Below are 72,089 nucleotides of genomic sequence, written 5' to 3' on the forward strand. Positions count from 1 at the left end.
TAGTACCTGGCACCCAGCAGAAACTCTGTCAATGGTAATTAGTATTATTTGATATTTATTATTTGAGGATCCCCAAACCATTAAGAGGACCCAGTGGTTACACTAAATCTTCCACAAACACTGAGGACTAGACAAAGTGTAAAAAAGACGAGCTAGCTCCTAAATGGAAGGTGTAAAAACTTGAGAAGAGAAAGGGAATGGATAAGAGGGAGAACATAGGCAGAAAATAACCTATAACCACATAGGGATATTTATAGTTAGTAAAATATTTTCAGCTTCAGCTTCCACAAAAAACCCAGTGAAGCATCCAGTTGAATAACACGAATGTGTCACTGCAGGAAGATGGTGATTCACAGAGATTTTCTTCATAAAGAAATGGAGCCTAGCCTATTCAAAAGCACTTCCATTTAATGCAACACTACATTTAACAGGGCTCCTTTTCAAGGGGCTACTATTAAAAGGCAAGATTATTATCTTCGGCATTTAGATGGTGTGCTGACTGGGGCCATAACACCAGGGCACTTAGACGCTCCTATTATTAATGTACAGTATGGTCTTTGGAAGTTTAAAAATAGCTTTCACAACCTTTTGTGGCTTCCCTTGCACGGACTGTGGCTGTGTGCTCTGGAGAACGCCGACACCCTGCAGGGAAGGCTGCTGTGTTACGGAGCCTTGGTAGCACGTTGACCTTAGGGGGTCCAGGCTGTCGGGCCGCCCTGGATGTATGACACTGTCATAACAACGTCCTTTGAGACCACAGGTACGCTAGAGTTTAGAGCAAAGCAATGTCCTGGGGACATGGTTCATGTTCCAACCATGACAATGGGCAAATCATTTATCCTCTCTCGGTTAGATAATCAGTTAGGAACATTGTGTGATTCAGAATTCTCTCTCTTAAAAGAAAAGAAAAACTCACTTCAGTTTAATGAATGTACATCAAGCACCTACTATGTTCAAGACTTTACATTTGGTGCTAGAAAAATTAAGAGGAATATGACTTTCTCTGCCCTCTGGTGAGCTGGGCATGGGAGAGGGACATATAACGGATAGTTTCAATGTGGTTCTTTAATTGTACCTTGCCAGTGGGGGTCTCAAGTACAAATGCTTCTGCAGGCCAGGCCCATCTTGGGAATGATTGACAGGCTCCTAGGGACCAATGGAGAGCATGTGCTCCATCTTTTGTGGGAGCAGTGACTCAGGTCCAGCTGTTACCGGGCAGGAGTACAGGCCCAACATTGGCAGGATGTCCTGTTTCTTAAAGGGAGTCCGAGAACTGGATTTTTTATGTTAAATATATCGATTTTTCAAGGTTGGGAACTGTGGGGCAACCCCAAACACCTCTGTAAGCCAGGTCTGGCTCAGAGCCACCAGTCACCTAGCTTCTCAGTGTAGAGAAGGACAGAAGGCTGGGGAACTTGGCCCCGGTCCTTTTGTTATTAGGCAGCTCTCCTTTCGTTATTAGGCAGATCTTCCTTTTCAACAGGTTTCAGTCACTCCTGAAGAACACTTTTTTTTTTTTTTTTTTTAACATTTTATTGGGGGAAGGGGAGCAGGACTTTATTGGGGAACAGTGTGTACTTCCAACACTTTTTCCAAGTCAAGTTGTTGTCCCTTGCATGAGTTGAGGAATTGAACTGGCAACCATGTGGTTGAGAGCGCACTGGCCCATGTGGGAATCGAGCCTTTGGCATTAGAAGTACAGAGCTCCAACCGCCTGAGCCACCGGGCCGGCCCCAAGAACACCCTTTCTAATAGAACAGTCCTGAGACTTAAACAGGATGCTGTTGGAAGCGATGTGCTGCTGGGTACTTGGAGACAGTTGACTCGATACTGGGTGATGCTGGGTGATGCTATAGAGGGTCCTTCAAGAAAAGCAATGCGCAGAAGAAGATAGAGAAAGCTCTGAGAAGTGACAATGAGGGTGTGCTCAGTTCATGGAAGAGCTGAGGCAGAGTGTAGAGTCACCAGGATGGCAGAGCCTGGAGCTGCAGGCAGCAGCTGCCCACTCCTGAGGCCAGTCAGCATGGTGGTTCCTGAGCCATCAGAGCTGTTGCGTGTTCCCAAGAGGGCCTGGGGTCTGTGGCCTTGCGGGCCTATGCTGTCCAGCATGCTACCCACCAGGCACAGGTGGCTATTTATAATTATAACAATGAACACGAAATAAAAAATTCAGCTCTTAGTCACACTTGTCACGTTAAGTGCTCAGTGGCCACAGGTGATAAGCCTGTCTTCTTTGCCATCAGAAAGAGTCTCCCCGGTATAGTGACTTAAAGGTCTCCTCAAACCTCGTGTTCTATGAGAAGGATCGATGTACCTGTTATCAGGTGTTCTGAACCCCAAGGTGGTTCTCCTCCAACACCCCCCCATGTATTTATTCTGTTAAAAATTAAAAATTGTGACAAAATATTTATAACATAGAATCTACCCTCTTAACCATTTCTAAGCATACAGCTCAGTGGCATTCACTGTTGTTCAACCATCACCAACATCCATCTCCAGAACTTTTTCATCTTCCCAAACTGAAGCTCCATAGCCATTAAACCACAGGTCCCCATTCCTCTCGCCCCCAAACCCCAGGCTACCTTCCTTTTTAAAGACTGAGTAATATTCCATTGTATGGACACACCACTTTTTATTTATCCATTCATCCATCGATGGATACCTGGGTTCTCTCCTCCTCTTTTTGGTTATTGTGAATGACGCTGCTATGAACGTGGGAGCAAAGATATCTCTTCATGAACCTGCTTTCAATTTTTTTGAGTATATACCCAGAAGTGGGATTGCTAGATCAGATGGTAGTTCCGTGTTCAATTTTTTGAAGAACCTCCATACTGTTTTCCACAGTGGGTACACCATTTTATATTCCCACCCACAGAACAAAAGGGATCCAGGTTCTCCACATCCTCACAAACACTTGTTTTCTGTTTTTTTTTTAATTATTTTAATTAAAAATAATAATAGCCATCCTGATGGGTGTGGGGTGGTAGCTCATGGTTTTGATTTGTATTTCCCTAATGATTAGTAATGTTGAGGACCTTTTTATGTTCTCATTCGTGAAGATGTTTTTGTGCAACATCAATGCTTAAAAGTAGGAAGAATGCCATTTTAAAAGTTTAAGCAATTGTTTTTGATGTTTTTATTTTATTTTGCTTCTGCTTCTTTAGGGTGGGGGCTGTACTTCACCTTGAGGATAGGTGGTTGTTTGTATTTTAGAAAGTGATTTTAAAGGCCTTTGTTTAAACAATGGTAAAATAATGATCCTCTTCAGAAATGGAGACGTTTGAGACAAGAAGGGCTAATGATCTCAGTGTGTCTTCTTCATAGTTGGAAATAAATTGCCTTAGATTTTTGTTTTCCCCTGAGAAAATCTCTCTTCTCTTTGATCTTCAGGAGGTTGGGGTTTGGACTTATGGAGGGTGGTGGGGCATAGCAGAGAAAGGACTCCTGAAAAATAAGCCTGAGACCAGAGCTTGAGAGCAAAATTCTCGCCCCAGCGTCTGCGGACTTGTACAGCAGCCCTATGGCGGCGTATCTACTTTTAGGTGCTGGAGTTGCAGTTATCTTTGATCATGCTCTAGTCTTTCCTAACATCTTAATTAAATGTTACAGTATATTATCAACTGACACTGAGGGGACATAAGGGAAGGATTTGTGCCCATGTTTGGGGTAAAGATAAAGCAACGGTAGCTGCCTTGAGGGTCAGGTTTCAGGGCAGCAAGGAAGGTAGAGTAGTGGCTCAGGGCACTAGTAGGGCCAGAGGGTGGTGGCGGCAGCAAGTGATAAGCAGGACAGATTTACGGAACATGAGGGAAGTCCGTGATGATCCCCAAAGAGATTTGGGGAAGGGGACCTGGTATGGACGCGCTTTCCTGTAGTCAAATGCAATGAGGCTCAAGTTTGATGGCTTGGCTCTGAGAAGGAAGTTTGACATTGCTTTGTAATCACAGGATGGTTAGGTCTTAGATCTGTGGGTTCTATATTCCTCATGTGGTCACCCCTTCGGGCTGGTTGCCCTGTGGAATTCTTCCCACTTGCTTCTCCCCTCTGCTAGTTCTAATTTTTTATAGCTCGGGCACCCTAGTGGTTCACCAAACATTGTCCCTGAGGGTGGGAGTGGAAACCACTTGGCTGGCCTTGAAGTTCTTCCCCAGGAATATTTTGGTTGCATGTGGTAGTACATTCTTTGAGGTTCTGTAAGAAAAAGTAGAGGAAGGGGGCATAGAAGCACAGGAAAGCCTAGGGAAAAAAATTAAGAGAAGTTCAAGAGAAGTGGTTATAAAGAGGGCTTTTCATTTATTTATTTGTTTGTTGTTAGTATTTAAAATGCTTTGGTAAAAGTTGAATTCATTGGGATATCGTTTTGGTCTGAGCCTGGGGTCTGTCATCTGTAAGGGAGAGGGTTGAATCAGATCAGCTATTTTCACTCGGTCCTCCTTTAAGTTCTGGGGTTCTGAGGAGTCCCCTGAGGGCCTCAAAAGAGGAAGCTGAGCAAGTCTTTAACCAGAGGAACTTCGCTCTTCTGACTTTCATAAAAGGTTCCAGTTTAACAAAGGGTTCCACAGCTAAGAAAGGTTTGAAAGCCAGGCACCAGACACCCACCAGGCTCATTAATGGACCACACTTCTAGCACTCCATGAATTAATTTGTATGTTTTATAAATGTTGTAATTATCATATGAATAACCAAATTATTTTATATTTACTTTCTATGAATTGATTTGTAAAATATTTAAAAACCATAAACAAATGTTCACAAATAGCCCACACTTTGGCTTTCCTTTTCTCATATTAGTTTTTCTTTTTCTCTGTGTTGGGGATACCCAAGATCCTTCCAGGTTCAATGATTTTCTAGGAGGACTCACAAGACTCAGCATGCAGTCATACTCACAGCTATGATTTATTACAGTGAAAGGATACAAAGCAAACTCAGCAAAAGGAAGAGGTGTGTGGAGTGAAGTCTGCGAAACCAGCACCAAACTCTCCACTAGAGTCTTCTCCCAGTGGAGTCACATAGGATGTGCTTAATTCCTCCGGCAACAAGTTGTGACAGCACATGTGAACTGATGTCTATCAGGGAAGCTCATTAGAAACTCAATGTCCAGGGTTTTACTGGGGGCTGGTCACATAGGCACCTTTTCACTAGTGCATTCCCAAATTCCTGACTCCTAGAAGGAAACAATACCACACTGTTTGTATAAACAGTTCAGGCATAATGAGCCACTCTTATCAGGGAATGGTGGTGATCTCCAAGTTCCGGGGTGCCAGCAAAGGGCCAGCCTTGCAAGCAGGCTTTCTAAAGATAGCAGTCAAGCTTGCTTTGCTAACTTTTATGCATATTCTCCTTCTCTTTTTCTTTCTTGTCTTCTCCTTCTCGTTCTTCTTCCTCTTTTTCATAATATATTGGAAGCCTCAAAAAATGGAAGTAGCCCTGGCTTCTCTCTGCTTCTGAGATGCCCAAATGTGCTGGGTATCTGCAGCACTATTCCTTTCAGAGCACCACTCCTGGAGAAGGAAGGCTATGAGGAGGGCTGTAGCAGCAGGACTATGTAGGAGGCTGATGCTGGGGTTCTGGTGTGAAGTGACGGACACACATCATGGGGATGGTGACGGAATGGAGAGGGGACAATTTTGAAATCCACCACCAAAGAAGGATGGATGGATACTTCTTGGAGGATGCTTTTTGGTTGGCTTTCCCCATAACTCAGCATGCTTCTGGGCTGTCTTTCTTGACCTTAGGTTGATATATGTCCATAAAAGGTCAGTTCCTCTTCATTCCCCAAATAGTAACACATACAATAGGATCTTCAACTTAAACAACCACTGCTTTTCCATTACGTTTTATCAACTATGTCACAGTTTAATCTCTTCATATAGATACTTTATACATGGCTACTAATTTCTATATACGTGGGGATTAGGAGTTGTTGTCTCATTGAATGCAGAAAAGCCTATCTTCATTTATGAGGAAAAATTTAATTTTAATACGACCTTCATATCTTCATATTCAGAAGCTGACATAAAGAGACAGTGGTGAAACGGTATTGCTTTCTTTCTATTCCTTATACATTTATTTGACCAGTTGAGTTTTTCCTGAGTAGAAACTATATATATATATACACACACACACACACACACACATATATATATATGAAATTATATATTATATATGAAATTATATATATATATAATTTCATATATGTGTGTGTATATGTATATATATATGTATATATATGTGTATATATATATGTATATATATATGTGTGTATATATATATATATATATATATATATATATATATATATATATATTAGAGGTCAAACTGAAGCCAACTCAAGGCAGGAAAAGCAGAGATACCTCTATTATAGAGTGGATGAGCTTTGAATTGGTGAGTACTTATCCTGATGTCTGAGATGGGTTTGGTAGGGGACAGAGAGGCCTGATAAGATGTTGTAAAAGCCCAAGTGTGTGCCCATCAGTGAGTTTTACTGGTTAGATAACATTCTTCAGCGTGAGGGTCCTCAGGCAAGGTAGGTTGAAAACTGGAGACACCTGGTTTTGATTGCTGAGGCTGTCTTGGTGGCTGCTTGCAGGAGGTGCTTTCCACAAAAGGCACACTGAGAAGGAGGAAAGGAGATATGAGAGAGGAAAATAGCATTGAAAGTCAAAATCGAGGGATTCAGTTTAATGAATTATTTAAAAATGAGGAGCCTAAAATAAAAAACTTATTTTACGTTTATCGTGTCTTGCTCCTTTAAGCTAATTGATTTCTACAGTTACTCCTACTTATTTTGGGGCTTTTGACCCTTTCACTTCTATGATATTTGTTTTAAAGTCTTCCCTTATTCAACTTCAACAAGGTAAAATTACGTTGAGAAATCGATATTGAGAATTTAAGAAACCTACCAATATTCTTTTAGATCAGGAGTTCTTAAAATTTTTTTTTTTTAATAGCTTGGGTTCTTTCTTAGGTGAATGAAATGCCTCCTCAGAATAATGTCTTTAAGTGCATAAAATAAGATATATTGAATTATAAAGGAAACCAGTTATATTAAAGTACACTTATAAAAATATTTCTAGAAACCAAACTTACCATATAGTAGCATATGTGCTTCTTGATTCATGCATCAAACAACAAGGTCTAATGGCAGATCTAATACCTACCACAATCTCCAAATACTAATATGTATAAATGATATTTTGTAGTGTCTAAAACAACTGTATGCGATATGTGATTTTCATCGGTGACAAAGTCATAGTTACACTCGTACTACTGGGGTCTATTGCTTATATTCAGAATAGGAGAAAATGCTAAATTTCAGTTATAAGCTTGAGACTAGGTATAAATATTTCCCCCCAATTTTCAAATGCCCTGAAATCTATCTATGGGCCCCTTTGGGGGGTGGGGGTGTCTCAAGATCAGAGGTTAAAAAATCTTGCTTTAGAAAGTTGCAGATTCTGTTTTGATAAAAGGTCTATTCTCCTTTTGGTATTTCTCTAATTGAGGTTCTAAGCAGTGTCCTGAATGTGTAGGAGCCCTCTTTGTCTTAGCCCAGAACTCTCAAGAGAGACTCTCAAGAGAGAACTCTCAACGTCACTCAAGAGAGAGTTCTGGGCTAAGAGAGTTCTGGCACCAGATCCACTGTAACCCGCAGCTTCAGTTAGAAGTGCATATTCTAGTTCCCCTCCCCAGATCTACTCAAGTACAAGCTGTGAGGTGGGCCCAGCCAGCCTTTGGGGTGATTCTGATGCAGGTTCCAGTTGGAAGCCCAGGACTTTAGCAGGCGGGGAAAGGACAGCTCCGATGCAGATCTGGTTCGGCTGTACACTCTAGTCATGCGATTCCCAAGGCCTGTTCTAAAGGATGACCCTCCTGAGACGTCAGCTTATGATTGATGGCTGGACCTGTCAGATAGAAGCATTGAAATCAATGCTCATCTGTCTTGTGGTATCATTCGGCATTCAAATATCACCTACTCATATGAGGACTTACAAAGCAGGCAGTTTTCAATAAAAAGCATTCTTATTTGAAGAATAAGTTTCTTCACTAATTTGGGCCTCAGTCTTATTGTCTCTAAAATGAGAAATCTGGATTCCTTCCTAGCTCCGGCAGTATGCAGCCATATGAATGACTCAGAGAAACAAATGTCCCAACAGTGGCAAGTGTTATGATTTTCTGGGATTCCCTGAATGGTCAGACTAAACACCCAAAACGTTGTTAGGCAGCCTCAAATTAGAAGTCTCTAGAAATTCTGCAGCTGGGGCCCTGTACATGAGACTAAGCAAAGAAAGATTAACAAGAGAAAAACAAACACGTTTATTAACATGTGCATGCCGCATGGACACTGGGAGCACATGTGGTGAGTTCCCCAAAGGAGTGGTCAGAACTCGGGTTTCTATAGGTTGAAACAGAGAATACGTGGTTTGGGGCTTCTAGGTCGGAGGGGTGAGTTATGGGAAGGTGACCAGGAGAAGTGTGATAAACAAGGGTTGTGTAGTCAGGGTTGTTGTTCAGATTTTAGTTGGTGCATTCTCCATCGATAAGAGTTGTTAAGAGACCTCTTCCTGGTATGGGAGAGGATAACATCTTTACAACAGGAAATTTCCTTTATAAATATAAACTTCCTTCATGAAAGAAAAACTGTCATTTCTAGAGATTTTTCTGAGACTGCTAGTTCTCCACGGCCTTTAGCTCAAAATAATCCATATGCCAAAGAGGCATAATTTAGGGTGGCATATTCTCCTACCCCTTACTTTGTACTCAATCATTGCTGTGTCCCTCCCACCCCTGGTTGAGTGCATGCAATGAGTGCTTGATAAATGGGGAAGATTGATTTAGCTTAGAATCACCGTATTGCTCCTAAGGTCCCAAACTTCCCCAGGAAGCAGCCTCACCATTGGGGTGGCCTCAGGAGAACTGTGGGGCTCATTGGTATTACTTCACTGGCAGTTGTCATTATTGTTTCATATTCGCCGTGAGTAGTGCTGTTTCTTATACATAAGCTCTTTTGATCTCCTCATCACAACGTCACAAAGTAGGCAAGGCAGATTTTATTATACCCATTTTACTGCATTGTGGAATCCTGGGGATAGTTAAACATTTACCCCAATTCACAAATTGGCCTGTGAAGAAATAAAGAAGAAAACCCTCTTGGCTGGTGCCAAAGCCCCCTCCGTTATCCCAAGTCCTCGTTTTGGGACTCGGAATAGGAAGGAGAAAAAATACATACAACAACTAAAGTTTTGAAAAAATGAGGCATACCTTCGAGTTTGTATTCTGCGTGGCCAGAAAGCCCTGGGCAGCTTCTCCTTCCTGATATAACCAGTTTTATTTTTGAACACGTTGAGTTAAACATGGCTAAAGTATCAGGTTGGGTTGAGCAGGCAGAATAAGACCTGTTTGGTTCCTGTATTCATTTCCTGCTTGCAGCTTTGGAAAATCCAACTGACCATGTTCCTGGGGAAATTTAGAAGGCGACTGGTTATTCTTATCAGGGGGACTTGTGGTCGGGACTACGTGGAAGGAAACCAACAGGAGGCTGAGGGATACTGTGGGCCAAACACGTCCTCAGCATATTACGTGCATGCTTACAGGGTAACAATGTATTTGCATGCTGGAGTGATGTATTGCCTACGTGTTACTGTTAGTTATTTTAAAATGACCATAACTACTATTAACACGTGACAGTGCCTCATTAGAATGTGTAATTTTGTCTGTCAGTAGTGATACTATTATGTGTCTTTTAACCAAATATAGGACATTAATTCTAGTCCCTTAGACTCTTCAGTATCAATTCTCCAGGTAGAGTCCTAAGCCCCAAGCAGTCAATTCATCTATTCTTTTATGTCTGAATGGGGCTGTATTTAAACCATTTTAGGAAGATGGAAGATGGTTATCTTATGTATTAAAGACACACACACACACACACACACACACACACACATACACACACATCCTCATAATTCCAAAAAGTCTATAGCCATTGTTTGGCAATTTGCTATAGTGTTTTACAACTGACTCCCAAAATGTTTCGGCCCAGCTTACCCTAAATTCTTTTGGACGTGCATAAAACTCTTCCTTTTCTTCTTTTTCCCCCAGAGCACAGCTATTCTCAAACTAAAAGGTGGCTCTTGCAGCTTCTGGTTCTAGGTTTATTCCAGGGGTGATACTCCCCCAAGAGGGCATTTCAAAATATGGGGAGGATGGTTCTGATTGGTTGCTGCTGTTGTCACACGTCTGGGACACGATGGGCATTTCCTAGGCTGAGGCTGGAGCTGCTAACACTGCACAGTTTACGTCCATCTCACGAGAAAGTGGTCTGCCCACATCCCAGTAATGCCCCTATCAAGAAACACTTCCCTGTGTCTCTCTGTCCTTGGGCTGTGGGACACTAGGAATCTTTCCGGCCCCCTAGAGCACGTCGGCCTCCTTCCCAGAAATGTTCTCAGCTTTGTGGGCATACTCAGGAGAGGGAGGTTTCTGCTCTTGCCGAGAGTGTTTCTGCTTTTTGCCAGGTGAGCCTGAGGTTATAGGTCTCCGTTTTGTGTCCTAGACCTTGAAATTACAAAGAGTCTCCTTCAACTTTATGTCCTGTGGTCCTGCCAGTGGGGCTTGTAATTAGTGATAAGATGTCATTACACTGATTTTATAAATAGGGAAGTTATAAAGTAAATAAAAATGAAGGGCTTTTGCTGACGGTAATTCTTTCCTCCTCCGAGTGTCTGCTTCTGAGGAAGCCTTCTCTCCCTAGGATGGCTTAAGTGAAGGAGCCCACGGCTGACTGGCTCCAAGGTGGACACCTGACCGGCAGGCCTGGCCTGTCACCTATGACCTGTATGGCTTGGTTCAAACAAACAACCTAAACCATAGTCAGGTCATTTCTTGGAAATTTGTGCTGAGATGTGTTAGTTGGCCATGGGCCCCAGAACTAAATGTTATGGAGACGTAGGCTAGGGTCCATATCCTGGATTAGGCTTAAAATGACTAAGCGTAGGAAACTTGCTTAGAGAGAAGGGAGGGGAGCAGAAATGCAAAGAGAGAGACATAGAAAGAGATAGAGACTTGGATGAGAGACAAAAAGCGTGGATTTACTTTCCAGTTCCCAGTGTGGGTCCCGGTGAGGCCCGATTGTACCTCAGTTGAATTATGTGAATGGCTGTGATTCACTGTAAAATTCTTTCGTTGCCCTCTCCTCTTTTCTTCGAAACCAACTTTGAAGAATTTCAGTTTGCAACTTCAAATAGGATGATTGAAGACACTGCTCCAAAAAAAGGAATGGATTTTTATTCAATTCTGAGGTCTTACTTGTGAAAAACGTTGCTTGTATTCTTCAGGAAGACATTTGGGGGTAGGAGCGGGGGCTTTTTTTATGGAAGAGGGCAGCCTGAGAGGATGTATCAGGGAAAGATTATTTCTGGTGCTTCCTAAGCTTCTAGGTTTTATGGTTGCCTGGGATTACCTCTGAGCGTCATTATCTCGCACAATTTAAGACTTCCAGTTGCCTCCCCGAAGCAACATCTCCTGTCATCAGTGTTTTCTTTAAAACAAAACAAACAAAACACCAGTGTTACTCTCAAGATTGGAAGAGCTGTTTCTAAAAAGGATCTTGGTCCCTAGTCTGCTTGATGCTATCACAATATAAATGCGGAACAGACACCTACTTAGAGAAGAAAGAAAACTATGCCTGTTATGTGTTTAAACACAGATGCACTTCAGATGTTGTTGTTGTTATTATTATTCTACATTGATGGCCTTGCCAACCATTATGGTAGGAAGTTAAAACACCTGGTTTACATTATCATGACTTGTATTTAAGACTAGTTCACAGGCACTTGGGCAGGGGATGTGTGCATGCTCAGGAAAGCAGTATCTGATCCTTACTGGGGATTTTTTGATTTATGTTTCCCTTCTCTCTTTCCTGTTGCATTTCCTTGAAGTTGGCTTCTCTCTTCACAGCTGCCGTTGCTGCCGGCCTGGGTTGGTGTCGTCTTCTCTCACCAAAGGGACACACAAAGCCAGATGCTTAAATCTGCTGAGGTATCCAGTGTCTAGAGTGGCTTTCTCTTGGCCTTTTCTCCCTATGTGCCATTTTGTTTAATCTTTTAAAGTAATTAGTAATTTAGATGGGACAGGATATGAGTATGTGCAGGTGGGGAGTTTCCAGCTCTGATCTCTTTCTTTGATGTTCATGTCTACGTACAAAACAAGAGAGCAGACTCCTGGATTCTGAGGTGACTTCTGGGGATGAAGTATCCATTTTGTGGAATGATCACTCTCCTTCTGCTGCTGGTTATGCCAATGGGGGAGTTGTTGAGCCAGTCCATTTAGTACCAGTTAGAAAGCCGTAGGAGGTTACGTGCTCTGAATAAGATGGGCAAGTATTATGAGAACAAGAGTGCTTGGTGGAATGTAAAAGTTTTGAACTGGGTGTTATGGAGGCCAGTTATAGTCTTCTATTAGCCTATGATCCAATTTACCAAGGTCATGACCCAAGAGGTCTGAGTGTGGCATCCATTGACAAACCTGTAGGTCTCTGGAGTCTTTTCAGTGATAATAACCAGTACTGCACTGAGGATGATAGAGCCACTGGATTTCACTGCCTGTTCACTAGCTGGGTGAGTGCAGAAACTTTGTTTCGTGACTTTACCTGGGCTGGTCATCCTCTGAGGGGCTGATACAATCTAATTTATCTCCCAGAAGGATGATTTATGTCACAGAAAGCTGAGGTGTTATTTTAGGATGGGACTATATTTATGGTGACTACCCAGAGGTTCCCTGCCCCTCCTGGTGAAACACGAATGTCCACTGTCCCTCTCTGCCCTGGATTGTACAACTCCCTATGTAATCTCTATGCCAAGCTGGATGCAGAGTTTAAAAGTTCCTCAGGTTTCCTCAGAATAAGCATTTATGCAGTGCTCTATCGGGGAGATGGAGGCGGAGTCTTAAACCATACACTCCACAGCAAGTAACTTAAAATTCCCATGAAATATTCTGTTCTCTTTCAAGTGCCTTTAATCCACTGAGTGCCCAACCTCTTTGGGTGCTCTTGCCACCCTCTACACCGCTTCTCCTGTGATTTTCAAATTCTTCACATTTTCATCATGCAGAACAATTCAATTGTGACCAAACTCATAGTTGAGTTTACAGACCCAGACCTGTCGAAATGCTCACGCAATAAAGGACCCTAAGATATCGGGACCCAACCTCCTTAGAAGGCAGGTCAACATTAGTATTTATTTCATGGGCTCTCATTCCTTAACCTATGCGGTTAATCTATGGATTGATTTCTTCCTGGTAAGTATAGGACTGTACCCAAGAGGAAGTCTTATTTCAGCTGCTAAAAGAGGAAAATGCCCTCTATCTCATTACACCAGAAGCTGGAAAGCAAAACTAGTCATTAGAATGTTGCTTGGTAGTCAGGGAATCAGAGTGAAAATAGTTGGATGGCTCTGGGCTATTTCAGTCTAAGTGAAGGGCAGGCCTGGCACCTTTCCTCCTCTGCTGGAGTGTGTCATTCTAATGATGCTGTGACTGCGGCCAGATTCACGGATGGGTGAACCCTAACCATCTCTGCCTTCCCAGCTCTACTTCGGGCCTCCATTCAGACTTTTTCTTCTCTACTTGATCTGTCATTACAACACTCTTTGTTACTTCAGTACTTTCCAAATGAGATACTCTTCCGAATTCTATGCATTTCATTGTGTATTGTACTTGGTTGCATCTTGATGGCAAAGAGAGAGACACTTTCACCTCGTAAGTTTGGGTTGGCCACATTTCTCTTGGAGGATACACTCCTTCAGAAAGCATTGCAGGGGACCACCCATCTGCCCATGACTCATTATAGCTCTTAGAATTGGGAGAAACTTTTATAGCATTCATCCTCCTCATCCTGAGTATGAAACGGAGGCTAAGAAGAATAAAACTGCTTGTTCAAGTTCACATAGTTGGTGTTGGAGCTGGGACTAAATTTTGAGTCTTCTGATGTCTAGTTGCTGTGTTTCTACCCCATATCACTGTCTACCTATCCGCCTAACTTATATGATGTTCTTTTCTCCAGTGTCTCTATAATTAGACCTGCAGCTCCTTAAAAACAGGAACTGTGTCTTCCTAGGATATGGTTAGGTTCCTAGGGGCCATCTAATATATGCTGTTTATTCATTTGAACAGACACTTTTAGAGTAGTCATTATATTAGAGTGTTGTGTTATACATATGTAAGTAAATAGTGAGTATATATAGTATATACTATTAGTACAGTACATATATATTATGTAATATATACATATATAAGTATAATAGTGCTGGGGATATAGAAGAAGAAGAAGACACACTGTTTTTTCTTAAGAGTCTCGCCATCTATGAGAGCTGTTAAAATAGAAGTACCGAGAAAGCGTAGATAGAAACATAAGGGAAGGAGAGATCAATTTTATCCAGGGGCTTTGGAAGCTTAATGAAGAAGACAGGATCGGGCCCTGCTGATAGAATAAGAATTTCACCAGAGTAGTAGGAGAACAAAAGGCTTGTTAGTAGCAGCCTGAGCAAACAGAGGCAGGAGAGTACAAGGGTGTGAAAAGAATGGCCCTTCGTCCATCGTGGCTGATGTGTGTAAGCTGCAGATGGAAGGTTGAAGGTGGAAAAGGAAAGCATTGTAGAGTGTTTTGAGCATGAGACTTGCAACATGAGTGGAGCAGTGCAATAATGTATTCTTCTGCCATCAGCCTGAAACAGAACCTGGCCTAGAACAGACGTGTTTGTAGAATAAATGAATAAGAATGCTGTGGTTCCACTGACTACAGAAATTATGTTATCCAGAGGCAGTATATTATTGAAGAGCATGGATTTTGGTTTAATTCCTAGCTTTGCCAGTTATAAGCTCTGAAACCTGCAAAGTTTTTTAACCTCTCTGGACCTCACTTTTCTTACCTGTGAAATATGGATGACATAGCACCCACCTCATAGGTTTGTTGTGATTAAATTGTGTTAGTATATGCAAACCCCTAACAATTTAGAGTAGTTTCATAGTAAGTATTATAGTTCTTAGTCACCTGTATTATTGTAATAATTATTACTGAATTTGTACGCTGTCAAAAATAGGGAAAAGCTTGTCTGCTCAAAAATGACTCCCACTACATGCTCTACTGTCTGAAATTCTTCTGCTAGACTTTGTTAAGAAATTCAAAGGCCTTAACTAAAATACACATGTAGTTAGGAAGCTAACTGTAGGTATATCAGTCATTAACTCTTTCGCAAGAATTCAGTTACCTTATAGAGCCCGAGGAAATAAGCTATATGGTGCCAAGTCAAGAGAATTAATAATAGTACAGCTAAATAAGTCACTTATCTGGAGGGGAAGGGTCTTATGGAAAATACAACTGCCCAGACTTTGGCAGTGTTTTACAAACTTTGTGTTCTGGAAAGGCCCTTAAGGGGTTCTATCAACGTTTTATAACACTTCATTTAAAAATCATTTAAGCTGTTAAAAACATGTGCTGAAAAACAATATATACACAGTACTGAATATTAAAAAAAATTGGAGATTACCCACATGTTATCATTTGCTATCAAATTAATGCATTTCTGTGTAGGCTTATAATATAGCTTCTTCTGAAACTTCTATTTAATGGAATGGAAGCCTATCTTGAGATGGTAAGGCAAACTGGGAAGTACTTGCCAATGGTGTCTTTTTTTTTTTTTTTTTTCAATTGGGGAACATTGTGTTTTTCCAGGACCCATCAGCTCCAAGTCAAGTTGTTGTTTTCAATCTAGTTGTGGAAGGTGCAGATCAGCTCCAAGTCAAGCCACTGTTTTTTTTTTTTTTTCACTCTAGTTGTGGAGGGCGCAGCTCACTGGCCCATGTGGGAATTGAACCTGAGACCTTGGTGTTAAGAGCACTGCGCTCTAACCAACTGAGCCATCTGGCCACCCATCATGGTATCTTTAAACAAATGGTGTTTTAAAACAAATCTTAGTTAATCAACATTTTCTTGGTATTTTGTAACTAAAACAAAATGCAAAAATAAATTAGATGATAAAGTTTACAGAAGATTGCCACAGTGTTCCATAACTCCCCATTTAAAAATTTTATGTTCACCAAAACACCATTTTCTTATTGACTTTCTATTAGGTAAATATCATTAATTTGAGTTTATGAAACACGTGTTTATTACTAAAATACCACTTTTTATCACTTTAATGTGTTAAATTATTTATATGATTATTTCATATAAGAAAAGGGCTCCACTAACTGAAAATGTTTAAAACCCATTGGGAAAGTAACTTTGAACTTGGAGATGGGATGATGAGAGAAGGAAAATATCGGTGTTGAACTTGAGCAACAGAAGAGCATGGTGCTGCCTTGAAGCCCAAGGACGCTGACTCCTAGTGGGAGGCAGACTACGGCCAAGCGTGGAACCTCTAGGATATCATGCTTTTTGGGTTTCTCTGAAATGAACATTTGTGGTTTTAGCGGTTCCCAGACAATTCTAGAAGGACTATGACATGTGGCATGTTGTAATTTTACTGAGGCGTAAGTTTTAAAAATAATGCCGTACAAGTGCATTAATCAGAAAAATGATGAACTATTTATTATAAGATAAAAATTAAGGCATGAACTTGACACACTCTTGTCACCAGACCAGGGACGGGGTGTGGGCAGCAAGAAGCAGCGCCAAGGAGGTGCCAACAGATTGATCATCCAGCTTAATCAGCCTCTCCATTCAGCTTTGTTCTATCTTTGGTCTTGTCTGTGTTCTAACTTTTTTGTAGTATGATAGAAACTCAATTTCTTTGTGAAAAATGGCCCTGGAGTTCCTAGGTGAAATGGCTGATTCTGGGGCTGGGTGAGAAAATATACAAGTGAATTGGGATCATCTTGTAGTGCTAGCAAGCAAAGAAGTGCTAAACAAAACAAAACAAAACAAAATGAAAGACCAAAACCTACCACAATATTGGCGGTGTGTCAAAGGGCCAAAGCTGCAACAATTTGAGCCACAAAATAAAGTCATATTTAATTATAACCCATAGTGTAAAGTAAATATGAGTTCATACTGATATAAATGATTAAATACATCAATAAATGGGGGTGAAGGGACAAATCTCCTGTGCAGAAAATTCCAAATAATTCATATAAATAATATTCTGTCCTCCAGGAAGAGGAGGATAATTCCTCATTCCTTAAATGTGGGTTGGGCATAGTGACTTTCTTCCAGAATGTAGTATGGAAAAGGGGGGAAAAGAGTAACTTTACAGTGGAGAAACCTGACAAACACAACCTGAGCCAGGCAATCAAGGTCCACATCAATAGTGATAAGTCATGTTGATGGTCTGTACCCTGAGATGACGTGATGAAATGGCATTTCACCTCTGTGATCTTCCTCCTCAAAGCCCATAACTCTAGCCTAATCTTGAGACAAATGAAAGGATATCTTACCAAATACCTGACCGGTATGCTTCAAAACTATCAAGGTCATCAAAAACATGATAAGTCGGAGAAACTGTCACAGCCAAGAGAAGCTTAAGGAGACATGACAACTAAATGCAATGTAGTTTCTTGGATGGGATCCTGGGGGGAGTGGAGGGGGGAGACATTTGGCCAAAACTAAGGAAATCTGAATAAATATGGACTTTAGTTAATAATAATGAATCAGTCTTGGTTCACCAATTGGCATGTTACTAATAAATGTAACATACCAATATAAGATGTTAATAATAAGTGAAACTGTGTGTGGGGTGAGGGTGGGGATACATAGAACTCTCCATACCATTTATTTTTTCTATAAATCTAAAACTGTTCTAAAAAACAAAGTCTAATAATAATAATAATAATAATAATAATAGTTCCTATAAAGAAATGTAACTGCTGGTTCTGCCAATGGAGTGAAGAGTTCTTAAGCAAACAGTAGAAGTTTCATGGGACAAATTATACGTGGGGATTGGTGACGATCTGGGAATATATCCCTTTTGAATGTCAAAGGTTTACTGTTTTCAGTGAAAGTTCAGTAACTTTGACTTGAGTGAGTCAGAAAAGGGTGATAATTCGTAGGATAAGATAATTAGTAACATCTTATTAACTTTTATCATGGATACTGGCTTTTTCTACATATGTCCTTTCTCTGATTTGTCATGACAGAGAGGAAAAACTTTCCCTCTACCCTCTTATGTTTAGTATACGGAGTACTGCAAATTAAACTGACAAAAGAGAGATTAGCAAGAGAAAAGACAGATTTTTATTCCCATACATAAGTGGCTTCTCAGAAAACTGTGACTAAAAATGGCAGTTACAATTTGGGGCTTATACACCGGGATAATAGGAGAAAGGGAGGGGTAGAAAGGCACTCAGGGGAAAACAAACGTCTTTCAGGAAGGATAAACGAGCCCTTAGGAGAATAGATGGGAGATAGGAGAGCTTTATGACAATGTCTCTTTAGGTGATTTCTTATCAGAGTGCCAGACTTCTTGTCTCTGGTGATAGGAGTCAATTTTTGCTGGTTGTGAAACTCCCAGGGAGGGGATTTATGAGGTGGCGTTCTGTGGGGAGCCTTGCTTTGAGGCAGATAAAGAGAATTCAGGAAGACAACAGCCCAAGAACAGTAACCCCAAGCCCTCCTCACAGTGCTGTATTCTAGATCTCTTTAGTAGAATGAAGAGAATGCAGGCTTCCCATATGTCACCCACACAACCTAGGTTTCCCGTGCTAAAGGAAACACCACTTAGAGCTTTGGCAGAAGTTCCAGCGGGAACTGCACAATTGAAATGGTGTTAGAAATTTAGTTTAAGGCGGGTCTTTCAGTGTGAGGCTTGATTAGCATTGGGTAGGGCTCGTGAGCCAACAGTCCAGGATTGGTAGAAACAACAAGGGGAGGATTATGAGGTGAGGGATTCAAAATTTTAGGGCTCTTCCTGTCTGTTTTCCACTGAAGGGTTCATGGATTTTTCAGGATGTTCCTGATTAGAGTCTACAGGAAATATGGACTCATGCTCATGGAGACAATGGAATAGTAAAGTCATATTGATGTAGAATGTTATATGGGGGTTGGTGGGTATATTTAGGGAGTAATCCACAGTGTTTTGGTTCTCAGATTTCACTGCAAGATTTAAAAAAAAAAAAAAAAAAGATCCTTATAAGTAAGCAAAAATGGAATTCATGCTCACCACATTCTTGCTGCTTTATCTTTGAAATTAATGACCTATCATAGCTGCCCTTCCAAATCCTACATTCAGATCTACATCATTCCTTTGAATGGCAGTATTATGGCAAGACTTTGAGACCCGGTGACTTTGTAGCCTGTGGCTCTGACTTCTGATCCCTTCCTTGGGGCAGAACTGGCAATGGGACAGATTCTTAGGTCATTATCGCCACTGTCCTATTTTTAAGCAACACAATAATCCTCTCCCAGATGATAATGGCAACTTTCCCAAAAGGAAGAAAGCTCAATTTCCCCAAATCTTAGAAATCTTAGATCAATCTAGACTTGGCCTGGGGGAGAGCTACCCCTTACTGCTAGGGCCCCTCAGGTTGGGTTCCCTGTGCAGGTTTGGGAACACAAGATGAGAAAGCTAAAGGACTTTGCTGGAGGTCACTTGGCCAGTACCACACAGGCACCTCTGTAGTTTAAAAGCCAATTGCTTAACTAAAGAGTTGGTTGGAGTATAGCTTTGAAGACATACTCTCTCCTAAGGAGTGACTAAATTAGCTCTGTCCTGCCTGCTGTACAAGGCAGTTTCTGAGCAATATTTTAAATTTAATTTGATTTAATATACTGCATTATTTAATTTGATTTAATATATTACATTATGCTATAGCATATATATAATCTACACAGATGACTGCTCTCTGGTCACCCTGGAGTATGTTTTAGCCTGAGTGTCATTTATTTTTCCGCATCCTGCCCTAGGGGCCCCAGGTTATGCTGCCAGAGTTTTCCGTAAAGTTCCAGAGGGAGCTTTGTAATTCAGCCACCAGGCCCCATTGCCTTTCCTAAATTGTCTCGGACTATCAAGCCCTCCCCCACCTTGTCTCCCCAACCATGAACACTGCTGTCTTAGCCCTCTGCACCCGTAAAGCTTTTTCGTGCCCGTGTGTGTGTGTGTGTGTGTGTGTGTGTGTGTGTGTGTGTGTGTGAGAGAGAGAGAGAGAGAGAGAGAGAGAGAGAGAGAGAGAGAGTTTGGACAATTAGGTTCACGAACTCATCCTAGAAAAAGTGCTACATACCTCATTGCTGAATATCACTATGGTCACCTTTGAAGTCCTCCCCTTGGGAATCGATGCACTGATGCCAGTGCCTAGTCCACCCTTCAAAGCAATTTCAGAACTCTTTTTCTGGAACGGCCATCAGAGATGTCATTGTATTACCCTCGATGTCCTGAATGTCATCAAAATGTCTTCCTTTCAATATTTCCTTTATCTTTGGGTAAAGAAAGAAGTCATTGGGGGCTAGATCAGGTGAGTAGGGAGGGTGTTCCAATACAGTTATTTGTTTACTGGCTAAAAACTCCCTCACAGACAGTGCCGTGTGAGCTGGTGCCTTGTCGTGATGCAAGAGCCATGAATGGTTGGCAAAAAGTTCAGGTCATCCAACTTTTTCACACAGCTTTTTCAGCACTTCCAAATAGTAAACTTGGTTAACTGTTTGTCCAGTTGGTACAAAGTCATAATGAATAATCCCTCTGATATCAAAAAAGGTTAGCAACATCAGTGCAACAAGTTTGGCAAACTTGTCAGACCTTCCTATGTGTGTGTGTGTATGAGTGTGTATATTTTGTGTCCCTGTTGAAAAAAAATATATAATTTATATATATAATTTTTATATATATATAATTTATATATGTATAATTTATAGTATATATAAATATTTCTATATTATATATTTATATATTATACATTGATATGTATAAATTATACATATATAAACTATATATATATATATATATATATATACACACACACACACACACACAGAGACACAATATCTTTCTTCTAAGCAGGCTTTGCATGGCCTATAGGAGCAGGTGACAAAGAGAACGAGTAATTTCTTAGCCTTTCAGTTTCACACTGTCTCTGTGGTTTTGAGGGGCCACTGCACCTGCTGTGATAAGCAATACTTCCTTCACAAGATATTTGAAAAGAGGGCAAGCTCTGCATTCCACTGCTGCCCCCCTTCTTTTAAGTGGATGTTAATAATTTTAAGAAGGAGTGGAGGGGAAAAAGAGACAAGTTCTCTGGATGGATTCTTTAGCCTGACACTTGCCGTGCTGACTTGGAGGCTAGTAAAGAGGGGATGAAGCTGTCTTCTGTGGCTTTATTAGGGGCTGGGTTGGGCTGGGCTGGGCTGGACTCCAACAAGACTGAGCTGGCTGGAAGTTGACTCCACTTGCAACTGGGGGCTTTCCTTTCCTTGCTCTCCGTGGGTAGTTTTGGTTTATTTGTTCTGTGGTTCTCTAAGCTTCTTTGTTTAACCCTGGCTTGTAAAGAGCCTGGAGGCTCGTTGAAAAGAAGCTTCTTCCAGCAAAACAAATTTTGGTATAAGGAGAATAAAGGGCTCCCACTTTACCTACCTAGGCTGGGTGGAAGGGCATGCATGTAACCTCTTTGTTTTTCTTTTTTTGTTAAAGGTCTATTAAACTCCTGCTGGCAAAAAGTGTTGGCTTGACAAGCTGGAGAGTGGAAATTCTCTGTTTAGCCCTGGACAAGTGGCCCACCGGGCTGCCTGGTCATGCATGCCTCTGTGGTGAATGGATGGTACCACCTCTCCAGGGAGAAGGGTGTCTCAGCATTCTGTCCATTGAGTTGAAGTGGAGCCTTTTCCCTTCTGTCGCCTCCATCTTCCCCTGCCTGTGTTTAGCTGAGTTCCTGGAGTCCTTCTTGAGCCTGAACTTACTGTAAGGTGCTGTGACGTTCAGTTCTGTCCCGTGTGCAGTGCCTGTGGGGTGTTTGTGAGAGGACCAAAGGTGAGCAGTGTCTGGCCTTCCCTGCAACTACCCTGCGTTGTTGTTGCCTGTGCTGGTGAAGAAAAACTTTTCCTCTACCCTGTTATGTTCAGTATGTGGGGGCCTGCAAATTAAACTGACAAAAGGGCAGAGGGGAAAAACAGATTTAATTATATATGTAAGCATTGGAATTTGCAAAGAAATGTGACTCAAGAGGGGGTTAGAATTTGGGGCTTACATACCATCTTAATAAGGGATAGGGCAGGGCACTTCTGGGGAAAGACAAATAACTTCTTAGAAGGGGGATTGGAGAAAGGTCACTTATGGAAAAGCAAATAACTTTCTGGAAAGATAGATGAGCCCTGAGGAGAATAAATGGGAGACAGGATAGTTTGTGACCAAGTCTGTCTAAGTGTGATACAGACTTCTCTCTGGAGAAGAAAAGATTAGAGTTTCTCCAGGGAGGGGTTTAATGACAATTGAGTTCCTTGTGAGGCTCTGTTTTAAGGTAGAGAAGGGATTTTAGGAACTCAAATGCCTTTAGCTCAAAGTAATTTTTACATCACAGTGGATGATTCTAGACCCCTTCACCTGTGTGCTTACCAAGACCTCTCCGTGGCTTGGGAAACCTTTGAGGACATCAGCCAGCCCCAAGTACAGCTTCTGGCTCCTCATAGGCCTGTCAAAAAGATTTGGTGAATAAAAACTAAATATGTTATTCTGGGTAGTAGCATTGAAATACAAATGGCCCTAACCAATTTGTGTCTTCGTCATGCAGGGCTTCAGGTGAGAAGTGTGGAGAGGACGATGGGGTTTTGAGGAAGGCGAAGGGCGTTTTGGAGGGAGGGTCAAGTCTCTGTGCGCAGGTCTTGAGTTGTGGGTTTAAGATGGGGGGCGGGGTTAGGTTGAATTCCTTAGCGATTTATCAGAGGCGCACCTCATTTGGTTATTTTAGGTGTGTTTCCTGTAACCTGATGGTTCTTGGCCCAGCACTCTGTCAGACCTTTTCCTTATCTCACACTGGGCAGCAGGGAATTGTATGGTTTGGAAGCCAAGTGCTACTTTTCCAGTGTTCGGGCATTCAGTTAACCCCAGGAACCTGTGATTTGGAATCTCACTGATGAGCTGCTGTTGGTTCTGCCACTGACCATGCCCAGAAAACGAGCGTTTCTCTTTATTCTGCCAACTTTTTCTTAGGGGTTTGTTCTGCTTAACTGCCTGCATCAATTCCTTGATGATGCCTGCTTTCAGATTTTTTGGAAAATGGGACTTTAATGGGGGTTTCTCCTATCCTGCCCCAATTGATATGGAGTCAATAGATATATTATGTACAGCTGCAAAGGGTTGGAGGTCATCTTGAAGAGAGATTTCCCTGGTTACAAGTTGACTTAGTACTTATTTTAAAAGATGAATGTCATTACTTCTAAATAGGCCTTGCATATCAAACAACAAAACTTGATAGTGGTTATTGTGGGTGATGATGAACCCACCTTCTCTGAGTGTCAGGAGTAGATTGCCTTCCCTCTGAGGACAGTTCAAGGTCTTTCTTGACCTTGAACGTGGGGGGGAGGGGGATTAGGTGTTTCCTGGAGAGTGGAGGATGGTTGTGGGTGGGACCCACAGGTGGTGTTAAACAACCTATTGAATTGTATGATGAGAAAGCGTTGCTTTTTCAATTCTGTTTCATGCCCACTGATGAAGTCCAAGTCTCGATGTGGTCCCAAAATGTCTTGAACACTTCCCTAGCTCGTTCTTCTCCTTCTCCATTTTCTTCCTATTCCTCTCCTTCATTATCATTGTCAAACAAAGAGGGAGCCAGCTCCAGGCTCCCAGGCTTCAAGTCTCTTCCTGGAATTCAAAACATTGTAGTCATTGTATTTATTTTTGTGGTTCCCTTCTGTTCACCCAAGAGATAGTGTTTTCAATTCACGGTGGGTGTAAAAATTGTATTTAAAAGATAAAATGTGAATTGATTTTAAAGAAAGATATTAAGCGGCAAGTAGAACTTAGATGTGACATAAATTTTAAAGGTGTTATGCTAGTGACTGTACATGGCCAACAGTGTCTTAGACTGTTTCTATTCTTTTCTGATTGTAGTGTATACTCTTATCTCTTAGGCCCTCCTCTTCTTGGGGGATTATTTTTCACTGCTACCAGCTTCCCCTCCACCATCAGTTTCTGCTGCTGGGAGATTTTCTTTCTTAAGGAGATGAATTATTACTTTATGACAAAGTTCCTCTTTTTTCTTTATGCAGCCAATGCCCGTTCTTCCTGTAGTTTGCTGTGGAATGCTAGACTGGGTGACAAGGACAGCAATATCCCTGAGGGCAGGCACGCTCCATCCCTTCTCTAAACATTGTTAACTTGTGGTTCGCACCTCCCCTGAGGCACTGACCAGGTCTCTGCCTCCTCCTCTCTTCTGGGTACCCAGCTATCTAGTAGAGACCCTGGGCTATTGTGCGCACGTAGGAGGGCTGGGAGCAAAAGCATGAATGTGGCATTTCAGCAACTGTCAGATCCGTTTGGTCAGTATTGGCAGCTTCAGGCCATGAGGACAGGGGAAGGTTAGAGAGCTTGTTCCCCACAACCTCACCACAGGCTGAAAGCCAAGTCTTAGACCAAACATTTATTACCAGTTCCTGTAGGCAGGTGAACTGGTACTCTCTGTGCGCGGGCATGTGGACAGGTACCTCATATCATAGGTTCACTCTGCAGTGACAGTTACCCTGTTTTGGGGCCAGGTGACAGTGACCCCAGTGAAGAGAGGGACACAGGCCACTGCAGACTTGAAGACTCACTGTGCTGCTTCTAAAATATGAAGATCAGGGTTTCTGGGATTCGTAGGCCTTACTCATAAGGGATGGTAGCGCCTGAGCAATTTTTCTCTCAACTAATACATTGCACACTGAACGCTTCAAAAGAAAGACACAGCTTAATCTCCTATTTATAACAAACCCTCTGGTGTACATTTTCATTAGGTTTTGTGAGGCACTCCTGAGGCACCTTTGGTGGCTTCTTGACTGGGGACGATGGTGGTGACTAATCACCCCTAGACTACCATGAACAGATACACACAAATACCACCCTGTTCATACGAAATAGTTTTGAGGAAGTCGCCACAAAGCCAATGTAATATTTTTGGACTTAAAAAATGTTGTCAGCAGGTCGATGCCAGAGTTTAGCCGCTGTCCCACCTGCCTGGACCCTTGGAGGGAGTAGGAGTAGCACCTTCACAGCATCTTGGTGTTTTCACAGTGTTGCTGTAGTGCCTTGTGCCAGCCCAGCCAGGCACGGACTCACTCTTCCCGTGATTTCCTTGGCTTGTTTCCTTATCTGTAAAAATGGGGATTATAAACTCACTTAAATTAAGGGTGTTCTTCTCCTTTTGAGGAGCTCACGAGAATGCATCGGTTCAATTGCCCTGTAAGCTGTCAAAAGTCGTATAAATGTCAGGTGGTATTGTTATTACGATGAAGGCCCAAATTGAAGCAAAGAATGCTGGGAATTGTCTCTTCCCTGGGATGGATAACTAAATCACCCGTACTTGCTAAAATCAAGGAGAAAATTTAAGTTCTGCCTTTCCTTCAGTGGGGTTGACCATGGTCTGAGAAAGTTATTAGAAATAGAACATTTTCTGGTTCAAATGAAAACCTCTGTTCTGCTCTGAGCTTTTATGTGTAGTCCCCAAGTTTAATAGCCAGTATTATGAAGCACAGAGTAAAGATTATTTATGAAGGCTAGCATTGACGATATGGATGGTTGGTTGGTTTGTCAAAAGTAAGGTCATAACTTTGTAATCTACCTTAGACAGAAATTTGTAGAGATCCCATTTGACTTAACCGATACCAATGTATTATCGTCTTTCTGCCTTCGTATAGTTTTGCCCCAAATGCTTGGTTTAAGGAAATCTGCATTGGCTTGCCACACGTGAATGAGGGACTCTCCTACAGGATTAGACTCTCATAGAAAGCAAAAAAGGCAGTAGAGAGAAGAGAGATGGAACACATTAGAGTTCTTTTGGGCTAATGCTTATTTTCTTGGCTGGCGAATGCTTTCTTCTCACCTTTTGACATAATCCTAATGGTCCTATTAAAATACGTTTTGCTTTCTCTCTCAGCTCCATCTGCCAGCACTCTGTGTCATTTGGTGAGCGGCAGGCAGGTTTTAAGTTCCGATCAGCAGAGAACAGGCTAAGTATTGGAACAAGATCATGTGTCTTCTGTTTTTATTTTCAAAAATATCCCATTTTATTGCTGAGTGTTGAGTTGCAGCTGGATGGAGAAAGGCTGGGACAGCAGGAAGACGGCTTTGCCTCTGAGTTTTCGTGTGACACCAGGGCGGGTTTTCCAAGGAGACTAAGGAATCTCTTTTATTAGGAATCTTTTGGAGCAAAACATTGTGACTGTGTTATTTTTGGAAATTCCAATTTAGCCTTGTTTAGATGACTCAGCATTCCTTCCGTTTCTTTGAGTGGGTGATTCTTGTGGCTGTAGCTTGGGTTCAAGTTCATAAATAAATGTGTGCCTCAGTCTCATACAGACTCTCTGCCAATAGAGAGAGCTGGAAAGAGCTGAGGTGGTTGCATATTAAGGGTAAATATAGCTCATGTACAGTGAAAATGAGCTTTATTTACTCAGCCTCTTTCTACTCCAACTCTTTGCCTGACAGTGGGCAGCAGCAGCTGGGGTAGGTAAGCGATACTGCTCTGGAGAGCCTCTTAAATTCCCTTCTTCGTCACCGAGAGTGACATACAATCTCTTCCAGGAAACAACGTGAGCCCACCACAGCTGGCCAGGGTGAGCTTTCTCTTCTGGTCGCGAGGGTTGCGTTGTGGTTTCAGCAGCCTGGCTGCAGCAGCCTTGTGGTAAGTTTTGAGCAATGCCAAGCGACGCAGGCGGGTGGAATGGGTTGACTGTCTGTCCCTCGCAGGGAAACCTCAAGGGCTCAGGAGTCAAGTCTAATTTCTAACTCAGGGATTTGGGCTGGGGTTTGGGGAATCCTCAGATAATGCCCATGATGTCAGGCTACTGAGCAGACCAGGAGGAAGAGTTTTCTGAGAGGCGGCTGGCCCTGGGAGTGGCTGTAGCTCCGAGGTAGATCACAGGGGCCAGTAGCTGCAGCTCTGAGCAGCCTTCGAACAGAGGCGGCTAACATACGGCCCTCTTTATGGCTTATAAAGCTGTGTTCTCAATGCACTTGTTTAACTACACAGCGTAGGCTCTGGGGCCCTGGTAACACTTGGTGCCATGGTTTCTCAACCCCGTTAATGCGACTGGCATTTGGGCAGGGTAGTTCTTTGTTGTGGGGCTGCCCTGTGCTTTGCAGGGTGTTTAGCAGCTTTCTTGGTCTCACCTCCTAGAGGCCAGGAGCATTCCCACCCCGTGGTGACAACCAGAAATGTTCCCAGACATCGCCAAATGTCCCCTGGAAGGGAAAAATTACTCTCAACTGAGAAGCACTGCATTTTACGGAGAACAATAAACACTGCCCTGCTGCCCCCCCCACCCCCCGCAACCTCCAAATTGATATGCACTGCTGAAGAAGAGAGCAGCTGGGAAGTCAGATAAGTTTTTAATATTTGAATACCAGGCTCCTTTATAAGATCTAGACTCACAAACGTGTTATTCTTTTTGGATGTCAACATGGTTGAATAATGACAATTTCATATGGTTCAACCTAATACAAGCCTCTGAAATCAGATTTGTATAAAGCTCGGTCACAAGGGGCCTCAGGACAGGGTCATGACCTATATTGTTTATTAAACACCCGGAGAAGTGTCCTCTGCAAGGAATTGCATTATTTGAGGCAGCTGGCTGGGGAGGAGGGGTGGGTGTGAGGGCAAGGAGAGCCAGAGAATGAGCTAGAGTGAACCTGAGAATGGAGTCAAAAACATATACGAATATTTGAGAGGAAAGTGGGGGCCAGATAGTTTTACACGTCCCTGGCTGTGAGAAACAAAGACTGCCACTGGGGGCATACAGTAGAAGGGCCATTTTGGCGCTCATGAGACACAAGTGGGCGTGGTGGGAGAATGGGGTCTCTAGGAGGGAGGCTGACTTTGGGAGTCTAGGAGCAAAAACAAACTGGTCTTCCTTACTCCTTGTATGATATACGGGCAGTGGTGAAGTACAGGTGCCGCTCTAGGGGCAGTTAAGCACTTGCCCTAGAGAATCGGGAACACCTGAGTTAACATTGGTTTGGAAGAAAGAGACTAGCTGTGGCCGACTCTGCCCTGCACAGTTTCGCTTGGTTGCTTGGTATCACAGGAGCCTGCCCACTTGGTTTGGTAGAAGTTAGAACTCCTTGAGAAGAGCTTGGCACTGGCCTCATCGGGCATTGGCTCCTTTGCTTTCATATTATTTTTGTACATAGCTGTCATGGCACCAATAGGACAAGTTCGTCCAAAGAGGTGGGCACTTGGTCTTCTTTTCTCACCTGTTCCTTCATGCCTGTCTCTTTATCATGTCTCAATTTGCCTTTTTGAAAATTGGTGCACTAAAAGCTGTTTTCCCATTTCATTACAAAATTGTTTGCAGTTTGATCAGATTTCAGAAGTCTTGTTTGGGGCAGGACAGGGTGGTAGGAGCCAGGGAAGCCGGGGTGGGGGGGACAAGTGAGGTAGGGGCCCTGGTGACTATATGAGGAAGGTGATGGTTCCAATAAATACAGTGAATCCAACATGGAAATCCTGTGAATTCACAGGGTGAGGGAGGACTGCAGTCACGCTCATTTCTGCAACCATAGGTGAAGCAATCAAGGGCTCAGAATGCCCTCTGACTTGCCCACACCACAGTTAGTTCCAACACTGGGCACTTAACTCCTTTTGGCCCCAGTCCATGTTCTTTTCTCCGACTCCAGCAGAATGCGACATGACCAAGGGTTGCACAGTTCCATGGTCCGTGGGCCAAGAGTTTTAGCTCCCATGGAGAGGAACAGGGCTGCTGACTACTTCTGCTTTTGCTTTCCTTTCATAGCTTCTTGGAGCAGTGCATTTAGTAGGCTCTGGACACATACTTGTCCAGTGCCTACCTGGGTGAGTGACACAGCATTAGGCTGCCTCCTCTAGCCAGGAACTCATCAGGAATGAAGCCAGGCAACGTGAACCCATTAGAGCTGCTCTTAGGATGACAATCCCTGGTGCAGACTCAACAAATATCTATACCCATTTGTGCAGCATGTAGGTGGGAAGGAGGAAGCAAGATGAAGCGTGATACTCAGAGGGTGGTTCCTCCTCACTCCGTGAGTGGTTCCCTAGCCCCCACTTGGTATTTGGGTCAGATTTACTTCGCCCCTTCTCAGAAAGCCAAAACTTGAGAAGCGGGTTCATGCACATGCGTCCACCCAGGTGCACTTTACCAGGCAGCTAAGGAAACTTAAGCTTCGAGGCCCTTCACTGGCATGACGACTTTCAAGATGCTACACGTAATTTGCATATATGATTTTGTATAAGCTTTGCATTTTAAAACTTGTACATGCTTCAGGTCGTGCAAAATGTGGACCTGCCTCCATTTGCCTCTGCAATAGGAAACCACAGCTTTTGGTAGGCCAGTATCTCTTATGTTTTCACTAAGCCTGGCTGGGAAGAGGCACAAGACTCAGGGGGGCCTTAAGGCCAGGTGGGGGGTTGAAGGGCATTGCAGAAAAGGTGCACAACAGCTGTGCGTGGGACCATGCCACCCTCCACCCCGTTTAAACAAATACTGGTGAAGGCGATGAGAGTCAACTTGAATTTGGCTTCCTTCTTTCCTTCTTTCAATGGTGACAGCTGGGGACGTGGGGCGAGAAACCGACTGACTGAGTGGGGCGCCCAGGAGGAGCGGGGCCCAGGAAGAGGTTCCAGGCTGTGGGGCCTTCGTGGACTATGGACGTACAGAACACCTGATAGCTCCCCAGAAGAGGAGTAGTGAGGGAGCCTTGAGGGCTCCTAAAACCGGAGACTAGCAAAGCCTGGGATGTTGTTACACAAGCCGTGGGGTGGAGCTTTGATGTTACATTATTTCTGTCCAGCACACACGACCACATGTTCCAACGTCTTCTGAGGGAACGAGGGCCAAGCTGGGATGGCTTGGGAGCAATTTTGATCCATTTCCCCTCCCTTCCTTAAGCTCCTCCCTCTCCCTCGTGTGTGTGTGTGTGTGTGTGTGTGTGTGTGTGTGTGTGTGTGTGTGTGTGTGTGAGATTAGGCGCTGGCCTGCTTACAAGGGGAGGAAGTTCCTCCTCCCCCTGCCTTTGTGGTAGTGTTAAGTGGACACTCTATTCTTCTGCACTTCCTGTCTTGAAAGAACTGGCCAGGGTCACTTGCAGGGCTGTTAACCAGCTGCTGCCCCTCACCCTGGCGGCAAACAAGGCCATTCCAGGCCTATCAATCAGCTTAGCTGACAGGTGTTTGGGGAGCTGCCTGGGTGAAAGATGGGAAGTGAGCGTAGGCGTGGCCCCTTACTCATCCCACCTCCAGACCTAATTTGTCCAGAGGCCCCAGGTCCCCCGAAGCAGGGAGTACCAGAATCTATGCGGAGAAGCTCAGACATCCCCATGCTGTCTCAGTGTGGTGGCCATGACTACTTTTTTCTTTTCATTCTTTCATCAAATATTAATTGATTGCCTGCTTAAGACTGGAGAAAAAGCTGCATTGTCATCCTATTTCTTTTCAATAGCTAACATTTGGTGTTGATGGATATCAAAGAGATTGCTCGATTCTGCAGAAAAGAAGGGGACTTGTTTTGGATCTTACGTTATCCTTTGGGGGTGGCTAACATCCAGCTCAACGCTTTGGCTTTTCCGATAGAGGATGCCAGCTATTGTACCAGACCACCATAGAAAAATCACACATAATTCTTAGTTTTATAAATGGAGAATCTCAGATTTCAGTGGGTCACTCTGTTCTTGAGAAACCAACAATGAAAACCCCAGCCTTTTGTCTCCTCAGCTTCTTAGCCATCACTTCCTTGGAGGGCACTAGGAAACCACGTGCATTTAGGACAGACACCCCCAGCCCTGGTACCTCTAGTGTCTGAGGTACTTCTGGTGTCTACTGTTAAGAAGAGGAAAGGAGGTGACAGGTGGAGATGAGTTATGGGTGAAATAAAATTCCCTTCCCTGAAAACTTTGTCTGCCCTGAGAACTAGTTCTGGGATTTGTGAGCGCTGGCCCTGGGACAACCTGGGAGATTAATCCTCAAAGACAGGACAGGGAACAGAGGGGAGGTCTTGGTGAGGTGAGGCTGGTGGTTTGTGAATGAATAATGTCTGCTACATAAGTTTTTCAGGAGTCTGTAGAGGCTGCTGTGATATTATACATATTTATTATAAAAGAGTTACATAATTTATAATAGCCTTTTGTCATCATGTGTTTTCTCCATCAAAGGAAATTAAAATACAATTACTATCACATGGTAGCTGAGGACATTATTTGACTTAAAAGGGATCCTCCTGGTTGAAAAGTTCACTCATCTTTAGGAAGTAAAATATGAACGCGCATTCTGCTTTTTTTTTTTCCTTCCAAGTCCTGGGAGATAAAATAGAAACCACAGAAGCTGTCGATGCTGTAAAAAGCGCCTAATCTGCCTTTCACGTTCAGCTCATTTGCCTTTCAACAATGTATGCAAGCTCTGAGGTCTGTATGGACTCAATATTATCAGCACAACTGCTTTTAGAAGATCTCTCTGAGCCAGAGTTAGTGAGGCAGGAGTCCGAAGGAGGAAAGACAGAGAAGGAAAGTTAATCTTCCAACAGCTACCGGAGTGTAGAAAGGTTCCTCACATCCCTCAGCACACCTCAGCTGTTTGCCTTCTGGCCCAGTTGCCCTGGTTTAGTTGTTGGTTAAATATTTTCCTTGCTTTCCCTTTGGCATGATGGATTGTGGATGTCTAAACATGGGCCCTTTCCCACTTGGGTTCACCCTGCTTTTTTCCTGGGGACATAAGGGGCTTGTTTACAGGGCCTGACCTGGCATGGATGCCAGGCAAACAGAAGCAGGGGCACAAGCATCTCTATGTGCGTAGTGCTTGGGTTAAGTAGACCTTTCATTGCAGTAATCAACACCTCTTGTTGCTGCCAGACCCTCCAGGATTGATCCAGCATTAGCTGTCCTTTGAGGTGGGCTGGAGAGGGGTAAATGTGCCCACAGCAGCTTCCAGAAGGGGTACACTGAACACTGCTTCCTTTGGTTCCTTCGTCCAGGAGATCTGCTAAGGAAAACAGAAGCTTGTTAGTCTCAATTTTGGTGATAAGTAGAATATATAACCAGAGACAGTAAAAACCCTTTAGGAAGTTCCCACTTAACACATTTGCTTCCGTGATTCTTCACATTTTTACATCCTGCCCTTGACTGTCTATTTCCTTTTGAAGAAATTTTCGTGAGTTGGTTTCTTTTGAAAAACGAAATCTTAAATCACACTAATTATATTTACTCAGACTCTGCTTAATGTATGCACTCACTGGAACCGAAAGGGGACTGCTCTACTTGGAAATCCCACATTCAATCAAATGTTTAAAACGGGACAGATTGGAAGCAGAAGCCTGTTGGGTCTCGGGTTGGTTTTCAAGTTGTGAAGATACACTTGTGAGCTCATTGGTGGACAGATTGGAAGCAGAAGCCTGTTGGGTCTCGGGTTGGTTTTCAAGTTGTGAAGATGCACTTGTGAGCTCATTGGTGGATGGTTGGATTAAAAACAGCACGTCTAGTTACTGCTGCAAGAGATGAAGCTGAAGTATGGTAAAACTGGAAGCAAGCCTTCTTAGCCCAGTTTTTCTATCCTCAATCTCCCTTCCTTTGCCAAGACTGTCAACATTCTGCCTCCAGACTCAATTCAAATAAAATATGACAAACTCCAAGCAATTTCTCCTCCAAACACCTATCCTGAATCCATGTCTCTCCCCTATGTTACCTATTTTAAGGGTTTTTATTTGGTTTGGTTGTTTAGAATGGGGACTGGAAGAAGTACCAGGAGGAATTTTGTATAAATAAATACTTATGCTCACACTCTCAAACTCTCTTTTAAATTGGGATACAACTGACATATAACATTATATGAGTTTCACAAAATGATCACCACAATAAGTCTAGTTAATATCTGACAAACTCAAACTCTTGAACCTTTGTTCAAACTCTAAGACTTTAAAGTCCTTTCATTATTGTATCCACTTTGTTATTAAGCTTGCAATGAAAACCCGTGAATCCCTTCTATTGGACTTGGCACTATCTCATGTGCAGAGGCCTGGAAAAATACGAGTATGCATAGTCTCATCCTTAAGAAACTTACGATCAAAAAGAAACGAAAAGAAGCTTACTATCTAGCAGGCAAGACTTATAAATGAGTTGATTGGAGAGCAATATTGGATAGACCCTGTTATAAGCTCTAGTTTAGTGCTCTGCACATGAAAAGAGCTCTGTTAGTCTGACAAAGTGCAAAATTGTGGTGTTCGGACATTAGTGCAGTTGGACCTCAGGGAACGGGGAGAAGATGTAGGTTGCCAATAGTTGGTGTAGTCTATGTGGAGGAGGTGGTGGCATGAGCCAGGTCTGGAAGGACCCTGGAAAGAGGTTGAATGGGTTAGAATGAGGATACTTTAGATAGTTGGGACAACTGGAGAAAAAACCCAGGGAATAGTGTCTTGGTTGGACTTTAGTGCAAAGGAGATTCACTAAGTGAGGACCAGTGAGATGAGAAGAGATTATAGGTGACCCTTGAACAACTCGGGGGTCAGGGGCACCAACCCCCTATGCAGTCAGATATATACATATAATTTTTGACTCCCCCAAAACTTAACTACTAGTAGCCTACTGCTGACCTGAAGGCTTACCTATAACATAAACAGTCAATTAACATAATATTTTGTACGGTGTGTGTATTATATACTATAGTCTTAACAATAAACTAAGCTAGAGAAAAGGAAAAGTTATTATGAAAATCATAATGAGAAAATACATTTACAGTATTGTATGTATTTATTGAAAAAAATCCACATATAAGTGGACCTGTGTAGTTCAAACTCGTGTTGTTCAAGGTCAACTGTAATTGCAGAGGGGTTGAAAATCAGCTAGAGTTGAGACTTGGATTAGCCAAGTTAATAAAATTCTGAGGGAGCTCTTGTGGGTTTGGAGGGAGTAAGTTTCTTAGGACAAAGCAAAACTCATTGACCTGAATCAAATGTAGCAAAGCAGACAGTTAAAAATATTTTTTTTAATTAAAAAGCTTTTAAAATTAAAAATATTTTAATTGTGGTAAAATATACATGACATGAAATTTACCATCTTAGTGATTTTTAAGTGTTCAGTAACGGTAACTATATTCACGTTGTGCAACCATCACCACCCTCTATCTCCAGAACTCTTTTCCCCTTCCCAAACCTCTATAACCGTTAAACAATAGCTCCCCAATCCCCCTCTGCTAGACACAGGCAAGGCCATTCTACTTTCTGTTTCTATGAATTTTTACTACTCTAGGTACCTCCTATAAGTAAAATCATACTGTATTGTCCTTTTGTGACTGGCTTATTTCATTTAGCTTAACATCCGCAGGTTCATTCACACGGTAACATGTGTCAGAATAAAATATTCCATTGTATGTACATACTACATTTTGTTTATTCACTCATCTATTAACGGACATTTGAGTTTCTTCCCACCTTTGGCATTGTGAATAATGCTGCTATGAACATGGGCGCACAGCTCTCTTTTTAGACCCTGCCTTCAATTCTTTTGGATAAAAACCAAGAAGTGAAATTGCTGGATCATATGGTAATTCTTTTTTTTTGAGGAATCCCCATACTGTTTTCTCTAGAGGCTGCATTTTACATTCCCACCAATGGTACATAAGGGTTTCAACTTCTCCACAGTCTTGCCAACACTTGTTATTTTCTGTTTTGTTTTTAATTTTGTTTTATAGTAGCCCTCCTCATGAGTATGAGGTCATATGTCATTGTGGTTTTGATTTGCATTTCCCCGATGACTAATGATATTGAGCATCTCTGTATGTGCATGTTGTCCATTTGTATATATTCTTTGGAGAAATGTCTCTTCAAGTCCTTGCCCATTTTTGAATTGGTTTTTTTGTTGTTGTTGTTGTGTTGAGTTTTAGGAGTTCTCTGTATAGTCTGCATATAAGCCCCTTATCAGGTATGTGTTTTGCAAATATTTGAGTCTTTTGTCCTTTTTTTTTTTTTCCTTCTTAGTTTCAGGTGTCCTTTGTCCATTTTTTGAATCAGGCTGTTTTTGTTGTTGAGTTCTAAGAATTCTTTATATATTCTAGAAACTAGATCTTTACTGGATATATGATTTGCGGATATTTTCTGCCCTTCTGGGAGTTGCCTTTTCACTCTGTTGATAGTGTCCTTTGATGCAAATATGTATACAATTTGTCTATTTTTTTCTTTTGTTGCCTGTGTCTTTGTTGTCATATTCAAGAAATCATTGCCAAATCCAATGTCATGAAGCTTTTCTCCTATGTTTTTTCTAAGAGTTTTATAATTTCAGGTCTTATATTTAGGTGTTTGATCCCCTTTGAGTTAATTTTTGTATATTGTATAAAGTAAGGATCTAACTTCATTCTTTTGCATGTGGCTAGCCAGTTTGGATCATATGGTAAAAACACCAATTGTTGTTTTTGCCCTGCTGAATGATCTTGACACCCTTGCTGAAAATCATTTAACCACGTATGTAAAGGTTTATTTCTGGGCTCTTTAGTCTATTCTACTGGTTTACATGTTTATCTTTACCAATGCCAGTACTTCATTGTTTTGACTTTGTAGCTTTATAATATGTTTTAAAATCAGGAATTGTGAGATCTCCAACTTTGTTCTGTTTTGACTATTTGGGGGCCCTTGAGATTCTGTATAAATTTTAGGATGGAGTTTTCTATTTCTGCAAGAAATGTCATTGGGATTTGATAGGAATTTCATCGAATCTATACATTGGGTAGTATTTGTATCTTAACAATTTTAGGTCTTACAATTCATAAACAGGGTATTTTCCATTTATTTGTGTCTTCTTTAATTTCTTTTAGCAATATGTTATAATTTTCAGTATACAAGTCTTTGACCTCCTTGGTTAATACTTTAAAAGTATTTTATTCTTTTTGATACTATTATAGATAGACTTGTTTTCTTGATAAAAGCAGACACCTTTGCCTTCCGTGATGGTTCTTCTCCTTCCATTCCACTATCCCTTTCTGAAAGACCGGCTGATACTAATTAGGATGCGAGTGTAGACCACCCAGAGGGTCACCTTTGCCCTAGGAAGTGGCTACAATTCTGCCTCTGCAGAAGGAGGGAGTCAGGGCTGATTTAGTGTGGACCTGAGGTTGTTCAAGGTCTGAGCCTTACAGACATATTATCTAATGTGCTTTATTCAGAGCACAAGTGCATACTATAACTTTCTTCCAAATACTACTTCAAGCAAAGGGAAGAGAAATGTAGCAGCTGTTGGGAGGCTATTCAATTTTTAAAGTTTGACTCCAGTAAAAATCGCAAGAGGTAAACAATATGTTCTTAGCTGTGCCATCTCCTCACCTAATTCTACTTTGATCTTTGTATTCTTTTATCTTGTTTCCCTGTTATCCGGTTATGTCCCTGGCTCACTCTTTTTTTCCAAGTTCCCTTTCTGCAGCTTTCTTAACAAAATGTAACCATCCCACTGTGATTCCCTCAGGTCTTTGTTGGGCAAAAGCAAGCTTTTTCTGAAAAATTAACTCTTGCAAAGCAAGAACAGGTGAAGTCTTCACATTTTACAAGGTGACAACCTCTTAATCTGAGCAGGGTGACATGAATCAGTCTAATCCTGGTGATTTCAGGAACCCAGAGACTGGGAGGGAAAGTGGTGTTTGGGTTTCGCCTAGACCTGGACCTGATCTCAGTGGACAGAGAAGCCAGGGGTCAGATGACTTGGAGGCAACATGACATGCTGGTCTTTGAGGCAAAGCAGCTGCATTACTGAAGGTGCCCCAGGAGTTGACCTCAGACCTGCTTTGAGTGGGTTGTCACAAGGTCTCAGGGAGCCTGAAGCTGTAATTGATATTGGTCTCTCAATGACCCATTTCTAACCTTAGAGCTTCCTATAGGCTTGACTTTGGGAGGGTTTTACCCTTGAACTACGGTGGTTGCAGGAACCACAGACTGCTCCAGCAGGAGTCTGTTAACTAATCCTCAGAAATGAGGAAGATTTGTTTACAAGTCACTGCCGGCTGAAAACTGCAGGGCCCCGAACTGCTTGGACTGCCCAATTATCATGGCGTGGGCTACTGTAGAGGTGGGAGTCCTGCAGGCCACACCCCTAGACCTCTGTCAGATGTCACTTGTGTGACCACTGTGGGTGGGTATCAGGCCGCCATCTCCAGACCTCCTGCTGACTCCCTCCTTCTCTGGAGACCACTAGAGACCAGGGCTGCACAGTTCCTCACTCCACAGTGGGAGGCAGGGCTTGGCAGCGAGCGGGACTTGGGATTCTGCTTTGTGTCCAGCTGCTTCACAGAGCTGTCTGCAACGTGAATTTGATACAAAGTCCGCAAACATTTCACTGCATAAGGCACATTTTATCTCCCTTTCCAGAACCTCCAAGAGAGCCAAGCTTGGTGGCTTGCCAAACAGGCTCTCCTCCTTATGTCTGATCGAGTGTAAATGTTGGTTGCAATCTACCTATGGAACCTCACTTCCAGAGTCCTGGAGGAGAAATGAAAGAGACTGTAGTGGGGTGGGAAGAGCTGGAGGAGAGAGATGGTGCCAACAATTCCTCCGGCAATGGGGGAAGGGGCTGAGCACACAAACAGATTTAGGTAGACCAGAAAAGAAAAAAAGAAAAAGCCAAAAACAAAGACAAACCACTTCTTTCCTACTTCCTTCCGTCCACGCACCTAATTTGTGTTGCTGGAGGCTGAAAATTGATTACTGTTTTGGGGCCTCTGATTATAAACCCACATGTGTAGAATTCAGCTGTAAGATTAGGACCTTCTTTGTTGAAGCAATGGAATTCATGTTATTAAACCTTTCCTGTCAACTTGCCACCTGTTCCTCTCTTTCCCTGGCCCTAAGACCCTGGGCCCATTTTCCCTTTTATCTTTTTTGCCTGGTAATTCCTGTTTCGTCAGGTGGAGGGCTTGTTCTGGAAATTAAGGTTTTGGGCAGGATGTTCTTTAGCTTCCTCTCTTCGGGTAGGACAGGGAGTCTTGAAGATTTCAATAATCACACCTTCCCCTGTGCCCTCCTGCGTTTATTCTGTCTCACATGCATCTGACGCCTTTAATGTATAGCTTTGAACAGCAAGGGATCTTTGCCAGTGTGTGTATTTTGTCTCCAACCAGATTGTCAGATTGGGTGACATGAGCTCCAAGAGTACTTCCAAGCAGCTCTAGAATTCTCCGATTCTAAGAAGTTTTTAAGCGCTCTGACAGGGTCTTGGTGACTTCATCTTTTTGTGCACTGAGGCCCCTAACAGCATAGCAGGCATTGAATACGTTTGTAATTACCACCCACCTGAGGCATTCAGAGTGACTGTCTTAGAAGTTTTCTGGTCAAGCATCGGGGTGGGCAGTGACATTCTTCTCCAGATTAAAGTCGAGAGGCAGACACCACAGTGACCAATGCCTCCTCCCTGACTGCCGCTCCTTAACAACTGGGAAGCCATGATAATAGGCCTAATACATTTTCCTTGCTGTTTCAAGAGGATGTAGTGTCTCTCACTTCCTGTCCCAAGCTGCTCTGCATTGTTGCGCCATGCCGCAGGTGCTTCACAGCAAGGGTTGGCCACTTCCAACTGGGGAACGAGGGTGCCATTTGTTGTGCCACAGTGATGTAGGGATAACTTTTAGAGGTGGAATAGACTCTCAAGTCTTCACTCTGAAGCTATCTGGATACTAGTGTCTAAAGCATGACATTAAAATGTTGGATTGTGGGACGGCTGGATGGCTCAGTTGGTTAGAGCGCGAGCTCTCAACAAGGTTGCTGGTTCAATTCCCCGCATGGGATGGTGGGCTGTGCCCCCTGTAACTAAAGATTGAAAACGGCAACCGGACTTGGAGCTGAGCTGCGCCCTCCACAACTAGATTGAATGACAACGACTTGCAGCTGATGGGCCCTGGAGAAAAACACTGTTCCCCAATATTCCCCAATGAAATTTATGTATATAAAAAAAAGTTGGATTGCAAAGAGACCAGACCCACCATTCCAATTTTACAGATGAAACACAGATTCCTGTAGGGTGACGAGACCTGCTTGCTGCATACTAACTGGTTGTCATATATCATGCATGCTTTCTTATCATTTTGCTACTTTCACAGAGGGCAAGAATGAAGAGCTAAAGGATATGTGAAGGAGCAGGGGAGAAAAAGCTCAGGAATCTGCACCGTGCTCCTGTGGTACTCTGTTTATACCTGTTTTGTGACACTCTGCTTCCATTGTGAGAAAACTGAAACATAGACAAATTGTCATTGACTTCACTGGGAAAAAAAAACAGGCCATTAATGAAATGGCTGGGGAACTTGGAAACATCCCTGAAATGTTGGTGCTCACTTTCCCTGAATGCACTTTTTTCCCCTTCAATCTTTTAGTGGTGCTATAAAGATGTACCTAATTTGTGTCATGTGTACGCAGGAAGAGAACCAAAAATGTGTGAAATAGGGTTCAGTTGATGTATTTTGTAAGCTTTTAAGTTTTGAAATAATTTCAGATTTACAGAAAAGTTGTAGAAATAGTAGAAAGAATTCTTATATACCCTCTACCAAGATGCCCTAAATATTAAAGTTTTACCATATTTGCTTCATCATTCTCTCTCTCACAGTGGTATACTGAAGTTTATTCTGGCTTAGGATTGTTGAATGCTAACATTTCTGGGACTTTGTGAGCTAGTTGTTTAACTTGGCCATTGTTAAACATGTAATTATTTTAGCTTACAATTAAATTATATTAAAAGTAAAGAGGCAGATGCCACAGTGACTAATGCCTCTTCCAGATTCCAAACTCAAGTCAATACTCAATACTTAAAATTCATTACTTCCTAATTATTTTACTATTATTTATGCTCTGGAGGTGATTTCTTTCTATTCTATTCTATCTATGACGAAAATACTGTATCATAGAGTGCTACCGTGTATCTCTTCCCAGCTCCGCCTTCAGTGAACTTTGATAGAAACAAATCAGGGCTTAATATATTGCCTTATTGTTGGTCTAGGGTTAAGGAAGTGATGAGACTATGCTAATAACGCAGACTAACCTGTGTTATGTCTGCAGCTGTTGTGAATAGCAGCTCAGGTTGGCTGCAGATGTAAGAGTTTGGCAAAAATCACCACAATCATTCTGTGAGAATCAATCGATTATATAGAATTTACAGTAAAGTGTGTTGCATGCTTGATTATTTTGTGAATTGTGTATAGCACAGTCTTTATATCAGTAAAATTTGTACTGAACTTATGTGTGTACATATATGTGGACACGGTTTTGGAGAGCTAGTTATTAAATCACTTACCAACAGAGGACTATACATATGTATTATTTTTTTCTAAGAGTAAGTTGCAAATATATTGCCCTTTTATCTCTAAATACTTCAGAATACATTTTCTTAGAAAAATGATACATACACAACTTTAGTAAGTCAGAAAATACACATTAATATAATAGTATTATGTAATTACTGAGCTTATTGAAAATTTGCCAGTTGTCATAATAATGTCTTTTCTTGTCCAACATGTAGTTCAGGATCACTCATTGTATTAAGTTCTCATGTCTCCTTATATCCTTTAATCTGGAGTAGTTTTTCTTCCTTCCTTCCTTCCTTCCTTCCTTCCTTCCTTCCTTCCTTCCTTCCTTCCTTCCTTTCTTTTTTTATTATTCTGACAATTTTGAATTGTACATGCCAGTTATTGTTTGTCTGGTGTTTTTTTCATGCTTCTATTTGGGTTTTGCACATTTGGTAGGAAAACTGCAAAAGTGATTTTCTGTCCTTAGTGTTTTACATCAGAGGTATAGGACGCCAGTTTGTCTTCTTATAGGTGATACATTTTAATCACTTTGTTAAGGTATTTGTTTACCAGGTTTCTCTACTGTAAAGTTGTTATTTTCCCTTTGCAATTAATAAGTATCTTGTGAGTAGTTAATACTTGTAAGACTATACAAGTATTTAGTTTCTCAACAAACTTGTATGTGTCAATTTTAGCATTCACTGATGATTCTTGAGTGTATTAATTTTTATTATAGTAGTAATCAGGTGCTTGTTTTCCAACTTTCTTTTTCACCTTTATGAATTGACCTTTTCCTGTAAACATGAATTTCCCCCACTTATTTATTTATCCATCCATCCTCATATGGACTACAGATTCCTTTTTTTATTCAATAGGTTGTTGTCCATTATTATTATTATTATTATTTATTTTGATATTCAAATTGTCCCAGATTTGACTGATGGGAGTCAAATATAATAATATCTAATAATGTAATATTAGATATTATGTTAGATATAATATATTAGATAAGACCCGGTCTTATTTTACTATGATGTAAGACCGGGTCTTACCTTATAGTAAATTAAGACCGGTTCTTATATTAATTTTTGCCCCAAAAGACGCATTACAGCTGATTGTCCAGCTAGGTCTTATTTTTGGGGAAACAGGGTAGTTGTGTAACCACCACTACAATCAAGATATACTGATAGAACATTTCCATCACCTGAGAAAGTTCTCTCCTGCTTCTTTGTATCAATCCTCTTTCTCCACTCCCAGTTCCTGAATATCACTGCTTTGATTTTTTTCTCTATAGTTGGCCTTTTCAAAATGTGTGTGTGTTTTTTTGTTTTACAACTTTCTTTCCTGTCCCCTCCTTCTTCTGCCTCCCCTGCCACTCCGGTTCAAGCTGTTGTTTCTCAGTCTAGTTGTGTAGGACACAACTACATGGCTCATGCTAGTATTATGAGCTTTGCACTTCCCCTGGCTGAGGCAGTCGGTCACCAGTCGTCGGTCAGCCTCTCACAGCAGTGTTTGCCAGCTGCCGGCCACTCATGGCAGCACATAGCAGCCCACGGCAGCACACAGCAGCCCACGGCAGCTCATGCTGACCTCCAGCTGCTCAAGGCAGCCCAGCTCCAGGGAGAGTCATGGTTCACAATCTTAGCTGCAGACTGGCCCATGTGGGAAGCGACCTCGGCGTTAGGAGCATGGCACTCCAACCACCTGAGCCACCGGGCTGGCCCTAGAATGTTTTTGTTTGGCTTCTTTCATCAAGCATAATTATTTTGAGATTCATTTATGTTGTTGCATGTTCACTAGTTCATTCGTGTATATTGCTGAGTAGTAGCACTCCATGGTATGGTTATACCACAGTGTGTTTATCCATTCACCTGATGATACACATTTGGCCTTTTTCCAGTTTTTGGCTATTAAAAACAAAGCTGCTATAACATTTGTGTACAAGTCTTTGTATGGACATACGCTTTCATTTCTTATAAGTAAATATTTTGGAGAAGAATGGCTGGATCATATATTAGGTGTATGTTTAACTTAAAAAAAAAATAGTCCAAACTGTTTTCCAAAGGACTTGTGCCATTGTGCGGTCCCATACCAATGTATGAGAATTCTAGTTGCTCTGCATCCTTGCCAACATTTGGTATGATCAGCCTTTTTACTTTTAGCCATTTTAATAAGTGTGCAGTGGCATTTCATTGTAGTTTTAATTTCATTTTCCCGATGACTCATGATGTTGAATGTCTTTTCATGTCCTTATTTACCATTCATATATCTTCTCTGATACAATATGGGTTTAAATCTTTTGTGCATTAAAAAAAAATTTTCAATTCAAGTTCTTTATATTTTATTGTAGAGAAAAATAATATATTCATCAATTTAAGTGAAGACTTAAGCCAGGAGTCAGCAAACTTTTTCTGTACAGGGCCAGAAAGTAAATATTTTAGGCCCTGCAGATTACACGGACCCTGTTCCAGTTACTCGGTTTTATACTTTCGGTGTGAAAGCAGCCATAGTCAATATGTCAATGAATGAGTACGGCTGTGTTCCAATAAAACTTTATTTACAAAACAGGCAGAGAGATGGATTTGGCTCATGGACCATCGTTTGCCAACCCTTGGTTTAGGCTTCAGTTTTCAGCACTTAATAGGGTTGACTGAGTCTGGGTTCCTGCTGTGAAATATGAGATTAAAATACAGAGCAAACGCTCATTAATGAGAACTATCTGGGGGCTAAGTGCAGCCTACTTCACTTAAAGGTGAGAAACACACACACACGCACACACACACACACGAGTGTATATACCGGGGGTGCCAAAAACATGTATACACATGACTTGTATTCATCTTTTGTTCTAGGTATATATTGAGTAGTACAATTTTAATACAGTTTTTTCCTTTCTTAAAATGTGTATACATTTTTTTGGCACCCTCTGTGTGTGTGTGTGTGTGTGTGTGTGTGTGTGTGTGTGAGTATTTCTTAAAGAGAGATTGAGCGAGAATTTCTATATCAGGCTACATGTTTTCTAAGTTTTTTTTGGGCTCCAAGAACCAGTACTTCTAAGGCTACACTTTAATAAGAAATAGGCCAGCAGAGGAAAGTATCCTTGCCGGTTTGCGGTCCCCATACGTGGGTGTGCGTCAAAATCACTGGTGGAGTTTTCCCACGTGTGATCCTGGACTCTCTCCCTTGCATCAGAATCTCTGGGGTGGGCTGGGTTACATGTTTCTATTTTTAAAACATTTTCCAGGTGTTTCAGATGAAGCCAGATGAGGGACGAGCGGTAAGTGATGAATAGAGATTCTCAGGGACTTGTCTTAATGAAGAGATAAGAATAATCTCTAATTACTGCATTGATTTTATGTAAATAGATGTTTCTGAAGGGTTTGCAATATTTTAAAAGTTAATAAGTAGTTATAATACTCTTTTCTAAGTTCTCTCTCTAAACTTGATTGCTGCTACGGAGCTTTTTATCAAACTATTTTTCATGCATAGTGAAAAACAAACTTCTGAACAGCCTCTGCTGAATTTTCAAAAAATACCAATTATTGGACTCTAAAGAGTCTAAAATGTGTTGTGGAAATTCAAGCCCGTTACCATTTATTCATCAGGACAAGTGGCTCAATCAAAACAGTATCTTTGATGGATTAAATGTGTTTAAACAAATAGTTAACTATAATACTAGGGGATTAGTATTTTTAGAGGGTTCTATTTTTGATAGAGCTTTAGCTGATATTCTTTTGATAATCCCTGTTTTTCCCTGGCATGCCTGTATTTGCTTTGGAAATAGTCTTTTAATATGTTGCATTTCAACCTGATACCCACAGTCCAGAAAATGAAATTATGTTTATAATTCCCTCAGGTAAGCTTGGGAACCGACAAAATCCTTTTTTGCCCATTGCTTTAGACCTAAGATAGAGAATCTGGAGATACCAACTTAATTGTTATTTGTTGATGTAAGACTCTAAGTTAGTTTTACATTTAAAAAAATTTTTTGTCTCTTGTTTAAAAAAACGATCTAAAACTTTTGGTGTCATCGTGCAACATTGTCTAACAAGCCCACTCAAGGATTATTTAATACTCTAGAGAATGTACTTTTGCTTGAATTATTATTTATTCTTGATTAGGGCATAAATGATGTGAAGGTACATATTAACTTGGAGACTTGTTTATTAGAGGTACACATGGTTTCTGATTGGCAGAGAAGATAACCCCAGTGCTTATAATTTTATTGTCCTGTAGTTAATTAATCAGTTTGGTCTCTAACTTAGAAATCGTAGGGCATACTTTTCTTGAAGGACCATATAAACCTCTGCTCCCTGAATTTTCCTCCAAAGCATCAGTACCATCCTACTGGATTGGATGAATATTAATGGATTATATACGTTTTTGATACATGCTTTAGATGTGTAGAAGTTTCATGTTTTTAACTTTTTGAAAATTGTCTAGTTTCTTTTTTCTTCAGTGGCCCAAAGTTAACCATGTTGTTTATGCATGTAAATGAATTTTGGCCCTAAATTTTGCTATTTTCTAAATTTGATTGTCAGTTATATGAATTAAATATTCTGTCTTTCACCTCGGGAGGTGGCTTTTCAAACTGACCCCTCAGCAAGACTTTTAGTGTAGCTAGACAATAACTGTGTTTATACAACATGTGCCAGGTATAGGGGCTACCGAGGTAAGTGAAGCATGCTTCTGCCTTCCTCTGGAGTCTTCACTGCCTGGTAGGAGAGACAGATAAGCAATGCAGTGTGCTGAGTGTAGAGTCAGAGATTTGCACCAGTTGTACAGTCTAGATCCATCTAACTCAGCCTGGCTTTAAGTTCTCTCTTCACTGGAGGAAGGAACACAGAATCATTCACAAGCTTTATTGTGTCCTTCTTGAGACCAGTAGCATACAGATAGGGCAGTAGCAGAGTAAAGTGCATGAATATGGGTTCCGAAGCCAGATGAACTTGGAATAGAATCCTGGCTCATCCATTTTCCAGTGTATAACCTTGCAATTTGGTTCAACTGTCTCAGCCTCAGTTTTCTCATCTGTCAAATGGGGACAAATCTATAGATAAGATTACCATGAAGATTAAATGGGACTTACAAGAAAGGATTGACTCAGCAGGTTTGGGGTGTTCAAGCCCTGCACATTCCAAAGTAAATGGCCCTTCACTGGCTCTTGGGAGATGATCTCTAAGCCTGAAAATAATGTCCCTTTTAAAAGTATCATTTATTTTGGGGCGTTCCTTAGGCCATTCCATATAGTCTATGCTAGTAATGTGATTGATGATGGAGGCATTGAGTCACACCGTGTCGGTGTGAATTCTGGAGGGGATGCAGACTGAATAACTACGGCCAGTTACTGGCACTCCATGCCTACATGAATGACCGCCAATGAAAACTCTGGACTCTGAGCCTCAGGTGACTTCCCTAGATGACAATACACTACATGTTGTCACACATTGTTGTGGGGTAATTTACCATGGTCTGTACAATTTCAACAGGGAAGGGCAATTAGAGGCTCACGCCTGGTCTCTCCTTGACTCTGCCCTATGTGTCTTTTATCTTTGCTCATTTTAATCTGGATCCTTTTACTGGAATGAATAGTAACTGTGAGTAAAACAGCTATTCTGAGTTCTTTGAGTCCTTTTGGAGAATCACTGAACCTGAGGGTGGTTGTGGGGATTCCCCCATGAAGGATAAAGTCTGTAATGTCTATACCTAGCATAGAGTCAATTTGGTTCCATCTTTGCCTCACTTCTTCTGGTCCTTGGCCTGTCCATCCTTTCCAACCCTGTTATGACCCTCTGGACTCACTGACTGCTGCTGCTTTCTCTGCTGGACCTTAGGATTGTTCTCGGGAGGCTTTGTTCGGAAGAACAAAATATCCAACCTTGGATGGTTGGCTCTCCTAAAGGTCCCTGCTTGTTCTGGCCTAATAATCTACGACCTGTGCTGATCTTCACTTCTCATGCATGTCTGTGTCTTACCCCTCTGCCCACCCACACACACTAGATTATAATTCATGTGAAGTATAGAGTGCCTGTTATTGCCTTGCCATCCAGAGTGTCTGGTGCTTGAGATGGCAACGTGAATTCATTGGAAGGGTCTGGGTTTTCAAGTCAGGAAAAACTGGGCTGGAATGCAACTCTGTTATTTACCTGCCACACCATCTTGGACATGTCGCTTAACCTCTCTGAGCTCCAGCTTCCACATTTGCACAGTAGGACTCCTATGACCTATTCCACAGGGTTATTGAGAGTTTAATGGTATCCTGGCTGGCTCAGACCCATGACAGGGCTATTCCAGCATTCAGAGTTAGGTGGCCCACTCGTGCAGGTTGTTTATGTGCTTTATGTGGATAAAGCCTCTGTAACTGGCGTGGAATGTTAGGGGACACTTAGATGGAGGTTAGCCCCATCCTCTGATCTCCATGGGCTTGAGGAGTTTCTTGAGAAAGAACATGTTCTCCACCCACAATCAGGGTTCAGAAATAAACAGACATGGCTGATGGACTACAGAGCGGGACAAGCAATAAAAGCCAGGTTACAGGTAGGGATAAATAATTACTATTGCTAAAATAGGTTGAGACGATTTTACTATATGCCAGACACCTTCTAAACAATTAACATGAATAGACTCCCTTAATCTTCCTAATCTCTGTGAGGGAAGTCAGATTTTCAATTAGGAAACCAAGGCGCAGGGAATCGAAGTAACTTGTCCAGGGTTCTACAGCTAGTAGGTGATGGAGCGGGGATTGAGAGCCGAGCAGTCTGGAGCCACGCTTTTAACCATTATACCATATGGCTCTCATTGAACTAACTCCCAGCCACAGTGCCGACAACCTGGGGCAGGAGAAGCGGTGGTGAAAATAGAGCTCTTTATTACTGGAAACGTAATAAACTCTCTTGAGGAAAGCTTTCTCAGAGAGTTGGTGGTGCAACTGAAGTCACTGCAGCATGAGAGGCCTCCTGCATGCCCCTGTATGAAAACAACTGGACATGTGAAGAGGAAGGGGCTTCACCCTCCTGGGTGTAGAGAGAGCTAAGTCTTGGGGAGCAGCAGGCAGGGAGGGTGAGGCCGTCAGAAAGTAGCAGAAACAGAGGCACTGGGCACAGTGGACCAGCACCCCTCCGGTCTGGGGTAGACCAGCTGGCCCGAATGTAGCGGTGGCCTCCTTATGAAAGCTTTGTAGATAGTTGTGAGGAACTCAGAATACCAGCAGCTGAGAACTGCAGCTCAGACACCAGATAGCTCATCCCCTTTCTTTCCTTTTAAAACTTCTGTATTGGAGTACATCAAAGGAACAGAAAAATGCACAAGCTGTGAATGTCAAGTTTAATGAACATTTATAAACTGATCCCAATCAATGACCAGTGTCAAGAATCAAAATGTAACCAGCACCCGAAAGTATTGAGTTAATTTTTTTGTCAACTAATGAAGTAGGTGTGAGAAAAAAGAGAGATATAGTTTATTATGAAGTTTAAGATAAAGGCAGTTGCTAAAAAATTGCTGTCACAATAAGTGTAGGTGAGACCAGCATAAAAGATTGGGAAAAAGAATAAAAATCTCAAGGAATACTATACTACGATTGCTTTGCACGTATCCTTAAACTTTTGTTCAGCTTTCAAGAAGCCAGAAATAATGCATTATTGTTAAGGTTAAATCAAAAGGCAAATAAAACAAAAAACCTAACCAAACAAAAAAGCAAACAAAAAAACTCAGAAAAAACCAAAACAAAACCAAAACAACAACTTAGAACATCAGTGAGTGGATTCACATTTTAAAAACATAAAACTTAACCCAACAACAAAATATTGGCATATATGCGTACTTTTTAAGGTTTTAATATAAAACAAAATGTTAATGTGTTTATCATTTTGAATGATTAACCACTTTAACAGACTTCCCCTCACCCAACTTTTTTGAGATGTAATTGGTACATAACATTATATAAGTTTAAGGCATGCAATGTGATAATTTGATGCATGTATACATTGAAAAATGTTTACCACAGTAAGGTTAGTTAACACAAACTTCCTGTGACTTAGGTGCTATTTTGTGTTTGTTATTATGGTTACAGCATTTAAAATCTACTCTCATAACAACTTTCAAGCATACAACACCATGCTGTACATGAGATCCCTGGACATAATTCCTTTTATAACTGGATGTTTGTACCCTTGAGCAACATCTCCTCATTTCCCCCACCTCCCAGTCTCCTGCAACCACTGTTCTATTCTCTCCTATGAGTCTGGCTTTTTTAGATTCCACATAGAAGTGAGATCATACACTTGTCTTTCTCTGTCTGACTTAGTTCATTTAGCTTAATGTCCTTAAAGCCCATCCATGTTGTCGCAGGTGGAAGGATTTCCTTGTTTTTTTGTGGCCGAATAATATTTCATTGTATAGGTACCATGTTTTCTTTATCCGTTCATCTGTCAATGAACACTTAGATTGTTTCCATATCTTGGCTATTGTAAATAATGCTGCAGTGAACATGGGGTGCAGATATTTCTTTGAGATAGTGATTTCATTTCCTTTGGATATATACCCAGTAGTGGGATTGCTGGATCATACGGATTTTGATTTTTATATAAAGAGAATCATTCTTATATTTTCTTTTGTGTCTCACTCTTTGTACAACTTGGTGTTTGCGCTATTTATCCATATCGTTGTGGATAGATGCCATTCACTCACTCTTCTCGCAGCTTATTATTCCATTGAGTAAATAAATATACCACACCATTTTCATCCATTCCATTGTTGATGAGTATTGGGGCAATAGTTTCCAGTTTGGGACCCCCTTGCCCTTTGAGGACTCATAGAAAGATGCAAGGAGGGAGAAGGTCGTGAACCTTTTGCTGGTGGAACTGGAGGCAAACTCATATGACAATCACCTTAGGATTCACAACAGGGGATTCTCAGAAATATTTTGAGAAGAGGACCCTGGAAACCACAAACAAGGACCCAAAGTACTGAATGTGAGGGGTTGACTGTAAATTTGCTTTCATTTGTAGTCATCACCTGCAGAAGACTGCTCCGTGTGGGTTATAAGGATTGGAAACAATATATGGAACACCTCACCTGGCACCAAGTAGGCGCCCGATACATGGAAGCTGGGAATACTGTTACACACGTGCTGAAGAGCCACTGTGAGTGTTATGAATCAATCTTTATATGTAAAAAAAGGAACACGGTAACGAGAAAGAGAAAGGTGTGAGAAAAGTCATATGTAGTCAATGAGGGTCTGTTATCATCCTCACTGGAGGCCACAGCAGACTAGGAGGAAGGGGCGCCTTCAGACACAGAACAGAGCCAAGGGCAACTCTATAGAAAGTTCTATTCAGCCCCTTCATTTTTGAGATGAGCACACAGAGGTCTAGAGGCTTCTATGGCTTGTCTCTGGGCACCTCAGAGTGACTGCTTCAGCTTAGAAAGACGAGACCAGGAGTTCTGGTCAAGGAATCAAAAGAAGCACACCTTATCCAAAGATGCAGGGATGAGGGGTGCGGGATTGATTGGTTCACAAAGTTTGTTGAAGGTTAGGGTGCGGTGGCCTCAGCGTCATTTGGAACCAGGTTCCTGACTATTCCAGGGCTCTCCTTTCGTCTCTCAGATGGATTTTTTCCTCCCAGAAACTTTCTTCACAAAGCTGGAAGTAGTGTGGCAGATGGCTCTTGGCATCAGCTTTTCTACCAGAGAAGGACCATCTCTCTTTCTCAGTCCCTAACACCATAGAAGGGCTCTGATTGTTCTGGTTGGACTTTCCACTTCCCTCTTTGGCTTGGGAGAGGATGGTGGGCCATGCTTTAATTGGCAGCCTCATTTAGAAGTATGATTTTTTGGTGGGGAGGAACAGTTCCTTCAAAGAAGGGGAGTAGTAATTCCAGAAGAAGAAAGGGATGCCAAGCAGAGAAAAACAGTAGATATCCACTGTTTTACCTAAGATGCTTTGGGTTGCAAGAAACGAATCCTAACTTGAACTAATTTCAATAATAAAGCAATTTGTTGACTCATGTTACTTAAAAAGTTCAAGGTAGGTCCTTGAGGCAGGAGCATTTTGATCAAGTTCAATCTCCTTTTCTCCATGATTTCCATTTGTTGGATTTTTTTTTCCTGCTGTGTTTGTTGGTTTCATTCTCAGGCTAGCTTCTAGAACAAGAAATATTATTCATGTCTTCGGCTGAAGTCCTGAGATTCATTCTGAGTGGAGGGGTTTAGGTCATAATCCTAGCTGTGACCCATTTTGTTGTGGTCAAATGATGGAATACACCTTTCCCAGGTCACTTAGTCAACCACTTGAGCTATTATAGAGCTGGCTTTCCAAAAGGGAAAGTGTGGGTGCTAGAGTGTGGGAGCAACAAACAGGGACCCACTTTATCATTACAAAGATGAACAGAGATTAAAGAAACTACCCCAAATCACACGCCTAATAAATGGTAGTTATAAGATTTGAACTAAAATCTCCCTGATCCCCAAGGGTCAGGACCCCCAAACATCAGACTAGAATTCCTCAATACAAGGCTGTACCTGGTGTCTATTGCTGAATTACACACTGTCCAAACAGCTAATCTGGACAACTGTTCTGTTCCATGGGTATCTGCTGGGGCTGGAACATCCAAGATGACTTTTTCACTCACATATCTGGTGCCTCTGCTGGGATGACTGGGAGAGATGGATGCTGTTAGACACATGCAGTGTCCCACTGGACGTCCCATCTGTGGACCATCAGAGGACCACTGGGATGTGTGGCTAAAGGGCCGTCTTACAGCAATGTCTGCTGACAACTCTGCAGCTAATGGCATTTGTAGTTTTCATCACACCCTGGCTCACCAGTAGGATAGACAGACTTCTTCACCTGGTGGCCAAGGCCTCCAAGAACAAGCATTCCTTCCAAAAGGATAAGCCTCTGCTGTGTCATCCTTGTCAATTTTCACTGGTCAAGGCAAGTCACATAGCCAAGCACTGAGTCAGTGTGGGTGGAAACTACGCAAGATGGTGAATATCAGGAAGCATAGGTGCCTGGAGGCCACCCAACGTAATGACCACAGTTGTGTAATTTTTTTCACTTCCACCAATATAGAAACTGTCTGTCATAAGGCAAAGAGTCGACACATCTTTTTTTAACTTCTCTATTCTTTGAAGGAAATTGCTGTTTCTAATTAGTCCAATCAAGGATGCAGTATCCCACTGGAGATCCCGTCACTGGGCCATCAGAGGACCACTGTGGGGTGTGGCTAAATGGCCGTCTTACAGCAGTGTCGGCTGGCAGCTCTGCAGCTAATGGTATTTGTAGTTTTCATTACATCCTGGTTTCCACAATATAAATTGTCCCAGATGTGCACTTTGGAGTATGGAGTTTTATTTTTATTTGGTTTTATTTTTTAAACATAGGCTGAACTTTAAGTTGTTTGACCTGAGTTTTCCCCCCGTAGGTTTTATTTTGAGAGCTTCTTACGTCTAAAGCTGTGGTGGACAGCATACATTTTTATCATCTTTTCAGTCACCCAAAGCATATGTTTTACTTCTGGTATTCTTCTGGGGAAAAAAAGACGAAAGTGTTTCAGAGGGGAGGCTGTTTGGTCCCCTATAAGGCTGTTGTGTGCTGTTTAACTAATCAATGTTGATTCGCTACTTCCCCAAAGACCTGGGTGATATGTCTGCCTTTGACCCATTGTGGGTATTCCATTTCGTCTTTTGGTAAATACAGCAAGTTTAAAATTGGTGCCTTTATATATATATATATATATATATATATATATATATATATATGTGTGTGTGTGTGTGTGTGTGTGTGTATATATATATACATGTATATGTATGTGTGTATGTGTGTGTGTGTGTGTGTATATATATATATATATATATAAAATTATCTTCATTATTATGTTTCTTCCCTTCTCCCTTTCTAGTGGAAAATCAGCTCGAATATATTCAAATTTCTAAACTGCAGAGTTGAATTTTTCAAGACCAGTATTCTTAACATCATATACTTTTTTTTTTTGAGGGGGTGTGAGAATATGTATTTTTATTTTCTGTTTCCCTTCAAGGAACATGGCACAAGCGTTTTCTTAATTCAACTCCACTCTTTCCACATATGGATGCTGTTTTAAGCTTAGTATTTTATTATCTCCTCTCATTTTAAATATCTGAGTTTTGCTCTTTCATCTTCTAGCTTAGCTTTTTGGAGGAATGTATTCTATTGATGTGTCCACCCCACTTCAGCTGCTTTTTCTCTTGTTTCATGGCTCATAAAGAAGAAACAATTTGAGAGCATGGCATTCCTGGTGACTCTCAGTGGTCAGTGTTTTGAAGCCAAATGATGGCTCCTTCCAGTAGATTTCCAGACTATTTGCAAACAGTGAGTTAAATTTCCATCCTAGTCTAGAAAATAAAAATTGGGTATCAAGTTCCCCTTTTAAGACACTGAAGCTTGGAGAATGCCATTAAAATACTTATAGCTTTTGGCATCTCTGGGGCTACAGAATGAGTTTCCTGAGTGTTCACTAAGGCCTGAGGCTGTAACAACCTATATACTGCTACCAACTTCAGTGAGGTTTTTGGTTTCTGGCTCAGTGCAATTGAGAGCTATTTGAAGGGTAGAAGATGACATGACGATGTGAGATTATTTAGGGACCTTGCCTCATTTGAACAAAGCAAGGAAGGGTATTCCAGCGGCATGGAATTAGGATATGGACTCTCCCAGGGCAGAAAACAATTTGAAATATCTGTATTCTCATTTATTAAATGATGCTTTCCAGCTAAATGAGACTCTTTCTTGGCTTAGAGCAATTTCCCTGGATAATTTCCAACTTTGGTAGAATTTACCCATCTCTTGTGGACATCTAAGCCAAACCTTGTACATCACAGTTGATAAAGTCTCCACACAGTCCATCCTTGTTAGGGGTTGTAGGAGGCTCTGGCCAAGCCCATTTCTATGGACAGTTTTACACTAGCCCTTCAATGATTTATGTTCCTGTTTCACAGTGTATGCTTGTTGCTTTCTCAGTCTTTATCGATCTAGGTGGGGCTATCAGACCAACCAACCGAATTCTGGCCAATGGCATGTGATGAAAAGTGATGAAACCATTTAAGATCTGGCCCCCAAACCCTTTTGAGTGATCCTGTATGTGCATTCTCTCCCCCAGGGATGCCAGCTGATGTCACCTCCCTGGGCCAGGGCACAGGAGCCGTGTGTGAAAGATGGCAGAGCCTCAGTCAACTGCGTCTACAATGGCTGTGACAAACTGAGTTCTGACTCCTCTGTTCCACACCCATCCCCTGTCTCCCTACCACTCGTCTCTGCCATTGGGCTGTATGTGAGAAAAATTAAATAACTCCATGTTTCGTTCAGCCTCCGAGAATTTGTAGTGCATTAGCCTCCGACAATTTGACAGAGAGCATTAGCTGAACTAACACACAATGGATTTCTTGTCCTTCATGGGCTGCTGACCATTACCTCCGCCTTGGGCACACCCCCATGAGGAAAAGTCAGGAAAACACCCAGAAGGAACACTCACTGAGATCTCGCCTTACTCTAAGCTGCTCTTCCCTTTTGAAACTTGCTGAAGCTTGTGAGGAGAAATGATTGATATCTGTGAGTTTCCTTTCTGCTTTCCTCCAAACCAAGGCCTGGTTCTTTCCAACCTGGGCCTAAGACAAAATTGCTTTTTGATGACTATTTGCTGTGCTCTATGTAAGTGACAAGCATTTATTAAGCCATTGTTATCTCTCTGGCCCTGGCTGGGACTGAAAGAGATAGTAAAGAGCAATTTCTTGTCCCAAAGATTTTATAAATTAAACAGAGAAGCAAGAGATTTATACAGAAAGCAACTAGAGGATAATGTGATTCCATATGTAAACAGATTCTATAGGAATTCAGCAAAAGGAAAGATGCATGTGGATTGGGCTTGGATTGGAGAAGCTACCAGTGGATAGAAGAATTCTACTTGGTTTTGAGAGAGTCTGGGAACCAGAGTTTGATGAGTAAGAATGGGTCCTGATACAAAGTCTCATATGCCCTGCTTAGCACAAAAGAACCTATCCCCTTCTCCCTGGAGCAGGGGAGTCAGGTTTGGCCAAGCAAAGCTGAGGATCTGAGGTAACTAGAGAGGGCCAGAGGGGTGGAGGAAATGACTAATACAGGGCGCCTGGGGGAGGAGTACAGGCTGGAGAGGGATGAACCGGTGGGCTGGTTTCTCTTTTTCTAGGCCTTGGAGGACAAACAGTATAGTATATGTGGTATAGTACGTATGCCGCCCCCTTCTCTGGGGACCGTGTTCATAGCACACACACCTCTCAACTGGTGGTGTGTGCTGAAGTTGGCTGGTATTGGCTTACGAGGGTTGACTGACAAATTTTCAGAAATTTTGTGAGCCAATTGTTAGACACAACTATTATTATTATTATAATTTAAACTATATATGTCTCATATGCACTTACAATTAAACAAATTAAATTAAAACAAAGATAATCCATCAACCCATCCCTTCCCCTGGTATTTGCTGCATTTTTCTATTATTTATGCTCTAGAGATTACTTACAATTATCGTACATGTGTAGTGGTCTTATGAGGAGAATTGTGTCCCCCTCCCGCCTCAAATTCATATGTTGAAGTCTTAATCCTCAGTCTCAGAATGTGACTTTATATGGACATAAGGTTGTTGCAGAGGTAATTAGTTAAGATGAGGTCATTAGAGTAGGTCCCTCATCCAATATGCCTAGAGTCTTTATGAAAAGGAAAAGTTTGGACATAGGCAGGATACGATGTGAACAGGAAGACAGATCGAGGTGAGGCTGCATTAAGCCAAGGAATGCCAAAGATGGACAGCAAACCCCCGGAAGCAGGAGAGAACCCTGCTCTCTCCCTCAGAGCCTCAGAAAGAACCAGCCCTGCTGACACCTTCATCCGGGACTTCCAGCCCTCTGAACTGTGAGACAATGAATTTCTGTGGCATACAGCCCCCCGTTTATGGTGTTTCGGAAAGGCAGCCCCAGGAAATGGACACTGGTGGAAACTGTGGCAGTGCTTCACATCCCCCACCCCACTCCTCATTCTTTAACTTTGTGTTGAAAGCTTGAAATCAGCCCCAGGGGGGCTGAATTGTAAACAAACGTCACAAATCAGGGCTTGATTAATTGTTTTGTTGATTGTCTAGACAAGGGGTTGGCAAACTACAGCCTGTGGGCCAAGTCTGGGCCCCCGCCTGTTCTTGTGAAAGTTTTATTGGAACACAGCTGTGCTCATTCGTTAAGGGATCGTCCAAGGCTGCTTTCACACTACAACGGCAAAGTCGAGGAGTTGTGACAGAGACGCTATGGTTCACGCCGTTGACAATATTTATTGTCTGGCTCTTTAGAGTGAAAGTTTGCTGACCCTTGGCCTCGACTTCAGAAAGTGATGGAGACGATGTTGAAAATGCAGAGCAAACCTACTCTGTCCATTACGTTGCTATAGCACTAAAAATGAGAAACTATTCTTCTAGTATTGGAAAACTATTATTTGATTCTGCAAAGAAGTTGCTCTTACTATGGACAAATGAGTAAAATTCTGACACAGATCTTTGTCATTTTTGCTTTCCTCTTCCTTGTTTATATAAATAAAAATACCAGCCAACATTCAGGTCAGAACTATACTTGTTCATCAATTGCAACCATAGCTTGGCTACAGATACGAGAGTTTGTCAAAAATCAATGGGAGCATTTATGAGAATTAATTGGTTATGTGGAATTTATTTGTATGTGTTGTTTATCGGTAAAGTTTGTAATAATCTTATATGTGTATACATGTGCACACATTTTCTCCTCTGGAGAGCCAGTTGTTGAACATTTACCAGCATACCACTTCCCCCAACCTCCATGCAGCCCCCACAGTTGAGCAGAGGCCACCCAGTTCATGGGTGTGTCGCAATATGACTTTGGCCTTGGCTTGGTTTCACCACTGTGTAGACTTTGGTGGGAGCAGTTGCAATGGAAAAGCTCGTGGCACCCAGGAGCCTGGCCCGGCTAAAATCTGCCCTGGGTGAGGGAAGTGAGTGCCAAGTGTTCATGGATGAAGTGGGCCTGCTGATGGAAGGGCTCGGATGCAAATTCAAGTTTAGTCTCGCTCCCACCAGCAGCAGACGTCCTTAGCAAGGGGGTAACAGGGTGAAAGTGGTGATTTAAGGAGAAAGACTTGGAAACCATGGGAAGGACACACAGGGCAGAAAGACCAGCTCTGGGCTGTTGCAATCCGTGCCTTAGAGAACAGTGTCAGAACTGCGGTGGCTTGGCCCAAGGCACGTTTTCTGGCCTTTGTAAGGAAGACTTGCAAAATGTTAAGAAATGGGATCCTTGCTTGATTGCGGAAGTCTCAATGGACCTCCAGAGCACGCAAAAGAGAAAAATAGCAAAGCAATTTTGAAAAGCTTTGCCAAATGACTGTCATGTGGCTTTCCACCATCCCTCTGTTGCTTTCTGGATGTCTAGCAGAAATGAAGAAATAGTTTTTCAGTAACCTTTTCTCAACGACAAACAGATATGCTTGGAGGGCTTGCTGTAAAACTGAGACTATGCATTTTCAGTAAGTGGGGAAGGCTGTTGGACTCCATGGAGACTACCCTGGAGGGCGGGGAGGGCTCCTACAGCACCTCAGGTCCACCCCTCCTCCCAGGGCAGTACGAGCCCTGCCCAGCCTTCCCTGGCCTGTTCGGGCAGACACTGAGGCTGTTTCCCCACAGTGGAACAATAGCTGCCTGTGACTTTGCAAACCTCTCATCCCCCAGCAAGGCAGTGACTCTAGCCAACATCTTCCTAGACCACCCTCCTGCTCCCCCCATCCCAAGTGCTTCTCCTCAGGCTGCTGTCCCTTGCCTCTTACTTTTAGGCCCAGGTTTGATTTTAGGCAGAAAGGATTTAAGGACTCTAGTTTGATGCCCTGGCAAACAGCCCCAGGTTTTAGTGTACTGCCTGCCTGCTGACTTGGGTTCTATGCTGGCTACTGGGCTTGTGCCTTTTTCTTTATGCAGGGTGACACAGGCCTGTCTCTGGGGGCCCTGTCAGTGCGACAAACCACCAGAACTGGGGACCAGGCTTGCTCATGCCGGTCTCCCCGTGGCCTTCAGAAATGGATTCCTGCCTCTCTGGTTCCTAGCCCCCTGGACTTAGTTACCTGCTGACAGATGTTAAGATAACAGCCTATCTGCCTGCCTTCCCACATCTCCCAGTGTGGCCTATTCTAGGTTTTTTTTCTTCCTTCTGAATTGGACTTCAGGTGTGCAGTAGAAAAGGTAATAACTTTGAAATCCCCCAGTTTGGGGCTCAAATCTATGATTTGTCACAAGGTAGCTGTGCGGTATTGGGCAAATTATTTAACTTTGCTGAGCCCAGTTTCTTTATCTGTAAAAACAAAGTCAGGTATGGGCAGGTTCTGAGGATTTAGAGAACGTAAGTGGAGGGTCTGTTTTTATCACAATACTCAAATCCCTTCACTCAAATGATGTCAAGTACAGATTCTGTGTCAGTCACTTTGGGGCTGGGCCTGAAATTCTGCCTTTTTAACCAACTCCCATGGGACGCCCATGCTGCTGGGCCCCAGACCACACGTGGAAGGGAAGGATGTGACACTGACTCCCTTCTAAGCACCTGCAGCCTCCGTCTCCTGCCTTTATCCGGGAGGGAGGCCAGACTGCTGGTCTGCTCGTTCCTGCTTCTCTGTCCAGCCCGTCAGGAGATACGGCCCTGACTCTCATAACCCAGGGGGACTAACACAGGAAACAACTCTCATCTTCGCAGAGGAAGAAAGGAAACGTGGCCGTGTGCGGCAGTGAATTTAAAACGAGAACAATGAACAGGATAGCTGCAGTGACAGGTATTCAGCAGGAGTAGGTGTGTGAGTGCCACTACATCTGTTTAGGATGTCTCAAGAACTTGAACGGTTTTTGAAATTTATGATGAATGAGCCCTAGAGAGCTGGGATGTGGAAAAAACTTGGAGTGAGGTCAAGGCTCTGACTCCGAGCTGATAGAAAGTATGGAAATTTGCAAGAGGGAGGGCAGAACACAATGAGGATGGGTGTGTGTGTTTGTGTTTCACTGGTTTTCATTCCAGTGAAAAATTTGAGTTTTCTCAAATTTTCTCAAAAGGAAATGTACCTTTTCGTCTCCTTTTTTAAGTTTTTCCCTCACCGAATGCTTTTGTGTGAAACCTTTGGATGCGTGCCTGTCCTTAATGCAGATGTTCAAATCCCACTCCTTGAGGCCCAGCTCTGATGCCACCTTCCTTCACGTAGGCCTTAGTTAACCTGCTGATTAAAGGGTAACTAACGGGTTGCTCCAAGCCATCCAGCTCGGTGTAAGGCATCCCTAGTGACAGGACGGCCATGGCTGCCAGAGTTACCATCACTCACTGCTGGTCTCTAGTACCTCCAGGCTCTCCAGGACGGCCATGGCTGCCAGAGTTACCATCACTCACTGCTGGTCTCTAGTACCTCCAGGCTCTCCTTCTGGTTGGATGTCTGGGGACCAGTGGGGAGTCCCACAGTGTTTGGAAATGGCTGTGACAGTGATGGAGACAGCAGTGCAGCTACCCAAACAGAACCTACACAGCTGATCTGGCTGCTCCAGCAGCATCTGTTTCTTCAAGGAGGCCTCATGAGGGAAGATCCTGTGTGGTTGTCTCTCAGGTCCGTTCCCTCAGGCCCTGGGCGGGTGAGTGGGTGGGGAATTACCATTCTCCCTTCCCCCCACAGCGGGTCACACCCTACTACATTAGGACAATGACTGACCTGGGTTTCAGTTTAGCTTCCCCTTCTCAGGAAGCTGGCAGGGGACCAAAGGGAGCTGGCCTAAGAGAGTTGATCTTTCAGTTCTCTGTGTGACCCTGTTCTACTGTGAGACCGTCTTTGCAAAGGGACTAGTTGTTGGTGTCCAAATGGGCAACCATTTGCTCTTCCCGTGAAGCTTCTCAGTTGCTCTTCCCAACAGAGTAGCTCTTACAGGTATGTCCCTTTGCAGGTGGTACTCAGCTTAGACCTGCCTGTTGGGAACTCCCTCTCCACGTCCTGAAGCACGTCCGTCTTCTGAACTTCTCTTACTACTGCAAGTATCAGCTCTGCTTTCCAGTCTAGTCCTTTATATACACGTATTATTTCGAAGATTAGGATAGATTGTCCTTGAGGGCAGGATTCATGCCTGATCGAGCTTTAGATCATTTGCATTGATAGTGTTCCAAAATACCTATTCAGAGGTGACTGGAAAATTGGTATGCTTTTAAGCCATATCAGTCACATTGAGTCAGTCTCATTTAGATCTGGGATTGATATTCTTGTGCCATCTTTGTCTAGTTCCAGCTACTACAGACTCTTGAATCTTTTTGTGCAGTTGTGATGGACAGATACACCACCCAGATCCTAGGCAAAATGTCACCAGGTCATTTTAAAAGTCAAAAGCCAGATAATTTAGTATCTGGAAATACAGGATTTTTCTCAAACGCTAGGGCTAGAAAAACAAGCTGGAATGCCAAACACTTATTTTAAAATTCCTTAAACATTATAATTGACATTTCTTATTTTTCTTGGTTTGGAAACAATCCTCTGCAGAGTCTGAAAAGAGCTTCTGATCCTGGCTGTGGACTCAGGCCACTGTGGCCAGTGAGTGTTGGAAAGGTCAACCTGCCTGGGTCTGGGAGTTGTTCTGTTCCTGCTTATCAATTGTGGGAGGAGCCGAGGGGCCCGGAAGTGTGGGCCTCCTTTAGAGCAGTTAGAAAAATCAATGACTCTGGCAGAAAACTAAGAAGGGCAGGGAGGGAGGACAATATGGATCCTAAATGACAGCATTTCTTTAAGTCACTGCTTCCCACTCCCTCCCCGCCCCCAGGCCAGCTCCCACACAGGATCACCACCCAGGGCTGCTTTACATTTGCCATAACTGGTAAACGCCCAGCTCCAGCATGGCTGTAAATCATGGGGTTGGGGCGCTCGAAGTTAATGGGATTACCCTGTGGGGTGACCCTGTTGCGCAAACTGATTGGGGAGCAGTCTCTGCGTCCACTGCCCGGGACACTAAAATTGCTCTGCACTCTGTCAGCTGCACCAGTTTCATATCACATTGTGGGTTTGGGGTTGTCGTAGTGACTCCCAGAGTTCCTAATTCAGGGCAGTTGGCTGACCTTCTGCAGGACAGAGTTCTCCATGATGTCTGCTCATCCCCCTCCCATCACACTTTGCTTCCCTGCGGTGGAGTTTAGGCAGCAGATTTAATTGGTGGCTCTGGTTGCTGACATGTGACCTTTCTGTAGCAGTCCTTCTTTTCCTAGCTTCTTCCTCAGTGCATCTTAGACCCTTATTTTAAACAAATCTTTAGTTACCTCTTCCTGGCCCACGTGACTCTGGAAAGAGCCACCTCTCAGGTCATGGGATTGGAGTTGGAGTGGACATACGTGTAAGCGTGCACGGTTGTTTAAATTGTTGGTTTCCAAAATAGTTAACATGCCCCCACGTACAGAAAGGAAAATAAATCTTTTTTTTTTTTTTTTTTTGGACTCTGAATTTGCTGGCTATTCTTGGCCACGCAGTCCATTTAATTAAGTTTAAATGCATCTCTGTCTTGTAAGAAATGGACACATAGAGACAATTTGCTGGCAGTAACGAAAGAGACCAGACATTTCCTGGGCCCCAGTGATATCCGGGCATTCATGGTTTTCATTGGAGGCATATTGATTTTTATTTCTTAAGCTGCAGTTTTTCCATAATGCTGTTTTAGCGTCGGGAGAGACTAAGTTCCACGGTCCTATTACAGTGAGAGCCCTCTTGGCATATCAGCCGTTCATAGGCCAGTACAAACCAAGCACCTACTATGCACATGTGCTCGATACTGACAACACAAAGATGAATGACATGTTCCTTAGGCCTGAGAAGCTCACAGAGCAGTGACGGAGAAAGTTATGTAAACTGTGAATTGCCATGTAATTTGATAAGTGTGAGGGGGTGTCTATTTGCAACATGAATGTTTCCAGGCCCCGCCAGGCTGTGGTACATATGAGGTCAAATTCACTGACGGAACTCGAATTTCACCGGCCAATGCTCCTCCCCAGAACACAGACCCTGAGACAGTTATTTCATTGAGTCCCTGAGGTCTTTCTCATGTTCTTTGGCTCGGGCCCGCCCCTCTGATGTCCCTTGTCTCCAGATCCGCTTCTGGACTTGCCTTTCTGCGGCTCATATTCTGCCAAAGTTCTGCCTGCCGTTGCCTGAGGTGTCAGCCGACTGGGGCCACATTCCGCCCCGACTTTCCTGAGCTGAGCCACCCTGTGTTCTGGGCTTGAGAGGAGAGAACCCTGCTCTCTACTTTGAGTCATATTTTGTCACCTGAGCACTAAGGAGCGTTGGTTTGTGCTTCTGTGTCTCACACCGTCTTTTCAGATAACAACAGCTGCTTTGGCTTCTGCCTGCGGCATCTCTTTTGGCAGAACTTGGGCATAAATCCATGGGGTCAGGTCCAGGGACCAAAACCTCCGACAAATACAGGATGTAGCACCTACCTGCTGTCATCGCCCCCACTGCATCAGCTGCACACGTCCCTTTCTCTCACTCCCTTTCCCACTGTGCATCACCTTCTTAAACAGATGGTCGTCAGTTCTCAGGTACGCCCAGGCTGCATTCCTTTTTTTTTCCCATTCCTTTTAAGCGTGTCCTTTTCTTCCTGCTCTCACCATTTGATTCCGGCCCCTCATTACCTCCCCTGAACGCCGTCATCGTTTCCTAATTGATGTCACTGCCTCTGGTCTCTGCTCCCCTCATCCTGTGCCCAGAGTTACTTCAGTAAGTGACTGTCCTTGGATGGGGTCTGGTCAGAATCTGCCATGTACAGAAATTCCTCTTGTGAGTTAGAGCAAGTTCCCAGGACGTCATTAAAATCCCATTGCTAGTTATTGGCCTATTAAATATTTTTACATATATGATTTTTACTTTACCCACTTTCAAACAGAATTTGAAGCGGTTTTCATTAAACATTCTAGTTATTCCTAACCCATCAGTATCAAAGGGAAATGGCCATTTATAATAACACCTTTATTTGTTCCACCTGGATATTTCTAAAATATGAAAGGATTAGAATTCTTACGGAGAAATTAATCTTCATCAAATTTCAAAAAGAAAGATCGGATATAGGCCAACCGTAACTTTATTCACCATGGATTTTAAGGCCTGTGTCTGAAATGGATTTTCTGGAGAATGCTATCCTGCCCTGGTAGATCATGTTTGTATATTGATGGAAACCACTGGACAAACAGAATGGTGAGGTACAAGAAGGCAGTGCATTAACCAGGCAGCATGGAATGAACCAGGCTGGAATATAAAAAAATCAGGAAACAGACTTTTGAAGGAGTTGACTTTTAGCATTGACCGGTACCAAAAACCACAACAATAAGAACATTTAACAAATGTTTCACTAAGACCAGAAGGAGTATTTCTTATGTATTAAATTAACACTTCGGAAAATTTTATCATAACGCATGCAATTTAGCTTTTGATGGTTGTTTTCATTTTGCAGGGAAGAATGGACTTCTTGAAGCTCTTAGTGTACGTTATACCAGATATGGGACTCACATGTGGGCCCTCACGCGGGAGATGTTGGAGGCCTGGGTCTAGAGGGGACTTGGCCTGCGAGCTGGGGAATAGTTCTCTCGAGTCAGTCACCCCAAACCAAGATGTACGGGAGGAAAAAGTTTTCTTCAACCCTCTTAGGGTTGGTTTAAAACTTAAACTGACAAAGACAATTAGTAGGAGAAAAGCATTCAGATTTATTTATAAAGGTTTTATGTGATGCAGTGGCCTTTGTAAGGAAATGAAGATTTGAAGAAATGGTTAAACCTGAGTGTTTTTGTGCAAGGTTTAGTGAAGAGTGCACAGTTGTGGAGAAATGTGACAGGTTAAGCGAACTGGGGCAGACTTAACAAGGTCTGTGTGTCTAGATTCTTCTCAGTGTCCCTCTGTCTTGGAGAGAAGGTATGATGAGGGCACCTGTCACGGAGGGTTTTATGACCTGCCTCAGGGGAAAAGAGTGGAGAAGGTCAAAGAGACCTTACTGCTTCTGCCATTTTCTCAAAATCCTTTAACTGAAAATGCGCAATATGCCAAGGGGCCATATTTTGGGGTAGCATGTTCTGAACCCCATCATGGGAGGAATTGCTCAAATAGAGGAAGCCAGAGTTTCATGAAGGAGGCCACTTCCATCGCCTTTATAAAACAAAGACAATGGCATCATTTGATCTGTAGAGTACTTAGTTGTGAGGTTAAGGTTGATTGTAGAAGGTGACCCAGGCAGGCCAGATTAGACAAGGAAATCTCCACAAGGGAAAAGGAAATTGCCTATGTGTCCGAAGGATGGGCAGGATTTCGATAGCCAGGCTTAAGCACATTCTCAGTGGGGACCAGTGAGGTGGAGACGGAAATGAGAATGAGGGGTTCCTGAGACAGTGAGGTCAGGGCCTCGTTTTTGAAGAAGGTATGTGTTGGGAAACAGGAACCGACATTTCTAGGCAGAGTAGGGCTTTATTATAAAGGGCCATGAAAGCCAAGAAAAGCAGCTTAGATTTAACCGTGCAGGAAGCTGGAAGCCATGCAAATGATAATGAGATGGAGGCAAAGCTTGGGTTTAGGGGTGTAGTACTTTGAGACATGAGGGATAGGCCTAGGTGAATGTGGTCCCATTGAGAAGGGCTCTGTGTGAGTGATAAGTTACAGAGAGAAAGTGCCGAGACTTTGAGATTGATTGTAATGGGAAGGGAGAGAAAGTGATGGTGAAGATGCCACCAGGGTTTGGGCCAGTGGAGACCAGTGTGCCACAGCTGTGACGAGGAGGTGGTCTGGAGGCAGGCTTAAGAGTTTTGCTTTGGCTGTTGAGGAAAACGATGTGAAAATCAAGTGCAACTCAAGATGGGCTTCTGCCTGAATCCCCAGAGGCAGAGATCTGCTCAGAGGTGATGACTGAATCTGTGATCATGGAAAAATGTTTTCTTAAAGAGAGTGTGAAGAAAGAAGAGCAGTGTTCTGAGGTGCGGCCTGGGACTGGACGTTGAAGAGGAACCTATGAAGGAAAAGCAAATGTTTCCAGTCAATGTGCCCCATCCTGTAGGATGTCTTGCTGCCTGCTGCTCAGGGCAAGGAATCCATCCCGTCCAGGACAGTGACAGTACCAGCTCGCTACTGAGAGAAGCGATGCAGGACCGGAAGCCAGAGAGATTTGCTACATTATTTGACCTACCCACTTTGGTATCCAGTTTAGGGCCCAATTTTAAACATGGCTCCCTCTGTCAAGCTTAATGTCCATGTTATCAATTGCTTAAGCTGATGCTTAAAAAAGGACCCTGTAATTAGGGTTGTCAGATTTAGCAAATAAACATATAAGACGCCCAGTTAAATTTGAATTACAAATAAACAATGGAAAATTTTTTAGTATAAGATATCCCAGATACTGTATGGTGTAAACTTATATGAAAATTGTTATTGTTTATCTGAAATTCAAGTTTAACTAGGTATGCTGTATTTTATCTTGCAGTTTTCCTATCTCTTGATGAATTTTCTTTCTTCAGCACTGAAAGGGCCATAATCACACCTTTTCTGAGCGTAGAGGCACCTTTCCCAAGGCACAATTCATTCTCTTTTTTCCTTCTTTTCCATTGAATCAGATGATGGAATTTAGAATCAATAAATAATTGTACACCCACCACATGTCTGACAGGGCACAAGGCATTTTCACACATACAATATCAGCGGTTTGCAACCTGTTCAGGGTATACAGCACTCGAAATAATTTCACCAGCTATCTAGACAATACCATGGTATTTGCAGGTGTGCAATAAAAATATTGCAATAGAAGAACACACACGTTCGAATTAGAGCCATTATATTTGTAAGTCTTTCCACTGGTCATTGTGAAGGACAAGTTATTGAGATATTTATTTTTGTTCTCCCTGTTGTAGTTTCACTTCTTCCATCCCAAGAAACCAAGCCTTTGTGTAATGAGCCCAAAGCATGGTATGTTGGTATCCAGAAGTCAGTCCTACCTAATGCTTTGTTTTAAAGACCCTTGAAGTAAGGTTAAACTTGGTGTCTAGAAGAGGAAGGAGATAAAGAAAATGTTTGCAGTTGAGGAGCTGAATAGGCTTGGTGTTGGTGGGTGGGGAGTGGAAGATTCTGTAAAACTAAGAGAAGGGGCTGGCTTTGGGGTTGGCAAGCACGGAGGGTCCAGGCGCCTTTCCTGCCAAGTCCCTTCTAAGGACTGTGGCCTGTGGAGCAGTGTTGAGGGTCCCATGGTTGGGTGTGTGGACACAGTGACTCCAAGAGGGCATGTCTGAGTCATTCAGAGGAAGAATGTCCAGACCATGCCAGGCAGCCAGTGACAAGGATGCTTCTTCATTAAGCTTTAGGCAGGCTCCTCTAAGCCGATGAGACTTTGACCTTAGTCTTCAGTGTCTGTCCTTGTTCGGCCTGCGTGGCCCAGTTTTATAAGAATCCTGTGAAGTCAGTTTAGAGAGAACCTCTACCTTCACTGTCTAATCATCCTTGATATCTGATCAATTCCTCCTCCCTACCCTTGGTATCTGATCCATGGCCTGTCGTCAGCAAGAATCCTGTCAAATGGGTTCAGTCAGACTCCCCCCTTACCCCTGATGGCTCCTCTTAGTAGTTTTCCATCCACCAACCCCCTCATCCTACTTCCTGGCTATAAATCCCTACTTCTCCTTGTTGTATTCAGAACTGAATTCAAGCTCTCTCCCTTAGTGCAAAACTCCACTGCAGAAGACTCTTGAATCAAATCTTCCTTGCCGTCTTTAATAAGCGTCAGGATAATTTTTCTTTAGCACCAGTACTCACCAGCAGTAGAAAGGGAAGGAGTGCTGGTCATGACAGCAGCCTCCACAGCACTGCCTCCCGGTACCTTCCCTCCATCCCCTCCCTCTTCCATGTCCTGGTACCATGTAGCACTCACGAGGCCACAGAGGTGGGGAAGAACCCCCAGTGATGACGGAGACCACATTTCCCACCAGCTGGGCAGGTGGGGACTGGAAATAGAGTAAATTTGATTCAGACAACTAAAAAATCCTATTATTCTTACTTCTTGCAGATTTCTCCCCAGTTTTCCTTTTTGTTCATTCTTTTAGTCAAAAAGTCACAAGAGCTACAAGTTAAAGGAAAATCTGGAGAAAAACCTAAAGTTGGGAAAATTCTATCCATTAATTTAATCCTGCCCTTTCCCTCCCATGGCGCCCACCCCCACCCGGCTTATGAATATGTCACCATTAAAAAAATTTTTTTTAGCAGCTGAACACCTCACTTAGTTCAGTCGCATAGGAATACAGTTAGAAAAACTGTGTTATCTCACCATGTAAGGCTGTGCACAGGATGCTGACATTTAAAAACCCAATGTCCAGCATAACAAAATGATGTTGTTTATAGACTAGTAAGGATCTCAGACAAATGCGATGCATGGGGAGAAATAAAAAGAAGGAAGGGGCAAGCCATAGACATCTGAGGCTGAATTGAGAAGGAAACCCCCTCAGCAAAATCTGAGACACATTGAGCTTTTTGTAGGGTTCCTGTGATTAGCAGGAAGCTGAGATGACTCACTCAGTCCTGTCACCCTTGCCCCATGCTCCCATTTATCCCCTCCAAGGGTTTTAAAGGCCTGATTTGTGTAGAAAAGTTACACAATTTGTCAAAGAATGACTGTGGTCAGTTTTTCATATCCGTGTTTTTAAAAAGCACAAAATGGTGTGTTTCTCAATATCTCAATGATTGGGCCTCCCCAGAATGACCTTGCCCTGGAGGTTGGCGCAGTGGGGTAAGAGGGCACCCAGGGAGAGATTTCAAGGGCCTTTTTATGTCTCCCTGGGGAAGCCTGGATGGAGAGGGGGGGACCTTGGCTTCTAACTCTTGTCATGCATGTTATTGAAAGGAACTGTCCTCAGCTAAATATTCAAGAGCAGTTTAAGTTTCTTTGGCTTTTCTATCTACCAGCCTTGTTACGTCTTGGGGGTGGGGGAGGTTGTGTAGGAGGGTAGAGAGAGAGAGAGAGAGAGAGAGAGAGAGAGAGAGAGAGAGAGACAGATCTTCCCCTCAATATAATAGAAATACGATCAGCAAGAGAGATTCTTTTTTGTTTTCTTTTCTGCTCTTCTAATTGCCACTTACTGGGATTACTCCTTTCTTAGATGGGCCTCCACTTCACTCTCAGCACAAACTATTATGATTTAAAAATTAAAGTGAGATATCCTGGCTCATCCATTTCCTTTTAATAGGATGGCCCATGGTAATCAATAGAGGAAATGTGGGAGTGTGAACAAATATGCAGTCCTGTTTGAGAGTATTGAATTAAGTGATATGTGTTCAAGGTGGAAGATGAGATCACTTAGAAATGAGATTTTTAAAGTCTTTGGTCATTATCGCTTGCATTTAGAAAACCAATTTGAAAAAAAAAATCAATCTGAAGAGGATATTTTTCCTTAAATCTTTATCATTCCTTAGGTGACAGGATGCTATGGAGATAAAACTTGGAATTGGCTTTTAAAAGGAAAAGAAAAGGAAGGTATGATCTGTTGGCCACATTTATGGAAACAACCACAAAAAACCCCCATTATTCACCTGGCCTGCCATAACGGTTTATACATTTTCTCTTTTCTGTCCACCCTGACATTTGTCTATTGGTTAGAAACTTTCAATGATTACAAGTTCTGGTGAAATACCACAGGTGAGTAAAGAAAGAATTTTGCTTGAGTTTAAGGGGCTTTCCTGGGAGGTGATATATTTTGTGGCCCAACACTTTACTACTTAGCCTAGAGATCTGGTTTCTTTTGAAAACAAACTCTAAGTCTGGAACTTTCCAGGCAAACACTCCACATCAGTTTCAAGAAAGCCTAGAAGATGTGGCTGAGTAAAAACAATACTCAGTATGAATGGTTACTGCTGTTTTTTTTCTCACCGGGAAGGCTGGGGACGTCAAGGATAAAATGACCTTTTTATAGAGTGGTGATGTTTCTCTGTGTCTCAGCCTTTTCATCAGAAGGAGGGGGAGAAAAGATTTTGTGAAAAACACTGGCAGCGTCATAACTGGCGTCCAGTCATTTCAGGAGTCTTTACGTAACTTCCCAGTCATGTCAGAGGGCATGGGGATATATATATATGCACCTAACCTTTCTCTTTGGATTGTGCAAGGGAGCAAATCAGCTTTAGCAATTTCCTAAGGGTTTGAATTAATGTCCCTGACTGTGGTCCCTTCCCCATCCTTTACTGCATTCACCCAAAGAAAGCACCTTAGGACTCTCAAATAATACGATGCATAGTTGTCACCGCAAGTCTCAGAGATGAAGGCTCAAGAGATGAGCATGTATTGTGTTCTTCAAACATCCATTTGTCCCCAAAGTGTTCTGGGCTTTGCTGCACAGGCGTCTGACACTCTCTCTTCTCCTTTGGTTGTCTAATTTAAGTGTGGTAAGCAGGGGGAAGCCAAGTGAAAGAGAGGCCTAGGGATTTCATAGCAAAGATAGAAGGCGGGTGGCAAAAGGGAAGAGCTTCTCCCTTCATTCGGTTTCCTAGGTGGTTTTAACTGTGATAGTCCCCTGAGTTTTACATCAGCACTTGATTCAATCCTAAAAGAAGTTGCATCAGGCATGGCAACTTTTGCCTGCTTTGTTTGTATTCTCTCTGGTGAATGAAGTATTAATAAATGGCTCCCTGGGGAAGTTTGTGCAACTGGTACCAGCAAACAAATTGAAATGTAAATGTAAAATTCTGGGAATACTGTAGCTGTGGTACCATATTTGTGATACTGGTGGGTATCTACTCTCCTTTTCACAATTTTGGAAGAAAATCAAGAAAATTGTGTGGCTGACGTAATTCCCCATTTTCCTTCACCCATGAACTCTTTGCTTTTAAAACAGCAAATAAAAGCACGTGGGGAGGATTATTAGTGAGCAGATTATAATCTTTCCAAGAGATGCAAAGAAATTGAGAGGATAATCAGGTATTTGTCACTGAGTAGGGGAAAGGGAGACCAATTATGTTGGTCACCTCCTCTGCTCTCGGTCAGCTGTCTCTCACCTTTGAACTGGGAATCAAGAGATGGTGGCCTTCCCTAGGTGCCTCAGCTTCAGGACGGACACAGGCAGGACCATTTGTCTAGTTTGGGATGGTAGCACTTGTCTAGTTTACGTTTACTGGATTAAATGTGTGAGAGACAAAAATGGAACTTGAAAGTTAAGAAACACCTAAGTGTAACAGATTTTCTCTTTGCCTTCTTCATGTTTTTCTTTCAAACACATGCAATCTCTATATAACACTTCACTTAAAGCCAACTTCCTCTCTATGGAGCAGGGAATAGCTTGCAGAAGAGAGAGAAAAATCCAAGGTCTACTGTATTTTATTGATTTGTACCTGGTTTTGTTCCAAAATTGTTGTTAGATGCATTCATGATTAACTATGCCACTGACTGCTGTGTTACTCACTCCAAGTCCTTTTTTTACCGTAGTTTCATTGCTGACCTTGGCATAGCTAAAGATTAATGAAGACGTTTCCAAGTCCATACTACTCAGCAAAGAGCCTCCACGCAAATGATAGTGGACTGGAGAGTTATCTTCACAGCCATAGGCAGTTCTTTTCAAATAAGAGATGTCAAATGAGCCAATTGTGGGCTAGATCCAGTAGACCACTAGTGCTCTCTAATGGTGCCGTGTTATTTATCAATGAACATTGGGGAACTAGAGATGCCAAGAAGAAAGGAAGGGTGGGAAGCCAGTAATATGGCCAGTGCATTGGAGCTGGCCAACCCCATGCTGTTACTGGGCCTTGGTAATAATATAAAGGGATGGACAATTCCAGGGCTGCATCCACTCATCAGAGCCTCTGCTGGGTGGTGCTTTGAGGATGACCCTAATTTCAGATCACACCAAGGTATTCTAGTCTTGATGTCCAGTTTTCTTGCTATGTTAAAAGATGTCTGCAATCCTTGACTACAAAGGCTCTGTGAATATCAGGAAAGTTTAAGGCATGGTAGTGCTTTTTTTCTTATATCGTGACTCAACCTCCCTTTCTCCAAACACTTATTTCATTTTCCTTTCATAAGTTATCCAATCCCTCTCACAAAATTGCTTTGGGTTGCAATAGGAGACCATTTTGGAATTTTCCTTCCTTGTCTTATATTTTTCTTTAATCATTTGTGCCTAAAAGATTTTTTTGTTTGTTTGTTTGTTTTTTTGTCTTTTAAGAGTACAGAGTGAAGAAGCAGTAACTGGTTAAGAGGAAATGTCACTGAAACACTAAGATCCCCAATAGTTTGGTGTTTTCCTTGCTGTCATCTCTAAGAAGAATTTCCCCACAGAGCTACAGTAACATAAATCGACTGAGAGCATATAAGTGTCCTTAGCAGTTCCTGTCATTGGGCAGCCTTGGTAATCATTCTGTTTCTTTCTCGAGAATGCTTGACTCATTTACCAATCTCATTCCTGGTGACGGGTGTGCTAGAAAAAAACAGCCAAGTGTTAGTACCAGTTGGGCCAGTTCCCTGCCAGCAGCATTTATTTACAGTAAAGGAGACAACATTGAACTAACGTGAACAAGGCCCAAGGAAGGCGCCCAGGAAGGAGCCAGTCAACAGATGGCAAAATGCACTCAGGGTCCCATTTTCCACAGGGCTCTCCAAATAGCTGTGCCCAGGGCACCACACAGGCACACACACGCCACTTTGTTTTACCTTCATCCTCGTCTACTCAGTGGTAACTTTTGACTGTGTTCTTTTTCTTTGCATTTGCAGGAAGAGGCTCAGTTTTGACAAAAACAGGGAAAGCACCATTACATTGGGTTTCAAATAGCCTCTTGTTTTTTTTTTTTTTTTTTTAATTTCTCTGTGCCACACATCTCAGGTCTGAATCCAGGCTGCTGAATATATTTTCCAGAAGTTTCTATGTATCTAGGGTACAGCTCTCCTTTCATCATTATTTACCTTTTCTTTCATCATGATTCACTTTTTCTTTGGTCTGCTTTCATCTACACAGGGGTGTCTTGGCTGACAAGGTGGACTCTTACCTGAGAAGTTTTCTCCCTTCTTTTCTTAGCCATGTGGAAGTCTAGACTAATTAGACTATGAGTAAGTGATGGGTAAAAATCTCCCACATCTTTCTTCCTGGAGAGGTAGCTTTACATTATATCTGGAGACAGGAGGCAGGCCTGTTGTGCTTTGAAGAGTGATATTTATACACGTGTAACAAAGAACATATTTTGCTGACTATTTTTCACTGTATGAACAGGTGGTCTTGCTGTGTGAGCATTTCCTCAAATCTTTAATTGTTGAATACACATGAAAATGTCTTTGTTGCAGACAGTGGAAGCACTCGTAAAGATGGGATGGCAGGAGAGAACTGAGATGTTCTGGGATGAAAAAATAGCTGGTGTGAAGCTTGGAAGAGGGGAGGGAGAAGGCTCACGGGTGGTTTTGAGCCAAATGTAAAGGGCTTAAATCCATGCAAAGCAGTTTGGGATTTTTCTTTTCTTTTTTTTGTGTGTGTGTGGGATTTTTCTTGAAGGCTAAAGGAGAACACCTGCAACATTTTAAGTGGGGACCAGATTAACATTTAAAAAAGTTATGGTAGCAGTGAGGGGCACGTTTGTGGGCAAGGAGTCTAATTAGGAGGCTATTGAAATAATCCACAGGAAAAATGATAAGGGTCTGAACCAAATATATGCTAGAATATATGTAGAATGGGTGGCACTG

General features: G+C 42.5%; 1 long non-coding RNA gene across 1 annotated transcript; it reads left to right on the forward strand.

Annotated features, from left to right (window-relative positions):
• The first annotated feature begins 26,473 nt into the window (after window positions 1–26,473).
• Window positions 26,474–53,633, forward strand: LOC117026606 (uncharacterized). Its single transcript, XR_004423793.1, has 4 exons — window positions 26,474–26,610; window positions 26,685–26,784; window positions 49,368–49,502; window positions 53,499–53,633. It is a non-coding gene; the product is annotated as an uncharacterized LOC117026606 (long non-coding RNA).
• Window positions 53,634–72,089: the final 18,456 nt, after the last annotated feature.

This window comes from Rhinolophus ferrumequinum, chromosome 9 (assembly GCF_004115265.2).
Source record: "Rhinolophus ferrumequinum isolate MPI-CBG mRhiFer1 chromosome 9, mRhiFer1_v1.p, whole genome shotgun sequence".
In the NCBI taxonomy this organism is placed as follows: Eukaryota; Metazoa; Chordata; class Mammalia; order Chiroptera; family Rhinolophidae; genus Rhinolophus; species Rhinolophus ferrumequinum.